Here is a 69,980-nt window from a genome sequence, read left to right as displayed (position 1 = left end):
GTGGCCTTGTAGCCCTGTCTTGTATCCTGCCTGCTATATTCCCCTTTGGACTTTTTTTTCCTTCTTTTTTTGGCCTATTTGCCTTGCTTCTTGCTTCCTGCTTCCTGCGCTCACCCAGCTTTAACACTGACTCACTAAACTTTGCTTTAACTTGCCTTTGCTCAGAGTGTTCTCTCCCTATGAGTTGAGCTTCTAAGTCCACACCTTTCCTTGCCAAGATTGTTACGGTTGTGCGCTAACAAAGGCTCCTGACACCCATGTTTTTTTTTTCTTGCCGTAAATTGAGGCCAGCACACAGCTCCCTTTTTCCCACAGGAAAGACTCTAATAAGACTAAGAATAAAGTTCTGTATAGACCACTGACCTGATTGAAGTTTCTTCTCAAATAGCAGCTCAAATTAGCGTGATCCGCACATGTTCACTTTGAGAGTGAAGCAAGGCGGCAGAGAGTCTGATAACAAAATCAGCCAGAGGTGACTGGAGGGCCAATTCCTAATTCCACAGTGTGTGTGTGTGTGTGTGTGTGTGTGTGTGTGTGTGTGTGTGTGTGTGTGTGTCTGTGTGTGTTAGTTAGCTTGCATTTCTTTAGAAACTCAACATTAGCCAATAGATTTGGAAAAATGAAAAAAAAAAAAAAAAAAAGAGGAACATGGAAAAAGTTGCAAAACTGCTAATGTCAGAAAATTACATCATATCATCCTTTTGGCATGAATAAGCAAGAAGAAGGAAGTTTCCCAGAGTGCTTACATCCCTAAAAAAAATCAATTACAGCTTTCAATTTTCTGTTTTGTCGAAAGTGCAGTCGTGCTGATTTTGTATGTGCTGTCAGTCCATCTTGCTTTAGAGAGAGAGAGGAAGGAGAATTAGGGTGTGGACCACAGCCCCCCCTCCCCTCCTCTATACTGACACTGTTGTGTCTGAAATATACAGCAGGTTTTAAATTTAATTCACAGGACGAATCTACATATCATTACAGAGTTTGCCTGCTCCACAGTCAAAGTCATTCTGGTGAGGCATCTTAGCAAACTCCTCTAACTGAATGACGTCCCTGCAGTTGTCTGTTTTATGTTGGACTTCCTGACAGGAGGAAAACTGTTATCGCGGCTTCCCGGGTTGTAGCGGCCCTTTAAATCGGATGAAAGCATCTGCTGCTTCATTAAGAAATCCAGCCAGAGGATGTGCATTCTGTGAAAATGAAGAAGAAACAGACTTTAAAGTACCCTGTAGAGTTTTCTTTTGTAAACAAAGATGTTTTGTTTACACTCTGTGCTTCTCAACAAAAACTCAGTATCCTCAGGCCTAACGAACATATTTACTCCATTTCCAACCTCATAAAATATTTGCAAAGTCTGCTTTTTACGATATCTTTCCGATGGTTATATCCACTTGTGCTTTTCTTATTTCCAGCACACCTCACATTAAGTGATTTTATTTCTTGTCATCCTCAAGCTTGTAATGTGCATAATGCATCTTTGTAAATGTACTGGTAAAACATGTTCCACAGCGCCTCTGGTGGTCAGAAATTGGAACATGCAGTGATAGTTGAGTTTCACAGTCTCGGGTCACCTTCCCAGTTTTCTCCATGCACCTCTGGCATGTTACCTGCTCTCTTGTGTTGCCGTCAGCTGACTCCACAAAAGAACTGCCTGGCGCGAGGGCAGAGGTGAGGACAGGAAGGATCGCCACACGCCCTGTTCAGATTGACCATCTGTTCCAAAATCTTTACAGTGCTGATTCATCAAAATTAAGAAAAATCCAATGGCAGTACCCGATCCCAAAGTCCCATCAGGTTTATTTTCTCTCTGTAGCTACATGTGAGATGTTTGAATTTATTTCTTCTGATAGTAAAAAGATGAAAAACAAAGCCACTGCATTAGTCAAAACCAGACTCTATGAGCCCAGGATTAATTTGCAGTTTGATTTTCTTGTTGAATCTTCTGCTCGTATGTCTCCTTAAAGCCATCATAATCTAGGTGATTAACTGCGGACTAGAACATGTTGACATGCCCACAGGATTGTCAAATATATTGTCTTAATATTTCCCCCAGTGTCTGTAGCAAAGACTGAAGGACGTTTGGAGAAAACAGCTTTATTACTCCAGAGGCAACCGACCCTGAGAACTGTAAAATTGGTCACAGAAATGGTATTGATCTGGTTTTTCAAAGCGCTGTTGTGACCTGACTTGTAATGCTCCTTTTGTAAACGCCCCTTTTTGTGCTCTGTCTACCAGCCACACATGATATTATCATTATCATTCAATGTGTGAGAAAGAAGCCGCTGCTGGATTTAGATTGAATGGTGGAGATTTCATCAAGGCGGTGTAATTTGCAATAGTGAAATCCATCGACAAACTTTGCATATGATGAAAAATGCATAAGTTTTTAACCAGTTTATTCATAGAAACCGTGAGAAAATCCCTCTGTTGAGGATCTTGTCAGTGAGAGGAGATCAAAGATTTAAAGTTTCCATAATTGATCCTGAGACGTGCGTTGGTAAATACACATGTGTGTGTTTAACAACAGGTGACCTTGTCAGAAGCAGGACCGGTCCTTACGCAGATCCCCACCTGGGCTGCAGTGTAATGGGATGGCAGATGAGGAGGAGGATGAGCTGGTACAACCATCTTGCACAGACAGTGACTGATTGTCTGGGGAATTCTACCTAACATAATGCATTACCGCAACATAATTGACTTTAGTGCAAGACAAGATCCCCGAGGACCAACAGTTTAGAGTCAAGGTCACAGTTTTTGGGCAGAAAAGCGGCACAAGATGCAAGATGAGGTTTGTGTCAAGAACAGGTGAACAAAAGGAGAAAAACACACAAAGAGATCCATTATGGTTGACCTTGGTGACGGCCACATGAATAAAAAGCATGAATGAAATCTCACGGAAAACTAAGGCCTGACCTTCTACAACAACAACAACAGAGTTTCTCCTAGAAGGCAGCGTTTCATTCCTGGGAATATCAGTCTGAGGGAAACACGCTTTGACATGTAGAAACACATACGTACACTTCTACTTCCCTGCTCTACGATTGTTCTATTGCAACATGTGGTGGAGGAAGCTGCTTCTGTCATTTAACAAGGCCTGCTGAGTCTGGCTCCAGTCTCTGGCTCAAATGACAGCATATTTAGTGTCATCGCCCATCAAGCACCTGTCAGTCTGCTGTGCCTCTCTCCCTGATTGATGGCCGCCCCCTGGAGCATAGGGAACAGCGAGCCATCCGACCACCGTGTCACAATGTGTGGTTAATGACCCGCCCGGAGGCTTCCATGACTAAATGCAACCCCAAAAGTTTCCTTTTGCACGTCTGCACGCCACGGACAATCACATCACAGCACAAACACACGTGCATGACTACATGCAAACAAATGTGTAAACAACTTAATATGATTTTCCAAGGCCACAGCATGTAACTTCAAAGGAAATGGTTATTTATACCTTGTGATGTAAGTAAGGACTATTATCCTGGGATTAGACTCTAGCACATTAAATCTGGGCTCATGTATTTATGTATGTTAAGTGAACAAAGCTCCTGTATGCGTGACAAGTGTGCACTTAATGCTCATTGTTGGGTGACAATTATTAACTGCTGTTAATGTTTCATTGCTTATGAAGATAGACTCCAAATGCAGCCACTCAAATCCAATCAGTCGTCCTGCCGGTGAAAATGTTTATCGACGGAATAATCTGTGCAATGATTTGCTGTTGTGTGTGGGAACAAAGACATTATGCTTCAGCAGCGGCTCGCAGTAAAAAGACGGGTGGGTTTTCACACAATAGTAATGTTTCAGTCTGATTGTTACGCTATAAAAGTGGAGAGGTTGTTTTACAAGAAAGTGGCCACAGAAATCTATCTGCTGTCATCGGTAAAATGAGATCAAATCTTTAATCCCCCATTGGGTAAATCCTGTGTCTGTCCTGAGGATACACGGGAGAAACTCTCACTGGGTATTGGAATTAGACGGATAAAGAAACAGGTGGTTATATTTCACTCACATTTCAAGCTGTCAGCACATACTGTTTGTTTGGTTCAATTAAAACAAGATAATCAGAGTGAGGGCTGATGAGGAGTTTATTAATTTGTATGTAACAGCACCAAGGCTAAAACAAGGTAAAAGAGACGTGTCTGGTGTCAGGGCTCTGCTATCGAACATGAAGGTCTCCTCAGATCTGTTTTCCACCTGTCAAAGTGTTTTTAGATCCACCGGGGAGGCAGCTGCCATGTTTTCCTGATTGTGGGATTAAACGGATGGGATAAGGACGCCGGGGTTGGAGATAGCATCGACACTCCACAACAGCATGATGGCAGCTGTGTCAAGTAGATGGTCTGTTTAACCACGTGCGGTGATTTATGTATTCCGACTTTCCGCTAAACTGATCCGATGTAACACGATGATTGGACAGAACAGACAGGATACACAGAGTACACGAGCCTGTGAGGATGCAATTCAGCGTGGATGACAGACATTCTGTCCAATGAACCATCCCCTCCTTGAAATGATCTCAAATAACATTGAATGTCTGTGCAAACTGCAACTAAGGGAACATTATTTGCTAATACAACTTTTTTTACTCTCAATTTTAGACAAACTATCACTGATAAACAAACATAAAGCGGCACTGTAATACTACGGTGGCCCTGAGAGCTCACACTCTGCAATTTAAGAAAAGTCATGCAAAAACACAAATGCTACAAATTTAGACTTGCTTCATCAATTTGAGAATTTATGCACTTCGTCACAGCCATCAGCTGACTTCTGAGGAAGACGCTGCAGTTGAAACATGTCACAAAATGTCCTTGTGTCTGTTAAAAGAAGTAGAAAATGCTGATGACTAAGGCTAAGCCAACAGTACAAATTTGCAGTATTATCTGAATTAATCATGTACTGTAATAATGTTATGAAAAAAAAGAAAGTCACGTTGTTTTCAGACACCATTAACAGATAATTGATATGTTCATAATTTCTCAGGTCATGAAGCTCTGAAGAAGAGTGCTTCCCAGAGTCCATCATTCTTTTGTGTCCCTCGAAACCCCACTGTGAGGTTTTGCAGTGCATGGGTTGTCAAATTAATGATGCTGTTTTCTGAATTTGTAGTTTTCCTAAGCTCTCAGGGACACTCTTATTCTTCATATAACTAATGAATGAATGAAAAGGCCATGTCTAATGTGAAAAAGAACCGTCATTGATGAAACCACAGATAATAATAACCAAACTCTGTGTTTGTGTTCTCAGATTTTCAGACAAGTATCTTCATTGATTAAGAAAAAGAAACCCCTTTAAAAACTGATTGTACACTATCTGAACAGCAGCAAGACAAAGTCAGCAGCCAGCTGGTGAAAAATAGTTTTGCAAAAAAGCCAGGTATTTCTCCCAGGAGTTGGAAGACACCGAAGCCAAAGTTAAAGGAGATTTATATTCAGCCAGAAACAAAACTTTATATAAATGCTAATGTTGCTCTGTAGATGTGTAAATGAGCCCTGACTTTATAACAAGTTTTCCTCATTAACTTTAAAAAGAAAAAAGTAAATGTAAGTTTAAATTTGGCAACAAGGGAATCAGCATACTGAAATCAGTCAATTAACTGAGAGAGTGTTTTATATATAGATACAAATTTCAGGGAAAGTTTCTGTACCTCTGTTATAAACAGTATGTCCTTAAAGATCTGAGTAGACAAGAAAGGACAAGTTTTCATATCTGCAACTGTTTATATCTTAGTAAAGCCATGTAAATAATCTCTCGCCACCATTTGACTGAGGATGTCCGAAGACTTTTAATGTTTATCAGGGAATTACTGGTTTAGTTGTTTCCTTGCAGAGCTGTTGGGAGGCGTCAGCGTGACCATGGACCAATCAGAGCACTCGGTTTTAGGGGCTGCACCCGGAGCAGCCAATCAGATCTCAAAGCCATGCCCCAGGCAGTCAGATATATTCATTTGTGATGTCCTCATTACATTTTAATACATCATTTGAATACATGATGATGTAAAAATTCAATAAGCTCTTTTGGGTGCTCTTCTGGCCCTCATTTTGCCCCTCGGAGGACGCAAGAAGAAATGAATTACATCACTATTGGTCATGAACATCCATGATGAATATTTCATCAGGATGCCTGGAAATTCACACGATTTTGCTGTTAATGACACAGTGTGCCATCTGCCAGAGCAACAGGTAATTTAAGGAATTCATCATCATCTGCTGTCACAGACGTGAAACGGAGAGTGATACAGTAACACTGCAAACAGGCTGCAGACGATACCCCAAATGTCTGGGTGTCTGTTCTCCGACAACAAGCGATACGTTTATTTTCTGCACTCAGAAGTGCTGGAAGACATCAGAGCAGACTGCAACAACATCCTGAGGAGGAAAAAAAAAAAACACGACTAACACATTTTCAGCAACTGCATTTTTCATCACATTTTAATTGAACATGTTTTTACAGCAGGATGACATCATAATCCTCATGTACATAAACCGGTGCGTGATGATGCAGTCTGACCCCCACCAAGGACAAATTAGTGTCAGGGAAGTTGACCGAGCCGGAGCAGGTACTCATGGTGCATGTGAATTGCGATAAAGCATTTTATTATTAAATATTCATGAATCAGCGTGCATTAAAGTCCACGATGGACCCCATTGTCTAAATGCCAATTATACCTGCAGCACACAGCACGACGGTGAAAACGACAGAGAACAACTGAAACTGCTCAAATTTCTAATTTAATGAATCTGTTACGGTGAAATAGTAAACACCTTGATGAAGATGTTTTTGAAGGACATCTGTGTTGGCAGATGAAACGGCAAGAAGGTGACCCGAAGAGGAATTTAATAGAAAGCAGCATGTCCATCCTGCAGTGGAGATTAAGAGATGTAACGTCTATACTGACATCTTAACAGGATGCTTTATAGTGGTGAAACGAGAAATCACACATCCTTAGCTGTCAGTAGCTTCCTGTCAGTGGGTTTTTATGTGTTTATCTGGGTCTCCTCTGAACCCTGTACTCCATGAACGCTCTGCAGGAGGTTACTAACACTCTCGTCATTTTTGTGGAAATCTATCGTGTACCACTTCTCACTTTAGATTTGACCTCCAGTGACATGTTCCCTGCATTAATAGGACAATATGTAGTTCATATACTGGATTGTGCTGTGAAAACTATGCATGAACAGCTGTCAGATATTCATGAGGTGAGGAAAAACCTTCATGTTTTCCAGCTTTCTATCGAGGAAAAAAGAAATCAACATCATGAAAATTATATGGATTATATTTGGATACGTGGTCGTCTTTCAATGGGCAGCGGTAATGAAATATACAATCTGTGGGACTCAAGAACAAAGATGTTTTTTTCCTTCTGTAGATCATTATACTGTCTGTATGACATGTGCATGCAGAAGAGAGATGCTCCTTCTGTCTCTCCTCTTGAGGTTTCTCCTTGTTACGGGGTTTGTGTGGAGCTTTTATCTTCTTCAACTTTGTGATTTTTGGGCTGCACAAATAAAATTCACTTGACTAAATTCTCCACTGACTGGTAGCTCAGTCACAAATGTGTCACAGGGATTAGCCGAAAACCACTTTTTGTGCCAAGCTTCTCACAAACCCAGATAAAGTAAAAAGTAAAAAAAAGTGGAGAAAAAACAACAGATATCTGACACTTTCTTCTCCTTTCTACACACTGGGGAGCTGCTTCAATTCTGATCACATAAAAAATGTCTGTGGTGCGACCTAATAGTTTCTGAAACCAAAGGTTCTTCAGTCAATTACAAAAGCAATCAATAATCCCAAATGAATCTCTGACGGGAAGCTGTTTGGATGTAGGTGCCATTGATGAGATTTTTGGGAGTTCTTTCTGCACTGTTAGTTTTATAGATTGCATTTGCCATGCAGGGAAAATGCTTTTCCACTTTGTTTAGTTTAAAATCTCATCTCAAGGTGCTAGTTAAACATCACCCCAACATTTATAAAATAACATACAACAGTATATGAATACCAAGTAATTGTGTCTCAACAGGAATGTCCTATGTTTTACAACTGTGTAAAGATCTCATAAGGTAAGAAATCAAGATATAAATGTCAGTGTAGATCCTTAGAGCAGGGGCCAGTCTTACAATCGAAGACTTGCGGGGAAAAAAGAGAGAGAGAGACATTTAAATTCATTAATTGCACCAACTTTTAGTAAGATACAACCTGGGCTCAGTGCAGACCTGGAGCAGAGCTGAGCTGCTGTGGCGTTTTAATGTGGCAGGACTCAATATGTCTGCTCATCAGTCAGGCTCAGGATATTTTCTTCAGGCTGTTAAAAGTGACTGACGACGTCCTGGCTGCTGTATATAACCACCAGTTTAGTGTGGTCTCTGCAAGAAAACTCTCAAAACTCATTACTTGCCCCCACAACAATGTTGGAAAATCATAAATTATTAGCCATGTTTTGCTCTTATTTTTTGTCATTTTTGTCAAAGCGTGTCTCAATGTTACCATGGAAACGTGGCTCTTGGTTAGCCCGGGGTTAGGGTGGATAACTTTGCAAGCTGAAAAAGAAGTCACTCTCTCTTTTTGTGAAACCTGCATTATTTTTGATTCAAGAGCGAAAATAAGACTGGCCGAGATCTATAACATCTTTATGACCACGGGCATGGATAGGAGTGACATGTTTGGATTTCTTCAAACCCCTTCTGCTTCTTGACATTGTTAGAAATAGCTCAATAGATATTTCACAATGCATACTCTTGAGCTGCAGTGAGATGTGCCTCTGCTCTGCAGCCGTTCTTGATCATGTGGTGGTAAACGATCTTCACCCTGCCTGCTGGGTTTGTCTGGGATTTCGATCAGGCCTGAATACAGGAGTTCATCCTTGGAATTTACAAGAGTCTTTTTTTCTCCTTTCTCCATCCAGTGTGGGAATATTTCCATCTTGGCCGCCTGGATGTCAGCAGCTGTGGTTTTGATGTCTCTTACCTGCCTATACTCTGAGCTGAGTTGCCTCTGAAGACAACCTTGTAGCCCACCCTAGAGGCTTAATTTGATGATGATAGGATGGATGCAGAGGAATGGGGTGATTTCCACTAGTGAAAACCCTCAGGCTGAGATGATATCCCACTATGAATGACCACTATAGCACTCTTATGAACTCTATGGGTGGCATATATTAGATAACTACTACTGCCCAGACATACAGTGCAACACAAAGGTGACTCTCACTCTCCTCCCGTCTCATGAAATATTGGCCGGTCTGGGTTTGACGGGCTTGAGAGCGAGACTGAGCTGCGGCTTTTTCAGATAGAGAATAAGAAATGTTTTGGCTCGACGTGGTGTATAGATAAAAGGGCTGTCTGGTTTGTTTTTGCACTTAATGCGGTTTTTACATCTTGTTATGAAGGTTATTGTGCAGTGAATTGTGCTTTTCACTGAGGAGACAGTGGGTTTAATGATCTTTTGAGTGATTAAATTGAAGATCGGTGTGTGCTCATTTATTCATTTCGTGAAAGCAGTGTCTGTGATGGATATTTAAGAATATGATTGTGTTTGAAACATGCCGCAAATAGGCACCAAGCTGCATTAGAGTATATTCAAAAATCTTTTTCCATCAACCTGTCTTTTTTATGAACAGCATATATTACTGCCCTGGGTATACAATTACTGGATATCTGTGCTTCCCTCTCTGCCAGAGTTGAAAAGACTGCATGAAAATGATTAAACTCTCAGAATCTGAGCCATCATATATCCATCATGTTGCGTGGGAGAAAGAACAAAGCCTGTTTTTCACGTTTTAAGAAGTGTGCTCGTGTGGATGCGGAGCCAGCGGGAGGCTCAGGTGCAGCAGAAGGAGACAATCCCTTCACATTCAGAGGGGAATAGACCTTGCCCCTGTAAAAAACCCCCTTGAAGAACCAGTCAGTGGAACCACATGCAGCCCTCGGAGCACACGTCACACTTATCTGGTGACAACCAGGTTGGAAAGATGTTAACGCAGGGCACCATCGAGCAGCACGCTGGAAGTCTCAACGGCAGATTCCTCTCTGTGTTTTCTGAGGGCTACTTCAGGTGCAGCTCGGTAAACATTCATCACATTTCAGCCTCAGAGTCGTAGGCTACAGCTGGTTCTGAACAAAATATGAGGGTGTGCACTGCTTTGTTTGGGGTAGAAATAAATAAATAAGTGTGCTGCCTGTAGCCCTGTGTGTGGGCTTGCTCATTTCCAGGAAAGGGATGTTTTCAGATTCACCCCGTAAACGACTGTCACAGTTAGTTTTTACTTCTTTTTTTTTCAGACATCAGGGTGTGGTGGCTCGAATGAAATAAATCCTTGGCCTCGACTTTTTCTAATGCTGGAAAATTGCATTTTTCACCCAGGAAATATGTTCCGCCTGCACTGATGAGTAAGCATGAAGCTAGTTTGAGTTGTTTATGCAGTAGTCGATTTACTTATTGAGTAACTTATTGGCTTTTTCTTGTTGAGAGCTAGATGAAAAGATAACCACTCTCATGTCTGTGTGGTAAACATGAAGCAGCTTGTGGAAGAAGGCTGGCTGCACAGAGCCAGGCTAGCTCTTTCCACTTTCATCCAGTCTATGCTAAGATAAACAAATTAAGCTAAACTAAGTTAAACTAAACTAAGATAGCTGCTGACTGCAACTTCACAATCATAGAGAATAGATATGTCAGCATCATCAGCTCTAGTCTCAGTTCATCCCCAGTGGTTCTTGCCAATATGGCACCCAGCCCCAAATTGCTACTGTACATGAGCACTTAATTTCCCTTGAAATAGATTTGGTTATTTTATTTTATTTTTCCTCTGTCCTTTGGTCCTTTTCACTTTGATGAATAAGCATTCTGAAAACCAGCTTCAATTTTTGTATTCTGGGTTTCACTGAATTCTTGTTTGATCATGAACCACATATTGGATAAGGACCAAATGGCCCAAGGCTTGATCTAATTTTTCAGCAGGACACTAATCCAATAGGAGGCAATTAATGGTAATGCTATGACTGAGCTAAAAACTGATATGGAAAATACTCAGCCAGTCTAACTCACAGGGCTGCAGAGCATCACTTGTTGCTGCTTATACCCACTTTCTTTTTGTTTCTTTTTTTTTTATCCTTCAAACGCACCTCATCTCTATATTTGGTCCAGCAATCTTTAACCTGTGTTTTTCAGTTAACATACAAATGGGGGGGGGGGTCTCATTGCAGGCAGACAATTTGGAGACGGTCAACAGATTCTGTGGCAGAGGCGACAGTAGCCTGTGGTGTGTGTGGGTAGCCTATGTGTGTGTGTGCGCCATGTGAGAGTCCAAATGAGACTGGAGCAGACAGCTGGAGAGAGAGAGAGGATCACTGCCTCTTGCAGCGTGTCTGTAGATGAGAAGGGGGTCACCCCGGATTCCCTTGAAGCTGCTCTCCAGGAAAAAAAAATGTTCCAAGATTTTGTTTGTACCTCGTTTTCTGGATAGAATCAGCTCGTCAGTGCCTCTGCTGCTCTTTCCCCCCCATTTTTTTCGCTTAAGAAGATGCCGAAACGGGAAAGAAAAGTGAGGCTGAATATACTGGGAATAGACTCTTTGATAGAACAAGACGCGCTGTAGGAGCCAAATAGAGAAAAGATCGATTTAGTGCAAATATCTTTTGTACTTAATTTACATTTTTCTCTTTTATTATTATTATTATTTTTCCAGCGCAGAGGATACAGGCTGCGGGAATAGAAGAGTGTTTATTTTGGGGTGCAGGTCTTTGATATGAGCTAAATGATAATTTAAGGCTTTTTCATTATTATTTTTTATTAAACACTGCAGACAGACTCCAGCTTTGTTAACCAGGCTATGAAGTAAAAGTTTTAGATGTTATTTTTGGGAGACGGTATTGGCTGTCTGCCTCTTGTCTTGCTTACAGTAGTCTGCCACAGGCGACTTCCACGCTGCGTTATTGGTTAAACGCGCAGCGCAGTGGAAGGTGCTTTCATTCATATTTTAGGGTTTCTAGAAACATTGCGAAGACACGACGAGCGGTTGAACTTTGCGGAGTGGTGGCGGTGGTGCGTTTTTCCTGGGTGATTTGGCTTGAGGTTTTATTCTAAGATATCGAGGAGAGTAGTAAAGGGTCTCTAAAAACTCCGGAGAGCCAGGCTATATGAAGATCGCGACACAGTTGTTGGTTTTCCCTCGCAGAAATGCCAGTGCGTGCTGTGACCACCAGGTTCATGTACAAGGGACTTTGCACTATTCCAGATGTCCTCTCCTACCGGACCCCTGTTAACCTGCCTGAGGATGAAGTGGAAGGTGAGTCTTGGTTGGTTGGGTTGTGGTTTGAATTTGGGATTATAAAGAGTTGCTGCATGTGGACGCAGCGTCCGGCTGGTTCAGGACCAGTTCAGGACCCGGAGCAGGGATCCTGCCACTGTGCGGTTCTCTTTCCCCCCCGTGTGCACTGGACTGTGTCTGATCTGCTTGCGGAAAGGTTCAGCAGCTCAGATCTTGTGCATCATGATGAAGAGTTCAAGTGTTGCACTAAATCTGGGACAGGCTGTGTGCGCTTTTGCTCCTGTTTCTCTGATTTATGACACAAAGGCACAAAATAAACGGTTAGTTTTCTGTTTTAGTGTATGAATTTAGAAAAGAAGTACACAATCATTCAATAAGTTGTTAATAATCCTCTTCATATTTATTTATATTGCCTCCAAGTTCCCCATACATGGCACATTGTCATAAAGTTGTGGTCTTTAGATGCATTGATATACCTCCTGGTTATAGCACCTGCGAGACTTACACCTAGTATCACTTTCTGTGGGTAATTTGCATTTGAGCTCAGTGTTTTAGCCATTCAGCTGTGATGAATGACAGTTTTATATATATATATTTTTTAAATGTAGCAGAATAACTATTGTGGGAAATATGTGGCAGATAAAAAGCCATCATTAAGATGGGAGAAATTGATTCATCCCAGGTCTTGAATTACTTCATTTCACCTCTGTTGAGCTCGTTTGATGTATTACATTTGGCTGTTAATTAATAAAAATCCCCCTTGTACAACATAGCATTGTACTAAGATCACATAAAAGAGTCAGTGGAGCATTAAAATCGCTCCCGCTGTTGTAAATGTGGTACATAGTTGTTAAGAATGAAGGTTCTGTTTTGGCAAATGGTCCTCTCAATGAGAGAGCACAGCTGGCGGTGATTTGGAGCCGAGCCAGGCAGACTACAATAAAGAGATAACTCACATCAGATTTGATATCACAAAATCTTTTATGAGACGGGAATTCCATTCCCCCTCTTGCTCTGTGTCCAGGTTGCCCGGGCCCACAAGTGGCTGCTCTGCCCTTGCTTTGAGCCACTTGATTTGACATTGAAAATCCACTATCTGCAATGACGGCATAAATTTAATCAAAAGGTTGGCTGTGGAAAAAACAAGAATTAGAACAACAGTGAAATGACAAGGATGTTGCAGGGGGGGGAGGGAGGAAAGTTGCGCATTCAGGGATGATACAGCTTGCCAGGTAATGGAGAAGTCGCTTTCAAACTGTAGTTCACTAATTGAGTGGCATTAAATATTCAGAACATAGTGTGACTGAGCATTCAAGCATGAAAGTATTTACCAAGGGAAGAGTCGCCAGCCACATAATGCAACTGCTACATTTACATGGCCTCACACCGCAGCAGTAAACAGTGCTCTTCGTTTTGTCACAGAGCAGCTCCACCACCAGCACCGATAACATGTGTTCAGAAAGAGGTGTACAAGTTTCAAATTCCTCTTCTGGTTACAGATCCTGCAGGTTTTCAAACTGCAGCCTCCCACATTGCCACAGGCCACCGACCCTTTATGCTACTGCTGTTCCACCTTAACTCACAGTGTGGGAGCTGCAGCACTGTCTAAATGAACGTCGCTGGCCTGTGAACGGTGCTGCAGTACCAATGTGCCCGGATAGAAATCGCTCCCTTTTCCGCAGAGGTCCGAAAAATCAACCTGCGAATGTGGTTTCATCCAACAAACTCTTTAATTACTTCAGGGCAGAAGTTCCCTGATTGCTCAACTCATGTAATTACTCTTCATAATCATATTTATTATAATAGTTCTTTTCCTCTGCAAGGTGTGCGTATATACTCCTTGTGTAACCTGACAAGTTTAAAATCACCTGAGAAATAGATTACGGATGCATCACTGAGCAGCAATATTGTATGCAAGTTTGGGAAAGTTGCACAGTAATGGTGGGTATTGTTTTTGAACATTAAGATTTAAAGACTCGGTGTAGATATAACCAATGAACCCAATCCAAATACAGCACAAGAGTATAGCGGGATATCAATAAATAATCAAAACCTTGCTCAATTTTCAATCCAAACTGACTGAGTGAACCTCACATCTATATTTTTAAGAAACCCATTAATATTACACAAATGCATCAATAGTAAATGAATGTCATTTTGAAAAACTGTATCAGTAAAGAAAAAAAGAAACATGAGTTTTGTGTTTAAATCCACTTTCTCTTGGTGACATTGTTGCAGCAGAGACATAATGACTACACACAAACACATCACCCAAGGACAAAAGGACCTTGTAGTAGACGGTGCTTTAACAGGGGCACTGTATGAAAAATCCCACCATGGATAAAGAAATTCAAAAGATCAGTTTCAGCTTCAGGAGGAATTGGAGATGACCCGTACAGTGTTTGTTGCACCAGTGAAGCACAAGAGGCTCCACACAGGAAGATGAGAAAAGATGACAAAATGTGCTTTCATATTGACAAAACCCACTGCAAATCAACACACAGTAAATCCTAAAGTGTTTTCATAGAAGGGCATTGGGCACAATACAGTAATAGTCATCAGGGCACAAGCCTTCAAGCAAAACTTTAATACAAAACGACTGTCAGTCCTCTTTAACATCAGGTCCTGCGATGTTTAAGCAGCAAACACTTTGGTTCCAGTGAAGCTCAACAGGAGCTGCAGTTTCTTAAATGGCATGTAGAGACTGTTTCACTACCACTTGATAGCATTCAACCAACAAGTCCTTCAACCTAAACAACATAGGTCATTTTTTCCCCCACTCTCTTGTACAACCCAGACAGATTTCATTCATATTCCCCATTTAACTGAACAGAGTATGATTAACAAATGAATCGTCTTTGTCACAGCCTTTGTACAGTAATCCTGCCATCTTCAGACTTTTGCTATCTTTAATCTGACAGTTTTATTTGGATTACAATTAGTTCTGCGGTAATAATTGTATTGGCAATATGATCTGAATTGGAGATCAGCTGCTGTGTTTGGAAGCAGAACAGCTCCGTAAATCCCATTAGATCTCGGTGTGGGGAAACGTCGCGTGTGATTCATTTGAAATCTAAGAAATCCTGTTGACGGTGCAGAAAAAAAGGAAAAGGATTACAGACGCTGACAGTGAATATAGAGAACGAGACATTGTTTGTACTGGGTGAGCTTTAGGGAGCCTGATTAAGTACTCACAGCTCTTAATGGATCTGCTTCTAGGGAAGATATCTGAGCAGATGGTTGCCTAGGTGGGCAGGGTCAGTGGCGAGGCCTCCTGCCCTCTTCGTTGCCCTTGTGTCGTGCAGATGTCATGATGAACGCTGATATGTATTCAAACCATTTCCGACTGTTAAAATCACGATTCCTCTCCTACTTCATCCACATAATATGAATATATTCGAGCCTGATACATCGCTCATCTCAAATCAGATTTATTTACATCGTAATTATGCAATCTTTCAAATTATTAACCTTGGGCATCGAGCTGTTAAGTTAGTCTCTCTGAGGAAGGAAAAAACCATTAATGCATCACAAATTACACCTGCACTTATGCTACTTCAGCCTGATGTCAGTGGCATAACAGCAATCATCATATTATTCATGTTCCTCAACACATCCATTAATTATTTATGTGTGTATCCAGCCTGCGTGAGAGTGTTACACTCGCTGGTAAATGTGTATGTGGATCAAACGTTGTGCCAAGTGTCTTCCTGTTTAATGAGCGCAATATCAAAACCACCATCCTGAGCCAAGTTCAGCCCATTATGCAGCATCTAGGGTAACTGAAAACATCCATGGTACCAACAAAAATGATTTCTTTAAGTTTGGGGGAAAAAAAGATCCTACCTCACTAGCACCATTGTTACAAATTGGAAAGCTGAGCCCCATAACTTAAGTAAACTGGCAGACACTTAAACTGCACACATGTTGACATAGATAAGGGTCTCGTTTTATGGCTGAGCAGTCATGACTTCCTGGCAGTTACACTCTTGGAGGTCTCTGCGAGCTTGTATCACTCCCCCGGTGAATCCCTGACTGAGGATGTGAACAGTATTTATAGATGGCAGCCAGCAGGAGAATCCCCCAGATATCTGGCATTGTGGTGAAGTGTAGACCCGTCTTCCACTTTGTATGCAAAGCTGCCTTCTTTTGTGCTTACAAATGCAATGTTTTTTTTGGTTTTTTTTGCAGCAATATTGTAAACAGATAAGTGTGAGCGTGCTGCATGGGTGTGTGCGTGACTGTATTACAGCTGTCAGGGATCTATAACTGTAAATCTGCCGTGCACAAACAGAGTAATATTTGTCAGGGCAGATTTATGATGGTTGGAGACGCTTTCTGTTCTCTGAGAAGATATTGAATGTGCCACTCTTTTTTCCAGCTGACTTCGGTAAATACGCATATAGTGAACATCCGTGTGTTCATCTTTCCAAGCCACCAGCAGCAGCAGCAGCAGCAGCAGCAGCAGGGTTGAAAAACAACAGACAAGACACTAGAGGCTCTATTATCCTCCGCTGTTTGTTTAGTGGGACTTCCTCCGCGGTCAGAGACAAATGTCTGGTCGTTACTGTTGTCGTCGTCCAGAGAGATTCACAGTTACCAACAACATCGTTTAACGTTATTACAAGATGTTAATCATGAGATTGTGTCCTTACTCTCCCCTTGTCTGTCTGTTGACAGCAGCCAGATTTCATTTACATCACTGTATCAAGTTGGGAAACACCCAAAGCCAATGTGGACTGATGAAAATATAACATCTGTGCAAGTAGGCTATGAGCCCTGAACGATGAAAGGACCTCCATTATCTTTGCTGATATCCACAAACATTCAGCTTTAGACTATGATAAATAAAATAAAGTGAAAGGTTCAAATGTCGAAATCTGAAAGGATGTGGTGGATTGCAGCAGAAGACATCAGTTACTACTAAATAAACAGCAGTGATCAGTTTGTTTTTAACTTCACCAACATTTTATCATGAAAATCCCCAGAGATCTGGAGAGAAAAAGCAGCTTTATTAAGTCAATTAAATGTAACAATTGGGTATAATAAAACAAAATGACACCTAGAGACTCAGGAAAGAATTAATCAAACAAGATCAGCTTAAGTCAAATCTGTGTGTGTGTGTGTGTGTGTGTGTGTGTGTGTGTGTGTGTGTGTGTGTGTGTGTGTGTGTGTGTGTGTGGTGTGTGTGTGTGTGTGTGTGTGTGTGTGTGTGTGTGTGTGTGTGTGTGTGTGTGAGTAACTCAGTCCTGCAAAACAGCAACAACTGCTCACAAAGTCAAGATTGAATCCCAGAAAGATCAGGTCACGTAATTTCAATTCAGCGGGTGAAGAGCTGCAGGTAGTGGGAGGATTTCACCTTCTTTTTGACAGGAGGAGTTTTCGCTGCAGGGCCTGTGTGCAGCACGTCTTCACCGTCTCTAGCGGCCGTGTGTGTTTGTGTGAATGTAATAACTGTAAGTCTGCTGCGGCAAAGAAGAAGGCAGAGATGAAGTGTAAATGTGTGAGACTTCTGATAATGGCTTGACTTGTGATTTTTTAGCCTCTTTGTGTTTGTATGAGAGAGCGTGTGTTATTATAAGAGTCTCAACTCTCACTCTCAATCATTTATCACATCCTATTACATCAGGAGCATATCTAGTTTGACCATTGACACGTTTGTGGTTTTGTGGATATTTTGCAAAAGCAATCTGTTTCTCTGTGTGTGTCTGTGTGGATTCAATCAAGGTGTGTATGGATAAACTATTGAACACAACATTAGAACAGCTTTTTGTCGGTGTGTTGGAAAGTAGAGCAGCTTCTGGAGCTTTGAAACAAGTCAGAATTGAAGCTGTAATTTCACCTAATTATAAAACCAGCAGGCTACAAACCTACAAACCCCAACAGACTGTCGCCGACAACTGATTTTTGCTTACACACATGTATGTGTATTTTGGGTTTTCCTGCAGAGTCCAGAATCCCCAGTTGTTATTTCCTTTGCCTCAGTCAGTTGCTGCACAATTTAGTGCTATTTCCACACCCTCCTCCGTATAATTATTTATTTGCAAATTTGCATTATTTTGACAGTTTTTGTATGACCTATTTCTTTTTTGTGAAGAGAGCCTTAATGGAGCGTCTCTCAGCTGAGCAGTGTTTTTATTTGTGTTGCCTCTGGTTCACATTTTCTCTACGCCTTTTATTATCAGAGAGTGGAGGCATGTCATGGGTGTCATCACTGATGGAACCACCTGGGAGGGGCTCTCGCTTAATGAAAAGAGTCTGATTTATCTCCTCGTGAATATTTCTATCCTCTAACCAATCTTCTGTAACTACCTCAATAAGTGGCCTTTTGACAAGGAAAATATGTTCTTGTATTCAAAGTACAGAATCTCCCCCCTTTCTCTTTCTTGCTTCAGGAGGCTCATGTCAATCACTGACTCTCTTTGTAATATTTCTTGGGGTTGCTGTAGCTAATTTAAGATTGTTCATTGTTCCTGTATTCAATGTCTTTACGTTCCTTTCATCGCAGTAACAGGCACAAAAGATTGTATTTGATGCTGAGCTGTTGTGTGCATCTCTGCATCTCCCCTTATTCATTCATTCATTAATTAATTCGTCTTCTATACCGCTTATCCTGCACTAGGGTTCCCCTTATTCAATATAAGTTAAAATAGTAAGATTCTGAAATTTCCCTGTGGGACACAAGAAAGTTAAAGAACAGATGTCACCAGATGAGCAGGGCCGTTGCTAGGGATTCTGGGCCCCCCTAAAGAATACTAAAGTGGGCCCCTACCCCCTAACTTTTCCAGTTTTTTTTCTTAGACTATGTATGTATTATAATTTTTTATTTATAGCCTACTTTGTTTTGATGCTAATGCAGCATTACTATGAGTATTAGTCAGGGTCTTAAGCAGAATAAATCAGTCATACAAAGATTAGACTGTGTTTTGTGGGCCCCACTGGGCGCTGGGCCCCTAGAATTATCATCACCTTTCTCCTCTATACAACGGCCCTGCAGATGAGCTTAACAATGTGATGACAATTTAGAAATAAAGCCTATTGTGTGTAACTTCAAGAGTCCACACTTGCCAGTTGTTGGACTATTACTTCTGTTCTCTTCTACTCACTTCCCCCTGGAGTGAGGAGACCTCTTCATCTGCCTCCTGCTGTATGAGCTCTATTACTGTTTCCTGTACAATGTCATGATTGTTACTGAAGGTGAAAAGTGGTTTTGCAGTAAACTGGACGAGCACAGCGGGGAGCTCTCAGTGCTGCTTCCTTTCCTCAAGGATATATACAGTGATTATACAGTAAATATGATTTTGGAGGGGTGAAAAAAAAAGAGTGGCAGATCAACCAGGCGCTCTCTCTGCAGTATTGAAACAAGCCCTCGCAGCTTGAGAGCTAATGGAAAGGACACCAAAGGTGACATCAAACAGAGCTTATCACACTAATGTTGCATGAGATGTGTTTGAAAAAGTCATTTTAAGACGTGATAAATGAGACGCTACAGCCTTTGTACAGATTTAGGTCTCACGCTTATAGAGTTTACTGTTAATTTGTGATCAGAATCTTCACTGTGTAATCATTATGTCGTAGCTTTGTTAATTTAGTTTTGCCAGTTAATTAAAAAAAAGCAATAACAGAACAAAACACTTCACAAATTCTGTCTCTGTTGTTGTTGTGGTCTGTGCGCGGCGGTATCATCTTCATCCGAAGGCCATGTTGGTGTCGTGCACTGTTCTTCTGGCTCAGAGCCATTATTTGAGATTTCCCCAGTTATTTAGAAGCGAGCGCTTCAGTGGCCTCGCTGCCTCTGCCAGTGGCACTGAAACTTTGCAGCAGTGGGCTTCTTGGCACCGGTCCTTGTCATGGACCATTTTCACTGTCGTTTTATAGCTGCACTATGCAACAACAACCAGCATGAATCACTCTGTGGGTCGGTCAGAAAGGTCAGCAGGATCTGTTGGTCCTCATGTTCTGTTCTGGCTCTTTTGGAAGGTCAGCAGACTTTTAAGTCCTGGGTTCAGATCTCAGAGTTGGCAAAAAAAAAAAAAGCCCCTTTGATGTCTGGGACAAATCAGTTCCAGCATATTACAAATTGTATACAGGTTCCTAGATGTATATCTCCTCACAGGGGAAGGCTGAGGATGAGGTAACACCTCATTTACTTAGACGATAAACAAAGGACAAAGGTGAAAATCAAACAGTAGGTCAAATAACAAACAGATCCACATACTGTAGAAGTACAGATAAACATCAACAATCCTGTTTGCTCTCCAGGAAACAATCAGCATTATGATTCTGTCGGCAGCTGTTGGTCTAACCTGCCATGAATTTATCAGTCAATATTTCATTTTGTTCTTGCACGGCAACATTCGATGAATTGGTCGTATCACTTTTGTCACAGTAAACTCCAGGGGCTGTTCGGCTCTGTGTGACTTGCTTTTCCTCCCCCTGACATTTGTAATAGAGGCTACACCACCACCATGAATGGGAAGAGTGGTCAAAAAAAAGAGAGAGAGAGAGAAGAGAGGTAGAAGAAGGAGTCCAAGCAAACCAAAGATATTCTGGTGCAACAAAGTGAAAAGCAGCAAAAACCGAGATATTTCTTCTGCAGTCCCCCAGAGCCCCTCTCAAGATGATGCAGCACCTGTTGCCAGGATGTTCTGTCTGTGCATTATCAGAAATACAACAGATTATTCACCACTTTGGACAAAGGCATGACTCAAACCTCAATCCACAGTCGTCTGGACCATCCATAAACCAGTATTCAATAAACACAGCTGTCAGCCTCAGATTTGTATCTGATACTCTGATACTCTTGTCAGCGACCTTTCCAACACTCACACCAAAGACTTGTGTGTGTCTGGTGAAGCTTATTGCTTTCTGTGGACACACCCATGTATGACTGTGTCTTTACCCTTGACTTGACTCTGAACACTGATGACGTGCTTTGTGTTACGGTCAGTGCCATTACTCCGTCTTTTATTATAATTGTGTTGCAATGTTTCAGCCACTTATAGTATTTCACAGCACACTGTTGTCACCGACTTGACTAATCATTTATTCTGCAATATTAATGATTTGCTTAAAAGTATCAAACAAGTTAGAACTTCAGTCAGTGCTGTGAAATTGTTCTCCTCTTATCGACCGGTGCAGAATTAACACTAAGAAGTCTAGTCCTACAGACCATGATTACTTGCTGCTGCGAGGGAAAGTTTATGTTCAAGGTGGCTTAGATTCTTTGATCAAGGACTCGCTGTGGAACAAAAGCTGAGTTTCATGAGCGTTCCTAGCAGCATTTAAAACTTCACTTTTAACAGTTTGGCTTTAACAGTGGTGGCTGTTCGCTATGTGTTCTCTTTTTATCTCTTTTGCTGGCATGTGCAATATGCTTTGTTGTAATTCACTTACTTACTATGTGTTTAAAGAGGAATTGTGCAAGATTTGCACTTTAATCAAACAGCTTTGGAGTAATTGGGATGGTTGAATGACTTGTTAGGGGGAGAAAGGAGGCTCTCTGCCTTCCACGTAGCAATAAAAAAAAAACAACCTTGCAAGATCAACGCCCCCGACCCGGTGTCCCAGATCTCGCCTCACGAGAAACATGGACTGTTTTACGGCACTACGACACAAACATAACCGATAATCTCTTGTTAACAACATTACGTAACCTTCTTGTCGGCTTCATTGAAAACAAATGCACGTGGCTGGAGGGGAGGGAGGAGGGTTAGCTGTGAGTTTGTGACAGTGAAAATATGCACTCCCAAGCTCCATAGAGAAAAAAAACTGCGGAAAATCGACCAAACTTGCATAGGTCCCCTTTAAAAAGACTCACTAATAGTCATTGTGATGTACAGACACATTGTCATAATAATACAAAAACAATAATAATACTTACAGTATTGGCGACTTTAGGCTTATAATTAGTATTGGTTAATTCTGTGTCGACGTCTAAACCCTGTTGTACTCGTGCTGTGTTGCACCGTACGGTTTTCAGATTGTGCTTTTACCTTCTGCCTTGCAGTGAACTTCACAATACCGGCCCAGAGGAAATTAACTTTTTAGAATATGAAGTGTGAAATTCAGAGAAGAGGATTGAAGGAGAGAAGCAGTAGTTGTGTGTTGCAGTTGCATCGGCGCCCTGTGTCCTTTAAATATTCACTCTTCATGGAGAAACAATCAGTAGTCCGACCACTTCTCAGCTGGGTCTGAATTCATTATTTGTCACTGGCACCAAAGGTCGTGACATTGAATCCAGGGTGGTGCCGAAGGAAGATAACAAAACTCAAGCATTGCTGCTGGCTGTAATTTAGACAAATATGCTGGGTCTGATATGTCGAGGTGTGGTTCAGACACTGTTGCTTGTTCAGTCAGACCTCAATTTATGCGCCCCAACAGTTCCTTATTTTCTCTCTGTGTAGTAGACCGCCACTGTGGGCTATCACTTTTAAACTGTGGTGCCTCAGTCATCCATGTTTACAAGATGGATGGTCAGTGTAGTGCAAGTCCACTTGCAAGCTTGCATGCAAATTACAGGGAGTGCCTGTCCAATCCCATACATGCATGCAAATTGCTTTTTCATCCATAGCAGACGAACTTAAAATAATCACATGTTTTTGATGAGCTCAAATTAAATTAATTTATTGAGCCACAGTATCCATCCATCCACCCACCCATCCATCCATCCATCCTGTCTATACTGTCTACTCGTGTAAGGTTGCAGAGGGGCTGGAGCCAATCCCAGCTGACATAGGATGAGGTCGGGAAATATTCTGGGCAGGGATGTGACACATAGAGATGAACAACCTCACATGTTCTCATTCACACAGGCAATTTAGAGTTGCCAATCAATCTAATGTGCTTGTTTTGAACTGTGGGAGGAAGCTGAAGGACCTGGAGAGAACAAACACAGGCACAAGGAGAACATGCAAACTCTGCACAGAAAGGCCAGGAATCAAACAGAATGTTCTCACTGAGAGGCAAACGTGCTAACCACTGAAACCACCTTGCCACCCAGCTGCAGTATCCCAATAAACATTAATGAAGACACAGACGAGTCAGTGTTATTGCTCATGGTGAAGTTAAAGAATGAATCTGAACCACCAGACCACTTTCCCTTCCCATTGATCCATTGACAGTGTTGTATAAATGAAACCTGATCGGCCGCCTACCTCCCTTTACCTGACATACATTTCATCTTACATTTCACATAACACACGACCACTGAGCAAGCATTGAAGAGTCTTGTATATTTGAGGATCTACATCAAACAGAAGCACCGAAGACCTGCCTTTGATGTGCAACTGCTCTTTTTACCACTTCAAACAGAATGCTGTGATGCAGGGTGAGGACAGGAGCCAAATGGCAATGTTTATGGATTATTCACCAAAAGTTGTTTCTAATTATGAACACATGAAACTGCTCGCTGCTGCCTGTCGCAACCAATTGTGTTATAGCCACGGCAACATGTACTGAATCTGAAGGTACCTATTAGTATACATCTGTAGCAAACAAGGAATTTACACTACACACTCTCAACAGAGAAAATAATAGGTGAAGTGAAATCATACAGTACGTGTACACAGACGTTAGATAATTCATAAACTGTTCCTTTTCTGTGTTGAATATAACCCTGAAACACAATAGAATAAATCTAAATTCATAAAGGGAGCTGCACTTCATCTCTTCATTATTTTTCATCTGTTGAATATAAGGTATCCTTTCAAATCTTCACAAAAGTAGATATTGATATAATATTGTATTTAAAGTAAAAAAAAAAAAAAAATAATAATAATAATAATAAAAACTATGTGGAAGATATGCTTTGGTTCTTCCGTGGTGATGCTACAGCCATCCTCAGCTGCTGCTGGTCTTTAGCCTTCACTGGACTGAGATCATGTGACTGACTCTGCCAGCCAGTCGAGAATATTTAACCTCCTTTCCCTGTAAAAGCTTTTTGGACGCTCCGTCTGTTTGTGTAGGATCACTGTCCTGCTGAGTGCTTTTTGATCCATTTGAATGAATCTGAGCACCGGATGCTTCTGTTTACCTCTGCATGCAGCCTGTTGCTTCCGTCAAGCAGTGAAATAAATGCACTGCCATCCACACCTGAGTCATAACCAACACAGCGTTTGACAGATGAGGTGATGGCTCTGGGTCATGAGCTGCTCCTTTACCCCCCCTCCACACGTTCCTCTTTCCATCATTTTGATACGGATTGATTTTTGCTTCACCATTCCATCGAACTTTTCCCCTGAACTCTACAGGTTTCTCTTTGATCCACGAGACTTGTACTCTTCAGCCCAGCAGGACATTTGCTATTTTCTAGTTTTCCTTCAAGTGCATTCTTATTAGTGTATCCAACTTTTGATTTTAGATCCTTTTTGGCCTCATTATTGTCTCCCTTGCTTGTGTGGTCACCTCTTTATTCTTCATACTGACAGACCTAAATCTGAATAGCAACTCTTAACTCTGTATGCCACAAATAAGCATTTAGTAGCCAAGTGTCCAATCACCTTTGAAACCTTGTAGTTTGTAAATAGGGCTCCCACACAGGGCCTATTGATATACGTATTCAAATTAAAGCTGAAGCTTGGCACTGTAATGCTGTATCAGTCAATTTATTTCAAACTAAATGTGCTGGAACACAGAATCTAAAGAACAAAAACTGTGTAACTGTCCAAACACTGACACAATATCTAGACTGTATAAAACAGACTCTCTCTCCATGTTACTGAAGCAGTCGAGTCTGACTCTCTCTCCGTGGTGCTGAAAAATTAAACTTTATTCTCTCTCCATGGTGCTGAAACATTCAACTACAGTCCCTCATAACTAAAAAATACAACCACGGGGTCCGACGTCGCTCCCTATTTACTATGCAGTGCACTATATTTACTGTGCACCATTTTATTTGTGTGTCAAAATACTGAGGGTATGAATTGTACTTTGTCCTCAACTCTCCCTCGGCTCACTGAGGAGGTAGTATTCGTGGTAATCTAGGCGAGTCTATGCATCACATCTGAGCAGAATCAGAAATTACATGCGAGCCACTAATGAGGATTCAAAGTGAGGAGGATTTGAGGTCTCACTTTGGTGCATATTATATCATTAACGCCAGACTGATCATTATATATGGAGCAGTGACACAGACTCAGCCTCTGTCATTCAACTACAGTCTCTCTGTCAGGCTCTATCCATGGTGCTGAAACAATCAACTACAGCGTCTCTCTGTTTCTCTCCATGGTGCTGAAACATTCAACTACAGTGTCTTTGTACCTCTGTAGGCACCAAAGAGTAGAGTGAATGATAATATAATCAAAAGTTGTAATTCTATGGAATAAGTTAAACTATAATTGTCAAAATTATGTGTTACAAAATGCCTAGAGCCTATACTGCTTATGATGGAGGGCTTAAGGCAAAGTGTTACCGTTTCAGACTTCCTTTCCTTTTGATGTAGTTCATCAAGATTTGCCCAGGCAGATAATACTGGAATCGAATCATTGGTTCATTGGTTTGAAAATTATTGACACTTGTAAAATATGCAATATCACCAGATTTATACATCAGTTACTTTTTCAAACTTTTTAATGGGACTCATCTCGTGCACATCTTAAAAAAAATATTTGCAGCAAGAAAAACAGTTTTAAGATGTTCTTAATCCATCAACCTTTAAACATAGTAGTGCTTCTCTTTTTCTCAAAAAACAGAAATGATTCATTTAAAGCTATGAGCTTGAGAAAAACTTCACACATTTATAGGCTTAAACTACTTTTAACATGCCCCATAAACACTGCATGCACATATTTCAAATCAACATGTTGAGCAGAGGCAGCTGTTCTCAGCGTGAAAGCACGAGTGATTAATCAGAATCTAACATGCTTGTTGCTCTATACGTCTATCCTCCGTCTCCACTCTTAACTCAGTAATTACTCTCCTCCTTCCCACAGAGATTCGTGAGGCTTTCAAAGTATTCGACCGGGATGGGAATGGCTTTATCTCAAAGCAGGAGCTGGGGATGGCCATGCGATCGCTGGGCTACATGCCCAACGAGGTGGAGCTGGAGGTCATCATCCAAAGACTTGACATGGACGGTACGTTTTCTATCTCACTTTCTCTCTCCTTCCCCGGATCAGAGAGTTCACAAGTGCTGCGGTGTATAATGCAGCACATGAGCTATGCAGTGACATGTTGGTGTGTTTGTCTGTTTTATCAGGGGACGGTCAGGTCGGCTTTGAAGAATTTGTCACATTGCTTGGTCCCAAACTCTCTGCTTCTGGAATGCCTGATAAGTTCAACGGAGCCGATTTTGATTCAGTGTTTTGGAAGGTACTGTATATGTTATCATCATCTGTATCATCAATCTGATCTAATTATGTGTACACCTTCTCCTTCATCAGTGTTTAATCCATTCCCTTTTGTCTTTGGAGTAAGTGTCCCCGAGGGCTTTTTTGTTGTTTTTGATATAGAACCATCTGTTTCAATTAAAACTCCAAAGCAAAAAAAAATACTTAAAGGAGAGCTTTATTATCACCTCGTGCATTTTATTTCCAAGTTGTTTCTCTGACTTTTGATAGACCAGATGATGCTAATGATTACGTCACATGCGGCGACTGCATGCCTTGCATTTAGTTGCGTTATCAAATAATTTATTTCACTGTCTGATTTTAATGAAAATGCATGCTGAATGCTCTCACTCTCTAACTAGCATAAATTGCCAGGAGGAACCCGGTTTAACCAATATTTACTGCTGACCTGCAGCCTGTGTGCGTCACTAAGGGGAATAGAGACTCACGTTTTTCCTCTGCTAATTAGACCTTGTTGTTTTCTGACTTCCCAGTGCGACATGCAGAAACTGACTGTGGATGAGCTTAAGAGACTGCTTTACGATACCTTCCGTGACCACCTCACTATGAAAGACATTGAGAACATCATTATGACCGAGGAGAGCCACATGAACAGTCCAGAGTCCCACGTGGACATTGACAGTACGTCTGTTTAAAAAGATTTAAAGTCACACATTTTTAAAACTTTTTTTTACCACGCTCAGATGTGCTAATATTGTTCTCCACATCTTTCCACAGCAAGCCCAACACAACAGGAAAAACACACATGTGTGCGGAAAAGCCTGATTTGTGCCTTCGCCATTGCATTCATCATCAGTGTTATGCTCATTGCAGCAAATCAAATGCTCCGCAGAGGCATGAAGTAGATACCGTTACCGTCTGATTACCAGCAAGATCGAAGGATGGACGCTGAAAAAAGCAAAATGTTAACCCAAATACTTTACTGCATTCTGATTTTGCGCATTGTTTTTTCAACAACCACAATGATGCGATCACAGCTTCTCTCTGTAATGGATTAATTGATGTCATGCAGTGGTTCTTTGTGACCACTAACCACAGCATACCATGGTAAGACAGAAAGAATGAAAGAAAGACATGTCAAGGGCTGATTAGTATCCTGAAACAGTAGCATCTCTGACTCCAAATCTCTGATGTTTTCTAATAAATTAGATAGGAAACCAGACTGTAGAAGACTTATCAGTATCTCAGTGTGCAGTGTGTGCCGTAGTGGTGGCTGTGCTGTGTCTAATATATCAAAACAATCAGTGTTGTCGATGAGGACCATTTGCAATGCACCCAATAATGATAGGAGCGATGTTAGTAATAAAGCAATACAAAAGTGATGATGGACTTTATATTATATAGTTGCTAAAAAACATATAAGGACAAGTGACATGTGCACTGCATAGTGTGTCTCTTTTAAGTGTCTGTTTATTTGAGTGTGCCAAGATTTCCTGTCCAGAAGTACAACTCACATCCAATTTATCTGATTTTGCCAAAGCAGCACCATCTGCGATCTAATACTTTCCAAAGGAGTAATTCAAAACTCAAGATTGGTCTACTCATAAATGCTTAATGAACTCTTCAGTTACAAAAACTCCCCGAGGTTGTACAAATCTGTTAATGGAATATGACAGTATATTGACAACTTTTCAGCCATGCTAGTTGAATAGCATCATCATCAAGAATTGGTGGGATATCACAACAACTACTGGATGTCAGGTAGTGACAGCTGGTGCATGCACACATTCATACTTCCCTCAGGATGAACTGTAATATCTTTATTGATCCGCCTGCATTACTATGTCAGATTTACTTACCTATTGCACAAGTCTAAGGTGATGGGCATAGTAAACATTGTACCTGCTAAATATGAGCCACTAGCAACGCAAAGATACTCAAGAAACTGTGGAGTTATATAGAGCTTTAGGAGTGACACAGATGGGGTGTCAGGAAATCATGCACATCTGTCGGGTGCTGATTTGTTAGTTTAGGAAGATGCTACAAAGATGTACACCATTTTATATTCTGCAAAACATAAGGCTATTATCTAGCAATTCACATCTCAACCTGACATTTAAAAGCAAAGACATAAAAAAAAAAGAACAATGTCCACATTTTTCACTTCAACAATGAGAAGTACAAAAAAAAAACCCAACAGTTGGAACAAACTGGGGAAAGCACAGGAACCACTCTGGACAGGAGTGCTGAAAACCAGAAGGGTTGGAGACACGAAGACAGGCTGTGCCCCTCAGCCACATGCTGTGTGCTCCAGTCAGCTGTTCTGCAGGAAAAACCCCACGGTCCATTTCCAAAGATGTCATAAATTAATTGGTTTGTTTTTGAGATCAGCCAGTGAGCCGTCCCGGCTGAGCAGCTGGGCATTTCTCTAACTCAAACAGCTATTTTCCCAACTGTATAGGTTTAAGACATTTAAACTTAGGTTAGCCATGAACTCCAAATTGAAGACATGACCCCAAAAGAAATGAAAGAAATGTCGGACACATGTGCCACCAGCTGTGAATAAATCAAACCATACCATGTTCAGAGTTTCAACAAAACTTGGTATTAACTGTAATATTTATTGCAAATGAGTATGATGGAGGATATTCAATTCACATGGCACACTTGCATGTACATTAAATTAGAAATAAATGTATGTTCTATGTATGTGAGATCAAATTTTAAATTCTGATGTAAGTATTAAAATGATTATGCAATTTGTACAGTGACCATTGCAAAAAAAAAGAAGAAGAAGTCTCAGCATTTGACATTTTCTGTAAATGTCAAATTTTGTGGGTGTGCAAACAATATCAAAAATACTAAATACTTTGCAGTACGCTGTGAACAATAATTTAACATATCATAAGAATGTTGTTTTCTGGCTTTTACATGGACCACCAAAACAACATATTGTTTAAGGTATAACATGGTTATATTTTCTTACTTGGAAAGTGAAACATTAAATCTATGTGATTTTATTATGAATGTAAGCATAATGTTTTGTAAAAATAAACAAATAAATAAAATAATTTAAAAAAAAGCAAAAGTGTACAAAAAAAGAGAGAAAATATCAGGTTTCTGATGTATAATTTCCAGTTTGACTGGACATTCAGATATAATAAGTTATTGCGTGTGTGAGCGTCATGCTTTTACATAACATTATGTTTCTTCTTATTTGTTAAGATTCATTTTTTTGAATGTTTTCTCAAATATTTGTCAAATATGACAAGTTTTACAGAATGCTATATATTTTTTCTCGCTCTTTTTATCTTAAGGTTTATTGAAACTCGATGGAAAGAGGAAACGTATGAGACAGTTCTGGCAATAAAACTGAGATTTTAATTCATATGGTAGCTGTTTATGTAATGGACCACTTGTAATGACATCACATTACCTCTCCATATCATGTAGGGTATGGGTTTTTGTGCGAATGTAAAATATAGCTATTGTGTCCAATCTTGTCTTAAGACATATAAGCTTCTTCTGGTGTTTAAATGAGCAGATTTATGTACACTTTGTTGATGGGTCGTCTTAATTGTTGGTATGAATTTGATTTGGGTTCTTGATGTCTTCTTTTCTGTGCCTATTGTCATTCTGAGTATTACAACCTGCACTCTCATGTCCTGTCTTACAGTAACTTTAGAAAGACTTTTGGGAAGATGAGAAATCTATTTGATAAAACCATCACTTTTGACAGAAATGAATCTGATACTAAATGTATTTTTGCATTGAAATGATTTATCAATCGAAAAAACAGTAAGTATTTCTGGATTATGTTTCTCTCTCCTCTGTTCTTGATCAAAGTTACTCCAACTTCCTGTTAATACTTGTTGTACCATACTACTGTGACATTACAGGTAGTTTTGATGTCTAGAGAATATCCTTTACTGTTTTATTTCTATAACTCTTACTGCACATGTAAAGGTTACTGCATCAGTTATTCACTAATGTGAGTGGTGTCTAGATGCATGTAGTCCAATAAAAACTAAAGAACTAAAATGAGTTGTATCATTGTATTGTTGCTCACAAATGTAGCATTGCTTATAAAGGAAGGTATAAAATATATACTAATATCAAGTACAAGAAAAGAAAAAGATAACAAGAAAATAGAATGAAATTCTGAATTGCTCATTGAAGCACTTGAAAACAAGTGGTGTGATGGTCCTGTTGCTGCACTATCAGGCATGGTAATGATCCATTAGCAACAGGGCACAGCACACAACCTGCAGCCGGAGAGACCATTTCCTTAGAGTCCATGGACTTGTGTAACGTGTCCGTACATCTCTAGGTGATGGAATATAAATGCTAGATGGTTTAAGGATACACACCTATACCAGGCTGTGATTATGTGATATTAAAGAAGTTTCAATTTGAAAGGCCAAATCGCTCACCAGTGGTATACATAATAAGCTTTAAATAAGCTTTGAGGTTTATGACCTGATCCCAAGTTGCTTTAATAAACATGTGGGGTATCGATTGTCTGCAAGTGGACTGAGATGTATTTGATACAAATTACTGCTGCAGAGGGGGATGAACATTTATGTCACACAGCAAAGGGTAATTACTGGGCCACACAAAGAGGCTGACTACTTGAGAACAGCTGAGAATGAATTTTGAGTGAAGAAGAACAGGAACTTGTCATTACCTTTTTACAGCCTGACCTTAACCTTGAGGTGCCTCATGTAGTTTATATTCAGTGCTTCTCCTCAAAATATATTGCGTGGATCCCTGAGGGCTAATAAATGTGCTGACAGGAGTGCATTTAATTCTACAGTCAACATTTGCAAAGCTGGTTTTTGCGATCTACGTCTTCTTGTCTTGTTGCTGCTCCTGTCGATGAGCAGAATAGCCTGAGACGATACAAAGAAAACGGGGACCCATATGGCAAGTGAAGTTCAATAAAAGTCAGAGTCGTCTTTTACACAGGAGATCTGGCCAATAAAAGCACATTTAAGACAAAGTATTACAATTACTCCAGACAGAAACATAAAGAGTATTTTAATGAGGAATCAGCAAACAGCTGTGGAAACAGGTCAAAGTATATACAGTACATCTCAGTGTAACTCCACTTAACAGGAATAATCTGGCTGGTGACAATATTAATATATTAGTCATACATGCAAGGGATCTGCGTTGAGAAAATACAAAAATGTACTATTTAGGAAGTGAAATGGTATTTTCCAATGGCTGGGTTAGAAATAAAATGAAGTCATGAGATCAGTGAGTGATTCCCCCAGTGACACGGCACAGGATCAAAATAAAACAAAACAAATCATTTCCATCTGCTCGGCAATCCTGCATTCCTTTAGGGACTACGTGGCATTAAAGTAACTCCTGCAAGGGCTCTCATTGTAAAGAACTGCTGCTGCTGCTACTGATGGGTGCAGCAAACAACAACACTGTCACAGTGACACTGTCAAAATGTCAATAATGAGGATTAGTGCCTGTATGGAATCTCCTTAAAAAAATGTTTTATGCAAATAAAAACTTGAACTCATTCTGAAGTGGAAAATTTAACTTGACATCTTAAATAAAATCACTCCAAAATGAAAAACACATCATGTGCATAACTGCATAGCAGCATGCTAAATACTTCTGTTAGGATCCATTATTTCTCCAAATGAGAAATGGTAAAAGATGGTAAAAATTCATTTCTCTCCTTCAAAAATGAACCTGACACCATCTCATTATCGCTGTATCTGCACCATTTCTCCTTCTGGTAATGTCACATATCCATTTAACACATCTGAACCCCAAAGTAATTATCTCTCAACCCCATTCAGTGTTCACTGTGACTTTCCACCCGCCTGGAGGAGGAGGTAGAAGTGAGGGTGGAAGGTCGGTGATGCAAAGGAGCTGTGGAGGTACGTCACTCTCTGTTTGGCCCTCTTCACTCTCCTCCCTATTTTTTAGATCTCTGCAAAAGATAAATAATTGAAGAGTTGAATTGTAAATCAGCAGGAGTAACCATTAGCCTTACAAACCATGTATGACTAAGTGTTGAGACAAAAATGAACGTGCGTACCCTTCACTGCTGAGGGCACTTCTCCTCCTCTCCCTTCTAGCGAGCCATTCTTCTACACTTCGCCCAGGCATCAGTCGGTCCTGAGAGTCCTCTCTGCGCTGCCTTTCATCTGACAAACCAGAAAAATGTCACTCCTCTCAACATGGAATTGTTTACACAATCACTAAGATTAAATGTTCCTGACAACCTGTGCTACTTGTATTTGTCTACTCACAATTTCTTGCAAGAATGATTTAGATAAGAAATATAATTATAGTAGATATGCATATTAGATGTGTGGCAAATTCACAGTGATATGAATTCATTTACTTAATCTCATCGTAGACAGTACAGCCCTTTGGTTACAGCTTACCTTCCACCTGTCTTTTGAGGTTTATCAGCTCCTGCTCAGACATGTGAGAAAACCTGCAGTTGGGGCCAAAATCACAAATTCCTAAAAAAAAAGAAAAGAAACAAATGGCACAATAGATAAGTTAGATTACAAACACACACAGGTCCTATTTGTTTGTAGTTAATGGAGAAATGTTTAGTTCAGTTATTCTGTTACCTTTTTGGAGAAACTTCCTACAGGGTTTCTTTGTTTGCTCATCATACAGAATGGCTGCAGAGTCTGCATAAAGAAAAATGACAAGTCTCTATGGTTGATTATATAATCCTACACTGTAAACAGGTGGGCAGCCAACACAGAATAATGAAATGTAAGCATACTTAACTCTCCAGTGATAATCACATACATTAACATAAATTAACATCTTAAATAGTAGTCTTATAGACAAAAATGCATTTTGATGTATTGTATCATTGTCTATTTTGATAGGCACACATTTAGACTAGAACATCATAGTGTTGTCTCATATTATCTCAGCAGTCACGTAAACAAATGCAGTTTTCACCTCTAAAATAGTCAAACCAGGCCTTTTTAGCTCTGTGGTGCTGGACGCCATTCAGGTGTTTTTTCCTGTTATGCATGTTGTCCTGAAAGGAGCGGTCACAGTAGTCACAGTAGTATCTCTTCCCCATGGTGCAGGTTGTGTGTTCAAACCAACATAAGGTCACCTTTTACACCACTGAAAGACAACAGACAGAAATAAAACAATTTTAGATAACTGCTCTGTCAAAACACAGTCAGTGAATAGCCTTCCTAATGCAAATAGCTCTTGTTCAATAGCAGTATGACTAAGTAAATGTTGCTCTCTGATAAATTAATAAATGATTACTAAAACAATATGACACACTCTTTCCGAATGAAATGTGACTTCCTGGACTCTGTGTGTACAAAAACAGGGTTGCAACAAACTATTTTTCATTAACCTTTAATCAAATGTCACTCGTGTGAATGCAACGAGACACTGTCATTATGTACACTTAACATTACACAAGTCAGAAATCTTAAATTTAGTTTGCATTCATGTCTTTTGTGCCTTCATTTTGAATTAATATCAACTAATTTTGCATTATGAAATATAACATTTTTTTTTTTGCCCTAAATCACAGATTATTGTATGGGAACTACCCCACTACTACTACCTACTATCAAGTAAAACTGTTTTTATTATATTTGCTGCCATCTGTTGGTTTAAAGATGGAAGTGCAATGATTAAAACAACTTGATATACTGTAGGTCCCTGTTCACCTCTGATAATATTATCAGTCTGAAAGTCTGGAGGTGAGGAACTCTTTGGAAATATACGGTACTGAACTTGTAAGCAGATCATTCAAAAAAAGAAAGACAGGAGGAAGTGCTGCTTGGGTCATTGTCTTAGACATGTGCTCTTTAGTGGGACAGGTGTATCTTAGCAAAAAAAAAAACAACCTCCAGGGACTTATTGCTGTAAAAAAGAAAAAAGAAAGAAAGAAAAAGGATGCATGCGTCCCATAGACTGTAAAAAACATAGACAAAAATGGGACTGAGGCACTCTGTCGTCTGGTGAGAAATATATATAATTTATTGAGAGCAATTATATATTTTTCTCGCCAGACGACAGAGTGCACCAGTCCCCCTTTTCTCTTGGACGACTGCTTCGTTGTTTTTACTATGGTTTTTACAGCAAGAAGTCCCGGGAGTCTTTTGTTTTGTCATGTAAACAGATAGTTTGTAGCTACACTAACGTAGCTAACGTTAACGTTGTCGTGACGCTGGTAAATCGGCAGCGAGTCGGTTAAATTAGTCTTAAACTTAAACAGCAAAGAGCACAAACCATTGGTGGAGTAGCGACGTCCTCTTCTATGGTTATTTGTGTTTAGAAAGTCGCTCAAAGTAATGGAAAGTGCAACGAAAAAGACATAAACCCCCTGCACGTTTGTTCACCAACAGTGTTTTCATCTCGCAGGCTTCACCGCCGCCGCTTCCTGGTAGCGGAAGTTACCTTGACGCCGCTTCCGGTCACGCGCACACTCTCCCACCAACATGGCGCTGGCGAAGTCTGTCTACAACCTCCTCTTCAGGAGAACGTCTACTTTTGCTATAACCATCATGGTTGGAGCCGTCTTCTTCGAGAGGATGTTCGACCACGGCGGTGATGCTATCTTTGAGCAAATGAATCACGGGGTGAGTTGGTCCGCTGGTGTTTTTCTTCCCTCTGGTTTCATCCTGACCTTGTAGGCAGAGGGCGAAGCGGCGGTAGCTAAGCTAGCTCACCCGCCTAGCCGAGCCAACCGTGTTCCTTATTATCGTCTGTGAACTGGACTCATCTAAATTGTACAACGTGGTTATTTTAAAACTGAATGACCTCTGTTTCATTGTAGAAACTATGGAAACACATCAAACACAATTACGAGAACAAAGACGAGGAATAGGACGCGGCGCCGGGGTCATCTAAGGCTGATGCGTAACTGTTGTCACACTTCCATCATCCATTCTTCCTGGACTTCATAACACCTGTATCAAGCAGCAGCAGCAGCAGCCAACATGGACATTGTACTCAAGGCCATGCCCCGGTTGGCAGCGGCTACCAGAGGAGCTGCGGTAGCTGACTGAAGGTCCAGACCACCGTGAAGATGGAGCAATGGTTCCTGCCTCCTCGTCCTCCCTCTCTGTCGTTGTTTGTAATGCCTTCGTTCTCCTCACAGATTGTAAATGGTTAAATTAAACATGTATTAGATGTCTTACAGACCTTGCCATGTGTTTATTCACCGTGTCATAGGCGTACCGGGCCTCTGTGCAGTTTCTGTGGAAAGATACCTAGATTGGTTATGGCAGATTTTTTTTTTGATTTTGCATTTTTAATTTAACATAATCAGTATTTTCATACACAAAGTCACTTCATGAACTCGTGTCAAGAGCTTAATATACTAATTAAACAAGAATCTTGGAAAAGAGACATGAAAGTTTTGCGTAATACAGTTATTTCCAGTAAAACTGGCCATCTCCATTTGTTCACTGCATCCTTGCAAGCTTTTTCACAGATGGATACTTAATGTGTTTGTGATGGAGCCACAGCTGTATCTTTTATCTTACAACACATTTCTGCCCACTCACTTCATTATTATGAATTCACAAGGAGGTAAGACTCGACAAAGACAGCATTTAGCAATACTGTAGATTTTTTTTTGCTGTTGTTGTTCAGTGCTCCTCCAAAATCAATTCTTGATGAGGAAAATTTAGTGTCTGTCTTAATTTGGTGTCATTACTTAAGAAACTACGACGTTTTCTAAGCAGCAAAGTATTGATTTTTGAGACCACAATGCCACATAACAGAAGGAACATAATCTCTTGTTACTGTATTTATTTGAAAATCCATATATGAAAAAATATATAACTTACGTATACAGTAATAACAATTACAAATTGTGTATAAAGAGGATATTACAAAACTGGCTCACAAGTTGCATCACATTTACAAAATAGAAAGTTCCAAGAGGCTGGCAGATTTCAAATGTATTACTTTTGCAAAGTCATTCAATCACTGATAACAATAAATTACAATTTGATTCTCATCCAAACAACACTGTGCATGAAGTCTCATGCAGTTGGCAGGCACCTATATTATAAATTATTTTTGATAACAGGGCGAACGGCCATAAACTTTAAGTTTAAATATACACAATATACTTTTTTTTTGTCATTTGACTGCTATATGAAATTATCACAATGAATGATAAAGACATCTTATGTAAACCACAGCATCAAAGGCATTGCAAACAACTGCTCTTAATTCCTAGGCCTTTAGATGGCACACTAGCACTTCCTGGTCCCTTGAATGATAGGGACTGCACTTTCAACAATATAACCATAACCGGTTAGGCTCAGTCGCACACATATATTTCAGTCAGAAACACTTCCATCAAGGCTTTTCACTATATTTCTGAAACACTGAATATGTAAATATTTGCCTCAAATGTAGAATTTTACTGATTTAGGTACCACAGAGGAATATTGCTTTAAAAAAGTGTAAACAAATAAATTTTGGCCTTCTTTTGTAGAGTGCATAATTTTGACAGAAAGAGTGAGGAGCAATGGGTGATGAGTGTCAGTATCTGAGTTAACTGATCCCTCAGTTGGCCCATTGGGAGTGTGAAAGTAACACCATCCAGATGCATCCAGGAACTCAATTTGAAGGTGATATATGTGGGGAAGAAGTATTAATGCATGATACAAAAGTACATTTCTACTAAAATAAGAGGCTTATGTTTGTTATAACATACAGTAGGCTATGTGTTGTAGGGTTGTCTTTAGTATATTTTGGCTGTGAATGATTTCATCCAAATCAAATTGTAAAAATGGCATCTTTTATCCAACCCCACAGTCGAGTAACCCACAGACTAACGCCCAAGTCCGACAAGTACTGTATTTCAGGTGTGAGCATTTTTTCACAAATCGTCCTGTATTTAGGATCAATATCTTTCTTCATGTTGTAACCCAGGATGGAGGACTCCCCAACCGGCTGCCAGGGCAGAAAATGTCTGTCCTGAATGTTCTGGGCTTCGACCGCATCCCCCCCCTCGATACAGACGGCTTTCATCTCAGCATTCCTTCTCCTCAGCTCATTCACCTCCTGTTTCATTCTTTCTCTACCATACACCTCCACTCTGGTCCAGAATGTAGCATTAAAGTGCTGATAGAGTTTCCAGTCAGCCCCGTTCCACTGTAAAGCCTTGGCCCTGAACTCAGGGGTCAGTCGAGATACAGATGAGCTCTTGCGAGCATTTAGCTTGAAATACAGAATGTCCTCCATGGTCCAACAGAGCGTGTCCTTAAGCAGGATAAGGGATTCCTCAAAATATTCTGCTATGAGAACTAAATTAAATTGTTTTGACAAGTTATGAATGTTCCTCATTACACGAGGGTCGTCAGCTTCAATGTTGTTTTCAAAACCAAAGTCAAAAGAGAGCAGATTTCTCAGATAGAAAGAGTTATAAGCCTGTGGGCTGTAAAAGGTCTGAGGAGTGTTCAGAAACTCCTCCAGTTTATTGGCTCCACTGATCCTCCATGTTAGAGGAACTGTTCTGTGATAGTAATGGAAGGACGACTCAAAGAGATCCACAGGGTCACGTAAGATGGTGATGTACTTGGCCTCCAGAGGCAGGAGCTTTGCTACCTCTCGGTGATCAAAGCGCATGTGGTTACAGACAATATTGAAGCACTCTCCAGGCCTGTAGTCCTTCACCTGGGAGCACAGGAAAGGCGACGGGTAGAAGAAGTCGTTGCGTCCATCAGGAAAAGCGAACTTAAGCTTGTGCTTCTCTCCAAATCTGAACAGGATGTTGAGTATGGTGCTGCTAGCGGTTTTATGGGTCTTCATGAACATGATGTTAACTGCAGGGGAGCATTCCTCTGATGGGGATTTGGCGCTTTGAGAAGATGCGGTCTCATTTCTCTTCATCAATTCTGCCATGCTGAGAGGGCATGTATCTTCCTGAGAGCTCCTGTTAACAAAGTGTAATGATATATAAACTGATTTATGTCAGATAAGAAAACAATGCTTTTCAGTAACCCTTTAATTTACAGGCTGCTAATTGCGTAATAAAGAGCCAAGAAATAACAAGTAATTGTGTAGCAATGTCAAGAAATAGCCTAGTAATAACGGCCAATTTCATAGTAATGTCATGTTTTTCATAAAGGCTAAAGATTACACATGCTTTTCATGCTTTGAATTTTTTTGGGAAGGGCCAGAATTTTTCTCCACCAAGTCCTTGCAATTGTTAATTACAATCAATTATTTCTGGGCTATTTCTAGGCAACCAATAGTTATTTCTTGGCAATATTTCTCAACATAACTATGAAATTGACCGTTATTTCTAGGCTATTTCTTGACATTATGATGCAATTACTTGTTATATCTTGGCTATTTCTTGACATTATCATGTAATTAGCAGCCTGTAAATTAAAGGGTTACCTGCTTTTCTTTTAGATACCTACCTGGACCTGTCTTGTGCTGGGTTCGTCAAGCTGTAGAGCAGCAGCATGATGTTGGTCAATAAAACCCACAGAATCAGCTTTCGTATTACAGGAGTGCATTTAAGTCCTTTGGTGCCACACATCATTAAAACTGAAGCCGGTCCTGAAAGTGAAATTAGAAAAACAAACATGCAGACAATACAATATTAACAATGAGGCTGGGAGGGTATGATTCACATTTAACTGGAGTTAACTTGTGTTTTTGTGGGAACAGCTGCAGTGCCCTGTGGCAATCTCTACACTCAGGGACACTAATTACCCCCTTACCTTAGCTCATCCCTCCCAGCAGCAGGATAATTGTTATGTCTGTACAAATAGGTCAGGCTTGACATTAAATGAAATGTATTCTATTGTATTTATTTATCACTGCTAAAGGGAGAGGTAAAACTGTATGAGACAGGAAGATACAGAACACAGATAGACAGGGAAACTGCTGAATCATTCTTTCTGTCAAATATGGCCCTCATGTGTACACTTTAAACATGTTTACGGAACATTAAATCCCCCGTTTTGACTCAAATGTCTTCTGAAAGACAGTGGTGAGGGTTAAAATGGCTAAAGATCAAAGCAGATTACGGCCGTTAACATTAGACAGTAACATAAACTCGAATAAAGAAGTACTCCAGGGAAATTCAAATAGGTACCGTGATATGAATAGGTGTGTCTCTATGTACACCTGCTCTGGCTTCTTATCTCTAACACTGATAGTTGTTATGTGCAGTCTTTTGTTATACGTGATGAGAGTTACTGTCATGTGTAAGTCTCATAGAGCTGTTGTCGTCGATAAAGGGATTTCAGTTTTGTCAAAGCATACACATTTGAAAGACCTGAAATAATAATTCTCTACAATATTATCCTGAATGATACATTTTGAGTTAAGCTGCAAATCAAAGAACAATCTTCACATGGATGTAGCATTCATAGCCTAAGCCCAAATATGTGTGGAAGAAAACAATGTCTTTACCTGCAGATGACAGCTACAGCAGTGATGTAGTTCAAGACTTCAGACAGGGTGAAAGAAACCCTACCTACTATTGTTCAGCGTGCGGTACACACTCTGAGGTAATATCTTATTGGCTGTGAGGAGGTTCAGAAGTCAGGTGTGGATGCTCCACCCACATCATGGGAGACACTTTGTAAAATAGGCCCAAACAACTCTACATAACTGTTTGTACAGATTTGACAAACCAGGTTTAAAAACATAAAGCACATCAAAGTGTGCTGATGTATGTTAAATACGTTGTCGGTAATGATTTTTTTTCATCATGTTACATTGAATTTGTAAAGTGAATATGGCTGTAATCACATCCAGCATCCCTGTGTAATCAAGTCCTAGTATTTCCTATTAGTTACTACTTTTGCAGCATAATGTGAGTACCAACTTTCATCTATTATGATGATGATTCCATGAACCATAAACAATTTGTTTTACTTCACTACATTATCATAACCCATGCATCAGCCCAGGCAGTGCAAATATGCAAGATGCACAGATACAAAACTTTTTTGTTTATAGGAACCTGCTGTTCCAGTTGTTGTTTTGGTCAGGTGGCTAATATCAGTGTTTAGTTATATCATGTCTATGATCTAATGTAGGATGTACACTGGTAGCAGTTTAATAGTACAGAGTGCAGTTTATGTATTAGGTCCCATGTCAGAATCAAAATATGTTGCATATGAAGTCCAGCTGGATAAACTGGTTTCATTTGGAGGGTCTTGTGTTCTTGTGCTTCACTCAGAAATGTATAACAGAGAGCATCCCTAGCTCCACCCATGTGCTGTGTTGTGGGGCGGACTGAATGATTTTTTTTCAATCTCCAGATACCTTGACGTAGGTGCTGCATCAGCTGCTGCTGGTTTTGGCTGCAGCTGCATAATCCCATCGATTTGGTACACTTCTCTCTAACCTGTGTCGCAAAGGCCAAAGTTGTTTGTGTCACTGACATCAAATTGCGTCAATGGAATGAATCACATCTATGTCACTACGAGATAAGAGCAGGTTTGTGTCTATCCATGCCAGGTTTGCTATTGCCAAGGCTGCCTTCAGTGCAGAACCACACATTTAGTCAACTAAAAGGCTTTTAAATTGAGTTTTTAACTCAAACTAAACCTTCCAAACCAGCTAAGACCCTTTGCATCTGAAGGTTACTCAGGACTTCCACTTCCAATACTCAGTCTCAACAAGAATGAACACAACCAAGTGTTGCTTTATTAACTGTATTTTATTACATTGATCATTAATTACATATATTTTACAATTGTACAAAATGTGACATGTGCTGATAAAGCAATCACAAGAAATAATGAGGACAAACAAACAGCAACAATAATGCTTCAAGAAAAACAACATTTCTAATCAAAAACTTTTACCTACTACAGGCAAGACATTAAAATTTGATTTTTTTAAAATCTAAAATCAATACCATGCTAGAACAAGATCTCCAACCACTCAGAGTGGTTATATGCACATCAATCCTCCAGAACTATAAAATAAGCTTGTTTATGTACCGTTGCCAGTAAATTAAATTGATTTTCAATATTGCTGGAATTGCGTAAGAGTTGTGACATTGACAGTTGTTATTAATTTGAATGTAATGCTGTCATTCATTCAAGATTTAGAGCTATGGTTTTGCTTTTTATGAATATACAGCAACATTATTATGTATAGGCTACATTACTATAGTGTAAAGTGTTATCATCAGAAATGCTGCGACAGTGACACTGTATTCTTCCCACTGTATTTATATCATCCAGTAATTCAGCCAATGGCATATAAAACCATATACATTTTTGTCATGTCTCATGTCCAACTTTCACTGAGGCGCTGTGGGTGACAGTGAAACCAGAGTTACTGACACAGCCAGTCCAGAGATCTTCTTTACAATCTCAGACTGAAGCAGCGGGCAGTCTCTCTTCTCCCATACAGCTTATGCAACAGTGCAGGTGTTCTGAAAATGCTTGGGTACACACTTCCATGAAAAACACAGCAATTATACCGTGGCACGTTTTTCTGGGAACATTTCAGAGCACGTGTCCCAAGTGTCTGATGAGCAGAACATGCTCTCATCTTAAAAGAAAAACTGAAGTCCCAAACATCCCACGATATCAGTATGTTGCACAACAATCAACAAAATGACTCGTTAAAGTTGAGAAATACAGTGACTCATAATAATCATGCTAAAATAATTTAGCATCCCATTGGAGGAGTGTGCAGTTAACAACAAAAACAGGTTGAGCTGTTGCAGTGTATCTTTGAAAACAATCATTAGGCACTTTGAGTGACAGCTACATGCTTGCACTGAACAAAACATACAAAGAACATACAAAGAGTGTGCGTCATAAAAGGCACACTATAGCTATATACAAGTAGGCCACCTTTGGTAACTGTAAAACACAATGTACTTTTTAAAAAAGTTTCTGCTGAAGAGTTCCACGTGTATCAGAAAAGGTCGAGTGTTACATTTACAAACTTTCTCTTAAAATGAGCATGTTTTGATGTTTTTGTAGAAGTGAAAGGATTACCATAACTTAAATAAAATGATTACAGTGTTTTAAACACCTACACATGCTGTTAAAAGAAAAAAAAATCCCTACTGCATACCACACTTTAAATACTTGTCAACATTCTTGATACTGAGCAGCCTAAAAAGCAAAGGAAGGACATTAGTCTTCCTCGACTGGGAGCAGGTAGTGGTACAGTGAAGTGATGTGATGGTGGAATGCTTAGAGAAATACTCTGGTTAGTATGTTGGGGTCCTGTGACTCAGTACACTGGCCTGTAGAAAACCTGACCACCCAGCACCCTGCGCTTCAGCTCCTTCCACAGCAGGCTGCGCTCTCTCTGGGATCCCTTCATGAAGCCGCGGTTCTCTTGAGCACGACGAGACAGATAGGGGATGACCTCGTTTACCGGGCCGTACGGAACGTACTTGTAGACCGGGAAACCAGCTTGACCTGTTTTTAAAACGCAGAGTAAGGAGATATGTTTTACAACATGAGCCACTGACTCCACCATGTGTGCGTTCTATGTCATCACTTGTCATCTAATGTCTACAGCTGGATGTAGAGGAGAAACACGACAGTTACAATGCACATTAAATACGTTTTCTGAATATAATCATTAATCTAACAGCAGTTCCTTAATGTTTTAATGTACTGTAGATAAGCTAGTAACTGAGCTGGTGGGAAAATTGTGCAATAGATTAAAACATTGACTTTTTTTATTCCAAAAGGAAATCCTGTTGAATAAATATTGGATTAAGATAAAACAGCTATGTCAAAATGAGATGTAGATATTAGACATCACCTGATATGACAAGGTTGAAACAACCTTTATGACGCAGTAGAGAAAGAAAGATAACGTCTGCTACAGCATTATGGGAACCATTCATCTACTCTTCTCATTAAAATGAAGTTGTAGTTGTGTCTCAGTTGTCAGTGTCTAACATTATATCCAAGAAAAATCTAACCAGTTTGACTCCAAAGAAGAACCAGGCATCTGACTATTGCTTGATGCTCTTATCACATGAACTACACCATGTACAGCGTTACGTCCACTAACTCAACAAGCGGTGATATGAACATGTTTAGACTGATAGCGTGTGGCCCTGAAGGACATAAAGAAACTGGAGTTGTTTGCTCTCAGGGATATCTACAGATTGGATGGATCCTGTCTAAGGTCAGTGGCCATCTGAGTATTGAAGAGCTGACGTCTGCAGGGGCTATGTTTCAGTGCAACCTCAGTGACCACATGACGATGTGATGTAAGCTTTCGTGATTCCATAACATACTGTTTACTTTTAGTATGCAAGCTGAGCACAACATACCTAGCGGGAAGCTGATCTGGTCACACATGCCGAGCAGCTGTCCAAAGTAAACTTTGTTCTCAGTGGGTGAAAGGCCCATCTCGTTCATCCTGGAAAAAAGAAGAGAGGAAGGGTTGTTGCATAATGAGAGTTGGAGCGTGGTGTTTCACCAATGCTGAGGCCACGTTTTTCTGTAAATCCTATAATTGCTTTTGAGTGTTAACAAGGAATATATGATTCACTTGGAGGAATATCTTGGGTATGGGATTACAGTAAAACCATAGGTTTAATCTTTAACGAATCAGAGGTTTATGGGTGTGTTAAAACTAAATCTGCACGAAGTACATGTTGCATGGTTTTTCATGCAGGCCACAGTCACAAACTTACATTTGTAGAGTGAATTTCACGGTGTCCTCATTGTGACTTGCAACCATGACATTAGCTTTCCTGTTGTGCTCAATCTCCTCCAACACATACTCCAAACACCTGAAACCAACAACAAGGCAGACGGTTAGGATTAAGAGATTTCCTGAATGATCCACAAATAATGACAAGTATTCAAGACTTACTTGTGATACATCCTGTTTGTGGCTTCATAGTCTGGGTTTATTGGGTCTTCGTAGCCAATCTCCTGGGCTCTGGCTCTCTCTTGGTACATGTAGGCTCCACGGACCAGTTTGGCACCAAAGTACCAGCCCTCCCGACGTGACAGCTCAATATCACATGTTACATTGTCATAGGCATCCTAAAGACGCAGACAACACGCAGAGATTTGACAGTTTTTTACACAAGTCTGGGCACATTTTGGTTTGACAGTGGACATAAACATGATGGGATTGTCGATTTACATAATCAGTTGGGGGGGAATTGTCACAAAAAACTCTCATGATGGAAGTGTAGTCTCACCTTCAGGTAACACTGGTATGTGTTGAATATGATTGGCTTTTCTCTGTTGAATCTCCTCTGCATTTCCAGGGTCAGTCGACTAATAGCCGGCTGGAAGTACGTCTGCTCAGCGTCCACCATTAGCCTCACCCCGTTCTCCAAAGCGTGCTGGAGCACACAGAGAGTATTTAGAGTTTAAATAGTTATATGTGCACATGAGAAATCAGAAAAAACTTCTAACCCAGACCTCTGATTACAATACATCTGTATGGTATTTATAATATATTTAATAAAAAGACATATTTGTGTCATATTCCTCACCTTGGCCAGAACGTCCACTCTCTGCAGCATTCTCTTCATCTGCCTCTCCTCCTCAGCTGTAAACATTTTCAACAAAGGCTCCAGGTGGCCCGTCTGCACAACAAACACACAAAACATTGGCTCATTTGGCGTTTGCTTTCTTCAAGATCAGAGTAACAAACCTTTATCTGTGTGCGACAGACACAGCAGAAGCTGGGTGGGCAGGGTGGCAGTGAGAGCAGATTTCAAACTGAAACCAAAAACAGGATTTTCTAAACTGCCCTTGGTTGCCTGTGGCTACACTACCAAGTGCACGGAAACATAACTAATACCAACACTGCAAAAACAAGTCTCAAAGGCTGTTGGGTTTTACCTCATTTGTGCAAGTTGTTTACTTGTGGGAAGAAGATATGATATTGCACCAGCAAATTGTTATCTCTCGGGAGAAAAGATCAATTTCTCTTTCCCACTAAAGTCCAGGTTGTTGTCTTGCCTTACGTATGTTGTGCTAATTTATTGTTTACATGGTCAACAACTCACCTCAAGGTTTGGCACCATGAGCAGATTGGACATTTGTGTTGTATCATCTATTAAACTGTTCCAGTCCAGCAGGTCAATTGTTCTGGAAGAAAAACAAGAAAATTGTAACATGTAAAATTAAAAAACCCTCAGAATATTTTTGTTGCAGATGAATTGGTTTTAGTTAAACTGAGAGGAATAAACTCTTGGGTCCATTGCTACCTTTATGTAATTAGCATGCAAGACTTAACATCCACTTTTCTGCTTATTTCCCATCATGTCTGCTGTTGTTAAGTGATAGTGAGTGACTATCTTACCCTGACAAACCCAGTTTCTCTCCGCTGAACCAGTTTGCAATGTCATCCTTGGCTCCAACGCCCATCTTAGTCAAACTTTCCTATAAAGAAATATTTCAGTGATTGACAACATATAAAAACAAAAACATCTAAGGTGGCATTAAAAGCCACCAAGGCTTAAGTGGTGATAGTGTATCGTGTTGACAACAGCAACTATTACATTACTACAGCAGTTATGCATGGGCATGCAACAACCTGCCATAGACTTTGCCGAAGGTTTCACACACCTTGAGTTGTTCCAGCTCCAGCTTTTGTTCCAAAACCATCATCTCAGATTTTCCCTGCTGAGCTGCAAGGAAGTTGAAGAACTGTCTCCATTTAACCAGAACCTCAGAAAACTGGAGCTGTTCACACACAGAAAAATTCATTAAGGATCAAGTCATTACATTGCATCTGAACACTGTGATGAGACACTGAGGTGTGAGTAAGCAAGTAGCCTAAGTAGGGTGAATTTATGATTGTACTAATCTACTGGCACTGACTCAAACCCATAAAGAGAAAAATGGCTGATTGTTTTATCAAAACATTACACTGTAATGGTCATCTCGTGCCAATACACAGATTGCTCATGTTAGGCCTGGCAGCTATGCTGTTGTCAAATCGATGCAGTTCATAACTTTATCTAAGATTCACTTTTTTAAAATGTCAACTTGTCTCAAACATACCAGGAACTGTGGGCGTCCCAGGGCGGTCATTTTGATGGCAGAAAATCCATCAGCAGAGGCTCCACCTGAAATGATTGACACATTTTCACTTGATTCTGCACTGTTATCCACTTTATTTTTTCGTACAACTGTCATCTGTACAGCAATACTACTTACCGGAGGCTTTAATGCAGTTTATGAACGTCTCCATTTGTTTGTCACATTTGGCCTCATCTGCATAGAAATAGGTACGAGCACTGATGACCCCCCCACGCCTGTCTCCAAACTGACGATGAGCCTTATATTTCTTCTCACGATGAACAGCATCTGGAGTGAGGGGAAAATTGGGTTTTGATGACAAATTTGAACTTGGAGTTCACTGAAAATTTAAGTTCTGGTGCTGTCTTTAAGAAATTATACAAACAATTTCAGATATTAAGTTTTGTTTGCATAAATAAATAAATAAATAAATAAATAAATAAATAAATGTAGTGCATCCAGAGAATTAATTAATTAAAGTTGTAAAATAAAGAAAAACTACTATGTGACCACAAGCAAATCCTCAAAATAATCTGAGATTTCTTTTCTTACTTCTTCATGAAAGACCTAGAGAGACAGTAATACGAGCAATGTGCATTAAGGAATTGGTGTTGTTGAATTACACTTACACATATAATATTTTGGAATAAGGTCAGCGAGGGTAATGGTGCGTGACTGATGCACTTGGGTCTGAAATGTCAGCCCTCTGACACAGGCTCACTGTGCCCACTGGACAGGACATTTCAGAGCCCCACCCCCCTTTCCCCCCAATCCAGCTACAACCAGCGCTGTCCAGGCTAGAGCGCACGGCTGCATAACTACACATACCGATCCTGACATTTGACATGGTCTCTCGTGTTGCGCTCATGGCCAAGATGAAGCAGCTGAATATCAAAGCAAACTGGTAGTTCAGTCTTGCCACTACCAATTTTGCTTGTTAGTTACATTACATTACATTTAAATACATAATAAAGTTATTTTTTCAGATGATAGTACATACCTGGACTTTCTTTCTCTGCTTCAGAAACACATGAACTGTAAAGGGAGAGATGAGAGCATTAGAGCAGCAACAATTACTGCCATTGCACCTAAAGCATTGTGCATGTGTAAATGCAACAAATGTCAAATAGATTATACTGCCAATTATAATCTAATAATTTTTTCAGCATGGTTAATCACAAAAACATTATAACATCCCCTACTATGACCGTGATGATTTTGAAATATATAAACAAAAAATGATTGTTTTGAATCTTAAAAAAAAACAAAATTATTTTTTCTTTTTATAACATTTTAACCCATTAACCTGAAACCTTTCAGTGCAGTTAATAATCTCTTTTCCGAGACTTGTCTTTACATTAGATGTATCAAGGTGCAAAGAGACACAATGTTCACTATTTTCTATGGGAGATACCAGTTGTTCCCTTTTTTGCACTGATACAGATACTAAGAGTCTACATCAAAAAATAAAAAAATACTTTGGCATGTGTATGTTCGTGCTCTGTAAACTAATCCTTGGTTAAAACATAAGCTTATTTCCTCCTTGGGGCGTTGCATAACACTTCCGTGTCCGTGTTCATGCCCTCTGAAGGGAACCAGCACATTACTCAAAAGGGCTGCAAGCTTTTCCACGAGGCACATCCCCCTGCTGAATAAGCCGCTCGACCTATCAGGGGAGAGGGGTCTGCTCCAGCCGACCAATGTAAGACAGGAACTGTTTTGCTACTAGAGATCAAATAAAAACACACGAGGTTTCGATTACAACCTGTTTATACAGCTGAAACACTGAATCTCGTGACTCGTAAATTTGATAAGAACCACTAACAGAAGCCAGTAGTAAAGCGGGAAGTTAAGAATAAACTGGCATCGATGCGCAGTGTGGCTCACTGGGTAATTTTACAGTCACTATGTTCTGGGTGTGTGTAAAAGGATCATCTGAGGCTGATTGCCAGTATATTCTATCCACCTGTATCATGGTGCTCTAAACTGCTGGGAGGCCCTTTAAAATCTGCCCATAAGCCCATTATCCCATAATGATTTGGTATAGGGCAATGACTAAAATTACGACTGGTAGTTTCACTTACTTCACTATAAAATCAGTTTCAATTTGACTTGCAATGACACTGCAGTAAAGTTTTTTATGAATGAATTCATTTCAACAATTTTCTTTTATTTCAGCAACTGCCCATCCCAATGTGCAGTTCCTATTGGGTGGTGGAGAGTCCTCTCTTAAAAGGGCAAATTCAAGTTTTTCAAGTTTCTCCCACTTTCCTGAGGGACAGAACAAGGGCTGTGGTGAACTACTTTTGGTGCGCTGCAGCTACACCCCATGGTCAGATACACCCCTCATGCTATTCATGATTTATTATGTAACACAACTTAAACAACTCCCTTATATAATGCACATATGGTATATGTTAAAGTTGGACTACCGATGGGCTGTGGTTTAAAAGCTTTACCACAATATTTCGCAACATAGGAGCCACAGACCAATAATAGGAACACAGCCCGCATTGTTGCCGCTACACCCCTGCTCCGTCAGACGTAAACATTACTCACTCCATTTCCTTATTCTCTGCCTCCTCTTGTGTCAGGTCCTCTTCAACGCTGTAGTCCAAAACAGCCCCAACGCCAAAGGCCTGATTCTTCTGAATCAAAGGCTTGATAGAGTTGTGGTCTTCTCCTGCCACAAACTGGCCGTAGAAGGTCATCTTCATCATCTTCTCAAACATCCACTGACCAAACAGCTTCTTACTCAGGTCCATCAACTGAAAACAAAGCAAGAACAAGTTGTTCTACCTTGGATAACGGGAGTGGATGTCTTTTTACTTTCATGCAAAGAGCAGATTTAAATAAGGACACAATGATCTCATTTGTTGCCATTCATATACAAGATAGGCTATCTAGTGATAATGCATGCATTGATGATTTAAATGTGAATTCCTAAACTTTCAGAGTAAGAAATTGGAACAATATCTGAGGATTATAACAAGAACACAAACAAATAATAAATCTTATTAGTAAAGCATCTTTCTTTATACATATATTTTTTTAAAAGGGTTATAGGGTTCTTGTGTAAGTTAAGAAACCAAACATAAAACACAATATAGTTTACACATTCAAAACAACAAAGCAGATACTAAACTTAAAGTTGAGTTACATTAATTCTAACCTTGTTAAAAGTTGGGTAACTTTCTTTTTTGTCATTATAGCTTAAAACGAAAGCAACCAGAGCAACTTGTGGAACAACTCACCTCCCTGTTCTTTTCAACGAGCAGGTCGATGGTGCAGAGCTTGAAGACCAGCAGGCTCCGGAGCAGCTCAATGTTTCCCTTACTTTTATAAGCTTCTTGAGTGTTGTCGAAGTCGATGTTGATTTTACTCAGCTGTGCGTCGGTGCCGGTTTTTAAATGCTGACAAAACTCAATCGGCACCGTTTCTACCACGGTGCACTCACTCATCTGTTGTTGTTCCTTCTCCTCCTGAGTTTTGGTGGATGCAAGTGTCGAGCGACATCTCCCAGGTGAAATACGTACTTTACCGACATGGCCCGAGTTTGCTCTGATTAGAGCGGCTACGAACTTCGTGTACGGCATGGTTTCCTTTTCTTTTTCCCTTCTAAAAAAGCGACTGTTCAACTACCACGACGAGCTGCTTCTCTGCCCCGGGACAGCCGCGTCTTCGATGCTGCGTATGGGCGCGCGCTGGGGAGTAAAATCACCTCGCGCTGGGGGGCGGCGCCTCACGTGTCACGTCATGCTGCCTGCTGGCATCCCATGTGTGAAGTCAGTGCTGGCGTTGTTGTTACATTACCTGGAAGCCACTCTGTTAAAAATACATGTTTAGACAGACAGACAGAGAGACAGACAGACAGACAGACAGTTAGTTAGTTAGTTAGTTAGTTAGTTAGATACATACATACATACATAGGCTACATACATACATACATACATACATACATTATACATTAATATACAAAAGACATTGCACTCAACATTGGATGCAAAGTAAAGTAAAGCTTATATATCAACTATTACAGGTTTAAAAAAAATCTCATAGTGCCTCACAAAAATAAAATAAAATAATAAAACAGGCCAGTAAACACGCTTTAAAAATGGAATAGCTCAATAAAAATGTAATCAGATGCATAAAGATATCACAGAAGTGCAGGGATTGCAATGATCAGAGGTGACAGCATGGTCACCTTGGGCTCAGTAGGTTTGAGAGACAGTCGGTTGTGTTCAGCAGACCCAACACCCTGATTGGTTGGATAAGGGAGGAGGGGGGCAGCAATGAACTGGTTTGACCATGCAAGACTCTAAAGTTTAGCACCTATAGTGGTTGTCTGACTTTAAGCATCACTTTAATGTTAACAACCAATAAAAGCATGAATGGAAACAAAACAAAACAAAACTTGAATGCATGAGTCATCAAAAGACAGCTGACCAAAGATGACACCCAGCCCTACATTTCTAAGATTATGTTGAAAAAAACAAACAAACATGTAATGATTATTAGTGTTTGGAAAAAGATTTACAGGATCAATTAGAGGGACTTTTGTCCTATTTCATTGGAGACAGCTGTCAATTATCGAAATCCTGATGGCATCAAAACATCAAACTGAACAACTGGTTATGCTCAATACGCTTAAAAAAGCAATACAATACGATTGCCATAAAAAAGATATGAGTTGCAATAATAACATGTCCAAAAGTCTACATGTAAACAGATCAACATAGGACCTATATGTACAGGCCACTATTTCAAGTTTAATCGATTTATTTGAAGCATCCGTTTTTGAACTTCTAGTATTACGTTAGGCTACCCTGTCTTCTGACTATAATTTAATTTATGTTATTATAATGTAATTCACACTTCCCTGCTACAGTGCACAAAAGCTATGCTGGTGTTTCTTAACTAGGGAACTCAAATTAAAGGAGTTAAACAGTGTAGAAACTCTTATATAATTGGTTACGCAACAAACCATCCTGAGACCTCATCCCTGAAACAAGCAGAGAGAAACAGCCAGGACACGATGTAGCTGGCACAGAGGACAAAAGAGGATAATAACACAGACTAGAGGGTTTTGGGAGATATTTTGTACAAGAGGAAATGAAAGAAATACCAGTTGAGATAAATCAGCATGCTGCAAAGCTACTTTGAATGACAGAGAGGCATTGCTCCAGTTACACCACAGGGGCAAATGGGACATTCAGTTTATCTTTAAAACTACAGCTACAGCTAAGCTAAAGTGTCAACCTCCCTTTTGTTTAGTTAATTACAGCAGTGTGTGACATTGCTGCTGTTGGGATACAACACCAGGAGCAACAACAATGCGACCAGCAGGAGGCAGCAAGGACCAGCAGGAGGCAGTAAGGAGATAACCGGACCGGTATGTGAAGTAGAAGAAGCCGCCGCCGAGCTCCTAGCTAATGTTGCTAACTAACACGGAAGTAGCACGGCGTGCTAATCGATTTCATTAAATTTTACAAAGAGGCGCCCTTACTTGCTTTGAAAGGTAATTGTAAATATGTTTTAGTTACGTGTTATTTACTACATGCTTTTCTCAATCACTGGTATTTTCGATTGTGAGGGATATTATGTACATTTTTAGCCGTGGCAGACACTCGCTAGCTCGACTTGCTGACCTTACATATCAACAAAGAGGACTGGACTGCGATATTAATGGCTGGGGTGTACATTGCGTGGTTTTGAAGTTATCGTGTAGTTTCGAGCTGTAGATATGAAGCTGAATAAAACCAGTGTTTATTTCTGTTGCATGCTCGTTTACCAAAGAAGTACAATGGTTGGTAGATAAACCACCTGTAAAGGAAGCCAGCTATCGTAAAGCGACAGCGGCTAATGTTAGCGGGGCATCTGTGGGCCAGTGTAGTGGTAAAAAAATAAAAGACGAGTGCTGCTTGGCGCCCGCCTTTTATTTACTGCTTCAAATAACAAACATCGCGTGAACGTTTAAAAACCACGAGCTAATGTATCAATATTGAAACCAATGTATTACTTTCAACCAGCTTTCAACACATTTGAATGAAATGTCAACATCGGTATTCAGCCAGCAGGTGGAAACAGGTCTGGTCGGTTTACCATCTGGTTCAACCAGAAAACTGTATTTCAACGTTATGCTGCCATAGAAATATATTTTTGAATAGCTTTCATTGTGTATTAGTAAATGTCTCTTTATTCTTTGGTTGAAATAGTGCAAGTAAATATAGATTTTCTCCATATTATGCGTATAATTTCAAGTGGAATAATAATGTAACTGTTAAAAGTTGTTGGATATTCATTACCCTGTTTTAAAGTTTTCAGGCTTGGATCCGAGGTCCTGTGCCATTTTTCTTGAACTCAACATTTACTACTATGATGGCTGCATCCCTCCTTTAGAGTTGTATCTTGTCTAAATTGAGAAATTGGAGACGGATGGACTAATTTTGGATTGGAACTAGGATTAGGACCACTCCCACAGCTATTTGTGAAAACACGAAGTGATCTTAAAGTCTGAAGGTGCCCCCCCTCCCCCATTCTGTGTCAGCAGTGCCACTCAATCAACCATCATGTCAGATGGCCGGATCTATGTCGGGAATCTTCCAATGGATGTCCAGGAGAGAGACATTGAGGATCTCTTCTACAAATATGGAAAAATCCGTGAAATTGAACTGAAGAACAATAGAGGCACTATCCCTTTTGCCTTCGTCCGTTTTGAAGACCCACGGTGAGTTTTTGGGATGGTCTTTGCCCAAGTCGAATCACATTCCCCTTGTTGGATACCATAAATTCTGTGGTAAAATACCGTCTCACAGTGACTGCCGGCAGGGAACGGATGGAGACGGCATTTCAAGGTCAATGTCCGCTAGTGAAACAGGCGTACTTTGGTAAGGAGTTCTTTGCTCTCTTCTCTTAGGGATGCAGATGATGCTGTCTATGGAAGGAATGGATATGGATATGGAGACTCCAAGCTGCGTGTAGAGTATCCTCGATCTTCAGGTGCTAAATTTGGTCCAATGGGAGGTGGTGGAGGAGGAGGAGGAGGAGGAGGAGGAGGAGGAGGACCTAGGGGAAGATTTGGACCCCCCACTCGAAGATCTGAATTCCGCGTCCTAGTGACTGGTAGGTGGACGTCATGAGTCATAGCCAGTTCATAGTTGTCTTTCACTTCGACCTGGAAGTCAAAGGGACTGGTAGGGAAGTGGACATCAGAGTCGTAGGCAGATTTGTTTCACTCTCTCTCATGGCGGATTGGAGGACAAGGGCCCTGGTAGAAGACGTCAGGAGTCATAGGCAGATTCGTTTCTTTCTCACTTATGGCGGATTGGAGGACAAGGGGACTAGTAGAGGACCTCTTGAGTCATAGGCAGATATGTTTCTCTCTCTCGCATGGCGGATTGGAGGACAAGGGGACTAGTAGAGGACGTCATGAGTCGTAGGCAGATATGTTTCTCTCTCTCATGGCGGACTGGAGGTCCATGAGGACTAAGTGGATGAGGTCAAGTCAGCTCCTTAAGTCATGAAAAACAAATCGGTAAACTGAAATCGATCATGTTGGCTGCATAATCCCAAACACCAACTAGTGACTGGTAGGTGTCATTTTGTCATTGTCTATTATTATTATTATTTCATGTGTGCTGCATTAATCAAATGTTTATACAAGCATGTTTTACAAACGTAACTGCTGTACTGCTTGACTAATTATCTAAGACTAACCCTGTGAAAGCTCAGGTTTATGTAGTTGTTTGACTTGACCAGTCATACTAGATTAATATTAGATTTCAGGAAGTACAACACAATGAGGTTTTGGTCTGACATTTTTTGGGGCTCTCTGACCCAACAATTATATTTCAGTTCTCATGTTTACTTCTTTTAACTGAAACGGCTAGATGTCTGTACGATACACAATATTGATTGAAAGTAAAATTAATATGCATTTTTCCTATTGGAGATTATAAAGGTAGTTCCAACTCTGGGTTTTACAAAAAAAAACATATTAGAAGATAAATGTTAGCGATTCAAGAACTAAATACATTTCTCAAAGAGCACTGTGATGAGATACATAGCCAAGATATTTACATTTAGCCTGTGTAAACTTCAGTTACTGCTAAGCTCAGACTTCATGAAAATGAAGATGAAACCTGTTCCTAAAATGACATAAAAAACTTTTCAGGGTTGCCACCAACTGGGAGCTGGCAGGATCTGAAGGATCACATGCGCGAAGCAGGAGATGTTTGTTTCGCAGACGTGCAGCGAGACGGCGAGGGTGTGGTGGAGTTTCTCCGTAGAGAGGACATGGAGTACGCTCTACGCAGACTGGATCGGACCGAGTTCCGTTCACATCAAGTGAGTGCCAGCGATGATAATGAGGGTTTTTGCTTTATCTTTTAAATGGTTAAAGTAACTAATGTTATGTCATATCATATCCACCTTTTTGTAGGGAGAGACTGCATACATCCGTGTCTACGAGGAGAGGGGCACTCCCAACTGGGGGGGTCGGTCGCGTTCCCGCTCCAGGTCCCGAGGCCGCTATTCACCTCCCTATCATAACAGAGGATCTCCTCCTCCACGCTACCAGTCCCCCCCACGCCACGCTATGTCACGCCATAGTCCACGCCATAGTCCACCTCCCAGGAGGCACCCACCACAACACCATAGCCCACCGCCACGCCATTATCGATAGAGAGGCCCGTCATTTATAGAGGAATTGGGGGAAAATGTTTTGTAATTCTACTTTTAATTTTATTTTTTTTAACCCCAGGCCTCCTCGTAGGATACACCATTGTTACTTCTTGCTACATACATTCCATGGTCAGAATCTCCTGAACACCTTGCTCCCTCCCACAGCCTTAAAAAATGTGTTTTTCTTTATTTTTTTAAACACTTGTGTTATCTCGATACAGAATTAAGATTTTGTCCCTCAGTGAGATAACTGTATTTGATCATTGTGGAACGTTGGAGGTTTCTTTTATAAAAATAAAAAATCTCCCAGGTTGTATTGTCAGAATTGGACAAGAACCAGTACAAAGACAACATGTTATGTTGTCGAAAGCTATTCACACAGTTCTGCCACTATCAGAATAAAAGTCGAACTGCTTTTTAAACTCTTCAAAATTTTCCTTTTTGTGTGTCACTTTTATTTTTTTGTAGCTTTAAGTACAAAGTTTTATTTGCCAATTTAAGAACCTGTGAAGCTAATTGATACCACCCCCTTACTGAAGACGTGTCAGTTTAGTGAGCCTTTTAGACCAGTGACATGTTGACTGTGAGCCTCACTTGTCAGATTCTTTTTTTTAATGATGTGTGAACCTCTGACCGAGGTGGCCTGTAGGTGGACTATAATTTGTATGCATCTCTAATGTTGTGTTTGTTTTATTTTTTTCTTTACCAATAAAATGCAAACTTTTACTGTGATTGTTTCATTCTTTGTCCTAAAGCTTGTTTTTGGTAGATCATGACTATAATTACTATACAGTAGCTATCAGTAACTTTATTACCAACACCTGTGACGGCATTTCAAAATATACATTTTTGAATAAAGCCTGTTTATATTTTCCAATAAAGGTAGATATTTTATTAGGGATTTTGACAAAGGTCAGAAAAACATGTTTTTGGATGATAAGGTGTCAAATATCCCCCAAAAGTTTAAATGTTAGGTGAAATATACTTAATTTGTCCAACCCTCATGGCCAGTTTAGAGGAAATACAATTAGTAGCCACCAAAAATCTAAAATATGGGAATATGGGTTGATAGACCTGAATAATGCTGAATGTAGGCTATTTTATACAGTCGACTTCTGTATGGATGCGGCATCTGTATTCTTATATACATGCACTCTCACATTATAAGATAGCTGTGGAACTTATGTGGAACTGTATTTTTTGGTTATCTATACAGCTTTTACAGCATTTTCTTAAAGTATACACAAGACACATGAAATGCAAAATATAATATTTTAATACACAACAAATTAATTATACCAGGTGACAATTTGAGAAGACACAGAAAATAAAAATATATTTATTTCCAATGGCATACTTTTATCTTTCTCTTCATTATAATCAGATAAAGCCCATATACTGTACAGACATTGTATTGCATTTAATAAATATGTACTAGCTTTGTTTTTTGTTTTTTTGTACAATAAGTCCGTTTCTTTTGAACACTTTGTATACAGTAAATCTTCTGACAACACACACAGCAATACACAAACAGCAATACTCAGGCATGTTTTCGAAGATCAAATGGAGACACGTTAGCAGTGATATCAAAGCACTGGAATTTAAGCCACAGTGAACCAAACATGGATGTGCTTTGGCTATTTTGCAACTGTGAGTGGCATCAATAAAACACATTTTCTGACTCATCTCTGTTGGTGTTCAGACGGGTCCACACTTGTTTTCACCTGCTGAGATTTTGAGATATCTCTAAATATATAAAATTTCTGCCAGACAGATCAGATTCACGTTACTGGGATTTCACTGGGATTGCTCAATCTAAACTAGACTCGTTGCCATTAAAGTTTGTACAAAATTTTCAACATTTGAAATTCTCAATCTCAAAACGCACACACATACAACAAAGATTATATCCATAGCTACATACCACTAAGCTATCACTGCACTGACCCTTAAATGTAATACTTCCAGTGCTTACAAGGCTGTGAAACCCTGATGAGGGTTTTTTTTTTTTCCAATCAAGATCACATTTTCCAAGCAGCATGTTATGACAGTCTGAGCAGCACGATACACAGTGAAACAAATAGGAACTCTTGAATGTGTAGTTAATGGGTTTGCTCAAGCCAAGAGGTGGGCAGTAGTAAATCTGGTGACCATTACTGTCTGGCCAAGAAGTGAGCTCTCCAAGGAAATGGAGGGCACCAGATCCATTTGAGCAGGCTGAGCACAACCTGACTGTCCTTTCAAATGAGTAAACGGAAGTGGCAGCTTTGTGGTTAGAAAAATTAGCTTTACAGGGCACAAACTGTAACTGAGGAAGGTGTTGTGAGGAATGGCCAAAGTGAACCTGGGAATGAAATACTGGTATGAGCTAAATATGAAAGGTAACAGTAACAGGTAACAAGTGTGAACATGGAGATGGTTGAGGTAATTGTAGAGAAAAATGTGCAGTTACTTTAGGAAATTGTTGCCAGTCTTGGCATTTACAAGGAGCTGACTAGATGTGTCAAAGACAAGGCAACGTACTGTAGATCTGCAGGGCAGGATAGAGGCAGAAAACTATGCAACTCTTCAGGGGGGGGGAGTGAAGTGCGACCAAGTGTACCACCACCAGCTCAAAATAAACCAACAGAGCAGCTTTCACAATGCTGCAAGGAAGCTGAAAGTGTTAGCACTGTTGTGCTTTGATGTCGTGAGACCTGAGAGCTAAAATCTTCAGCTCGAGCAGCATTTGGTTAGGTAAGGGTAGCACTCGACATCTGTATTAACTACTTGAATAACTAAAGTCCAGAAATAAAAGCTCAGATAGGTAGCAATGGATGGACTTAATAAATGCATAGAGGAGGACCAAGACAGAAGGAGCACAAAGTATGAGAACTTGGGGGAAGGGGGAAACAGCTGACACTGTACATGCAAACTATGTGCAATCATGCTGGACTGCACAGAGTTAACAGGTTCAGTGAGGATATCCTGCTAGCGTGTGTGCATCAGAGGCAGACACAGAGAAGAGGGTCCCAAAGAAGCACACCTGTCCTGTGAGACCACACATGCTACTTGGACACAATCTAGCACTGACCAACCGCAGCCTGGTCTGCAGTTCCCATAATGTCTACAAAAACCAACTCATCTAATCGCACCAGCTATTATTACTGAACATATTCAAGTGTATCACAAGATGTTTAACCATGGCAGCTACAATTTCAGCAGAAATAATAATAATACTTAAAATATATTCAAGTGTATAGCAAGATTTACAAATATATGGGAGGTACAACTCAACAAAATGAACCTTGAAGAATAACAATGAAGTGAAGAGTTTGGTTCCTGTATCCCTGAAAAAATAGCTAAGTTTAAGGCAAAAATAAATAACATCCTGAAGCAGATTCAACAAGGGTACATTCACTAGGTGAACAATAACTCTTTAAAAAATAAATGTACTGGCAATACTTGCATCTCCTGACTATAGAAAGGGGCAAGTGGAGATAAGTTGTTAATAGGAATTTATGATAATGATGATTAATGGCCAATTATCTTTTCAGCACTTACCAGTGCATTTCATTTACATCAGCTCCTTTCCTCTTGATTACATGATTATGATGTGGTTGTATGAGTATCCTGAAATAACTCATGGTTATCAGAGTTTGACAGCAGCATCAAAGCATCACTTGTTTTCTATGAGAGTCTGCACTTTGTTGACCAGGTCTCGAGCCATCATCAGGACTTGGGGGACATTGTGTCGCTCTGCCATTTCTGAGAAGAGAATATGAAAGTCATTGTGAATTTGAAGTAATAATATCCATCATCTATATGAGCGAACAAGGCCATTTAACAGGCGTAAAAATTTTATTATCATAACATTAGCATAGGTGAAATACTTCGCCAACTGTTAAGTATTGTAATTGTGAACAAGAGTTTGTCATTGTTTTCAACTTGTACTGTAGCATGTGTATTTATCTTATCTCATCTTACCATTGAAGAACTTGATGATGTCTGTGAAGTCCATGTTATTTTCTAGGATGATGTCTCTGTACATCTCCACCAGTGCCAGAGCGATGAAGAGGACAAAGTGCTCGGAGGAGGTGTGCTTTGCGGCCCAGATGGTTTCCCACACGGAGAACACATCATCGTACACCATTTCTGTTCGGAAAAACAGCAATACATTACATCATATTATGTGAAATGCAAAGTTATGTTCAATAAGTGATATAAACAGACAAAACAAAACCATTTACCTCTTTTGAAGTCCAGTAGAAACCAGCGATAGCAGAAGTAGAAGTGGGTATAGTCTCCATTCTGCTGCATCAGTTCAAATAGCTCAGAGTCCAGGATCTATGAGTATGAGAAAACAAGATGGCATCATTACTCTGCAGCCTGTCTGATTCATTAATATGTGTCTATGCATATACATGCATATACCTGGATAAGAGAACGCATATTGGCAAAGTGAGAGTCCATGGCGCCTCCGTGAGGAAAATTCTGGTTCATCCTCTTCATCAGTTCAGTGAAGCAGCTAAATGCCATGACCTCTGGGAAGCACACACACAACAAGTTATTGATTTAACCATTTATGTACACCTCTGGAAAGCAGAAAAGGAGTTTGCACTTTATTTCCACTGACCATCGTCCAGAATAACCAAAAGAGGAGCGAGCAGATCACACATGCCCTGGACGTAGCCTGTATCCAGATGCTGCCACACGTAACTATGAAGACAACCAGATTTTTTTTTAAATTTTTGGATTCTCTCACATTTTGTGTTGAGACAAACTTCACATATCTCATATGGTAACAGGTTTACCTGCACATGATGTTACGCAGCTTCTCCAGGTTCTCAGAAGTGAAATACCAATATGTTCTGTCACAACGTCGGACATCTTTGTCAATGCGATGTAAGTTGATCAAGTACATGTCCAGTATTTCTTGCTAAAACATAACGGTAAAATTCAGTTAGCATATATTCAGGATAAAAAGAAGACACATGTCAGTTTATCGTGTGTATTGCTTACAGAATAGGTTTGTCCCTCTGAGGATTCATCATGTTTGGTGTCTCCTCCCACGTCCGCAGACTCTGGTTCAGTGAGCACATTTTCCATTTCAGGCTCATCTTCAGACAGGCCCAGGTCGGTGCCCTCAGGACTGGTGTTACAAGCTGTGTCCAGATGGTGATCTAGGACAAGGCCCTCAGATGCCATTTTCTCTCGTTGTGCCAGAGAGATGGGTGGTGCAGCGAGGCCTGCCAAAGGCCTGGCCTTAATATCCTCAGAGGTCACACATGTTATCCCTGTAGGAATGTCCTCCATTTCCAAGGCGGAGGGAGAGTCATCTGAATCTGCCGTGTCCGGAGACTGCCGGGATGACAGTGAAAGGCTGCCCCTCGACGCCGACTGAAGAGCGTTCAATACTTGTCTGACTGGTGAATTTGATCCTGGTTTATCAAATGGGATTTCTGCAGCTTTGTCCTTTTTGATTTCAGCCAAGTCACAAACTGTTGTTTCGGCTTCCTTTCTATCTGACTCAGTGGCACATGGCTTGATTGTTTGTGATGGGATTTTCTCAGAAGGTGTTTCGGGCTTTTCAGAAATCTCTGGCTTTCTCTCAGTTTGATGATCAATGTCTTTTTCCACCGCAGGTTGAATTAATGGCTCTGTTACCATGTCTTTGCTCTTGTGGGCTTGGAAAGTCAAGGTCTGCCCAAGTGGAGGTGCCTGGAAATATTCATTATGAATCTCTGTTTCTAGCTTCAGAACGTTAGTGTTCTCTGGAGCAGATCTTATATTCATATTCGTGTCCACTGCTTTCAAATCTTTACACTCTTCATCTGTTGTTATGTCTTTGTCTTCTACCTTAGGTTTTTCTTCAGCTTCAGATGTCTCTTTTGACTTGCTGACTCCAGTTTCCTCAGCCACGTCACTTTCTGTAACTGTCTCCATCTTTTCTGTCTCTGAAATCTTGTCCTTGGCAACTGGGTCCATACCATCTGCCCCTTCTGGCTGAGATCCAGTTGTAATTTTCTCATTTAAGACTTCTGATGCATCAGCTGAGGGCTGAGATGTTGTCGATCCAACAGTTGACTCTGTACCAAGAGGCCTATTTTCTGAGGCTGGAGGCTGATTTGACACATCTGAAGAGGAGGGGTTGAGGGTTGGAGGAAGTTGTGCAGAGTCCGCATTATCATTTGTGATGTCCTTCACTGGACTGCTGTGCTGTACTCCTCCTTCCTCGGGCCTGGGCTCAGACTCAATCTGATCCACTGCCTCCACTGATCCAAACACCTGCTAACCGGACAAAAGTGGTGAACATGGAGTACATTTACAGCACTGAGATGGACTAATGTTGAAGGATTACACCAGTTCACATACACTCACATACATTGCCTCCATTCATTTCAATTCCAGATGAAAGCCCTTTAAGATTTGGAACATTCATAGGATGTAATACTATGTAATCCATCACAATAATCATCTGAGATTTGAGAGTGAGGGAGGAAACTAGTAGACTGGCTCTTGAGACGGCAATATTGGTTGTTCAGTTTATGGGTCAGTCCACCACTTTGTCATCATAGCTTGAAATACCTCAGCATTACTATTGGATGGATTCCTATAAGATTTGATAGATATGTTCCAGTTTTCCTCTGGCACCACCTGCAGGTCAATGGCATTACTTATCCTAAGAAATACTGTATCTCATCATGGCCTGGATGAATTGTAATCACTTCTGCAAGCCTCTGACTTTTCATCTGGCAACTTCATCAGGTCAAATTTCAGTTAGTTGAACACCAATCCTTATCTATTTTTAGATATTTTCTGTGGTTTGGTTTTAAAATGTGGTTTAAAATTAATGGAGGCTAATGGAAGCTGTTCAGCAAAAATTAATTGAAATAATAACTAAGATAAAACATGCAAAAACACTGTATTGATCAAGTATTATTACCTGTGCGCTGCTGCTGGAATCACTCTGTGAGGTGGCATTCTGCTGATCTGAACTGCTACTTAGAGACGACTGCAGTGAAGAAGCATCATACAAGAGATAAATCGGACTGTCCGCCAAGTTATGTTAATAATTTCAATGATCATTATCATAACATGAAATTTTCCTTTCATGTTAGTACTAAATGTCAACGTAACACTGAAACATCAAACTTGCATCTGTGCTGATGGTGGAGTCCCGCTGCACCGGTCCTCTCTCCACGCTGGCTCCTGATGAACATCTGGCGATTGCCTCAGCGTGTTTCTCTCTCTCCCTCTGACGAACAATGGCCTCACAGCCCTGCCACTCCTTTAAGGTCTGCTCATACATGATCCGCATCTGCTCATCGATCTGAAAACAGAAACTTTGTGTAAACAAGGATTGTCACATATAATCAATCCTACACACTATGATACAGGATAAATACCTCCATCCTGGATTTCTCTGTCGTGGTGAACTGGTAGTGTCCCAACAGGAAGGGCCAGACCTCTTTGCGAAGTGAAGGGTCCACACCTCCAAAATACACAAGCCTGTGTATCTCCTTCTCCTCATAGGCCTGAAGAAGAGAAGTGTAACTCAAACTGAAATCGCACACTCAATAGGAACTCAGATTTTATGGCGTGTTGCTCGGGTGTGATTCTCACAGTGCCGTCCTTGAGGAACTTGCCCCAGACCTCCACGGAGAGGCCTCCTTGGGCATCACAGGGCACATCAGGGTCAACTATGGTGGTGTTCACCAGAGCAGAGAGGTGGGTGCGAACCGTTGACAGGTGACGGCAGTATGCTAGCCCTTGAGAGGAAAAATAAACATTTCCTTATTGATTAGGGATGTTGTTCGGCATGAGCGATCAATAAGAATGAAATTATTTCAAATTGAATGAAAGTAAACCTTCAATCATTTGGACTCACATCCATAAAAAGCACGGGAGATTATCTGGTACTTCATGGTGTCACAAAGGAGCTTTAAGGGAGCCCTGGCAGAATGAGAAAATTGAAAACTTAGTCAAGTAGAATAATCTGAATATAGATTTTGAGCCTGTCCCTGTGAAATAATTACCTCTCTTGATTACAGCCATTAGGCAGAGAGCCATCAGAAGAGCCATTTTGTGAGCAAGAGGAACACGAAGACTTCCTGGGGGTTGGTTGCCACATGTTCACACCCTGGTCCATCAGCTCTAGAGCCACTGAACAGCATAATATCCCCAATCATTACTGGTGCTACCATTAGCATCATGAGAAAGTAAAACAGATGGAATTTCAGTAAATAGACATAAGATGCAATTTTAAATTGCAAAAATAAAAATAAAAACATGGGAAAAACAAACCAAGTGACAGGGTGGAGATGGAGATGTGGCAGACAAATTACTTTATGTCCATGCAAAGTCTCCTATAATGTGAAATGGACACACAGGCACTAAATCGGCAGGGGGGAAAAAGATAAGAAATGAAACCCTTTAACATCAAAGAAAAATTAATCAGAAAGGTGAACAGTGAATATCTGCCTGGGGAAAACAGATTTATCTAAACTGAAGTTGTCTAATTCGTAAATCAGTATTAAGAGCTGATTGCAGATGTAATCTATGATGAGTCTTCATTAGATTATCTGGGGGAGGCAGAGCAGGCAGATTGAAGACACTCACTGAACTCCATCTGATTGCCAGGAAAGAGGATCCGAAACACATAATCGGTTGCTTCATCATCTTCTTTATCTGATACAGAATCACATGAGCCTTGTGGACTCCTCTTTCGCAATTTCGGGAAAACCTTTCCCTGCAAACGAAAAGTCCACTGTAGTTCAGGCCGAGCATAGCAAACACTAAATAGTGTTTGATGAAGAAGAATCGTTATAACAAATGAAGTTTTGGACAAATGCAGAAACTTTGACACACGATAATAGTATTTCATTATCGTGCTGACCTTTCCTCTCTGATTCCAGAGCGGTGGGTCCAGCTGTCCATGAGGAAGCAGGCCGGTCTCCAGGCAGGTCAGAAACTGGAGGAGGTGGCCTCCTTTGGGGAAATGTAGAGGAGGTCTCTGGATCCCATCCTGACTCACCAAAACCACAGTCCCACCACTGTTCACTGAGGGAGAGGGAAACAAGATAAGTAATAGCCTACCTCATACTCCTCCTCTGCATGCAGTAATATAAGAAGGCATTACTGTACCTTGCTGATGACAGTGGAGATACACGATCTCCTCCAAACGAATAGTCATAGCATAATCCCAATAGACACTGAAAGACAGACAAGTGAACAGAAGCCATTGAGTCAACTGTGTAAAAACAAGAGCATATTCTTATTTGATTGGCTCCTATGGGTCTTACTAACCTTTTCTCTGAATCCAGCTCCCCCACGTTGCCATTCATCAGCTGATTGGGAGTCCACTTCAGTGTCATGAGATCTGCAGTCTGATGTAGGGAGAGGTAGCCTGGTATGGCCTCCATGTCATCTCTCTGCGCACACAAATACAAGCTCTCAAATCAGAACATGACAGCTTGAGTAGAAATCAATTCACAGACACGCCACATCCCCCATGAATGTGAACAAGCCTCTATTAATATTCAGTCTCTTTTAGGAGATACTTAACTCGTATTATTATTTCATCTATTTGATAAAAAAGAAATACACACACCGGCTGCACCAGGACGTTGTTCTTTCCAAACAGAAGTGTGGCTCTGGAGTTTTGGTGGAGCGACTCAACGTAATCTCTCACCCACATGAGAGGACGATCGTCCATGCTCCCGCTGGACTGTCTCTTCTGGATCTGATGCAGGGGAAGATGACATCAGCAGTGTTACACATACACAGGAATGTATAGCTCATTGTGTCAGTGAAATCAATGAAGGCCTTGACTGTCTAACCAGTGCAGGTCGTCTGGAGGGAGAATCCTGCCGACAGTGGCCACTGTGGATACGATGTCGCTGCACAAGTTCGTCAGCAGACGGGTCTGTCCAGAAATGGTCGGCAGTCTTAACTTTGGTGTACTCCAAAGCACAAGGGCCAACTGCAAAACACGGTTAATTGGATTGAAGTTGTAGATATTTTAAAGATCTGAATCATTGATTGTATAACCTGAAACTGAATAGAGAAAGGCAAAGTACAGGGATTAGCTTTTATAGTGTAGTCAGATAGATATATAGATAGATATGGGATGGGTCCTCCAGGATTCTCTTCACCTGTTTCAGTACACACCTTTCAAACAGGGACTGCAGATTGTAGTGATCTTTGAGACCAATAATTTTTATAGCAGTTTGGACCAGGTGCAGTAGCTTAGATTTAGCTGAAACAGGGAGGTTCCCAAACCAAACAGTCATACTGTATCTGATGACACTCTCCAGGACAGCCTGGTAAAACAAGAAGTCATAACATGTGCAGATTAGTGAGGTTCATAAATACCCAATAGAGAAGCAAGAATTGGTCCATCCACAGGATCCATCAGCATAGCTTCTTTCTCATAGAAGGAGCTGCAAGAAAAATGATTGAGACAATTTCATAGCATTTTCCAAGATCTGTAAAATAACCACATAATACTGATATTGACATACTGCAGAGTGTAGGTAACAGAAGGTTAGGAAACATAACAAAGCAAAGGAAATATTTCTTACGGAGAATAACTGACAGTACAATGATGGCACGAAACAACTGTTCTTAAGTGAGAGACGTGGAAATCCAATAAATGGTGTTTAACAATACCTGCTGTTCTCCACTAAGTACAGGACAATCTTGTCTAAGAGCTTCTCCATCAGCGCAGTCCGGATCCACAGGTGCTTCAGTGCCTGAGGAGGGAGGTTGGCCAGCTTCGATTGCCGACTGCGGTCATTACTCAGTGAGGAGTTGTTCTGTTTGCTAAAAAAAAAAAAAAAAACAGAAAAGAAAAGAAACCTGACAGATGAGATGTCTGTATGCTGTTTCAAAGATACACATGTAGAATATAGGATAGAAGGACAATATATATGGGTCATTGAGGATACATTGAGGAGAAAAGAGGAATTGATTCTACATCACTGACCTCTAATGGGCAGAATTAAAAATCTCACCTGTTTTCAATAAGCTGCTCCAGCTCCTGGACCTTGTGGCAGAGTTCCTCAGCAGGCGAAAAGCTTTTTGCCACCTTCATAAAGAGTGCTGCAACCTTGTTACTGCACAGCAGGCCTGCAATACGCCGCTTCAGTCCATGAAGCACACAAGCCTCCACTACAGCTATGCACACACACACACACACACACACACAGACAGTATTACTCGATGTTTGATTTGGGTTTTTTTTTTTTCAGCTCAGTATTATGCGTGTTTGTTTATTTGAGATTAAATATTTTGTTTGGCTTTGAGTTTTGTTTTGATCTCATGAGCACGAAATAATTTCCTTCTCGTGAAATCCTTAAGGCTTAATAGCTTTTTGCAAAAAGAAAGAAAAAAAGACAAGAGGCACAACAAGCACAGGTGGCACAAGTAGAAATAGATGCAAACCTGTCCAACACTGTCTACTGTTGCTAGGATATGAGGGATGTGAATCACACACGCCTCACTCCTGGTTAGTATCAACACCTTTGAATGGTGTAAGTCTACTCTAATACAAATCCACCCAATCCATCTTATTAAGCATTAAATAGACTAAATGGCTAATAGCATTAGGAAAATAACTTCTGAGGGTTTACACAGCTTGGACTGACTGTAAAGAAACATTTTGCGCTGTGAGCATGAACTCGTAGGAGGTGACAGGGCATGACACAAAGTTATGTCAGCCATCATTCTGTACTGTACATGATAATGTGTAACCATTACTGTGACCCATACTGTTTGATGCAGCATGACATGTGCTATGCTGCTGGACTATTTAAAGCAAAAATATAAACACTGTTGCCCACAAGGGCAACAATAATTTAGTTTTCAGACACATTCCTCTTTCTATCCCTATTTAAGTAATCACCTCAGACCAGGTGCCATGATTACATACCTGGTTACCAGTTTTGAGAAGATAATATATACTTTATTAAGAATAAGTCACATTGTCACAATCATTTCATGAGAAGAGGTAAAATAAAATGATTCCAACTTTATGGGCAACAGTGTACTGTATGTTACAAATGCACAAAGCAATAATTCCCCCAAATCTCTCTTGTTTTCTATGCTTATAGCATCCCCTTTAATACTCATTCATAAGTTAATGTGGAAAAATTTGTGCTCACAGACAAGGCACTGAGCATGTCACCTTAACTTTGGAACAACATGACCAGGAGAGATGGCACAGTGTGCAATTCAATCACAGTAGGTTTAAAATGAGAAGAAGAAAAAAAATTACCACAGAAAGATATGATGTGGCTGCTGTCAGCATGCACAAATTTCCTCGTTACAGCCTCCTCCATAATTTGTTTCACCTAAGAGAGAAAGGTACACGGTGAGACAGGACTTAATCTGCCTGACGCAGTTACATAAGGCGACAGGGAGTCAAAACAAGGAGCACGCAGGTAAACAAAGGGGGGACATGTTAACAAGATGAAGTAGCAGGAGAAAATGTGTCTTCTCACCCTTGACTCTTTTCATACACAACAATCAGCATATAGGCCTAAAACCAATTTGCTTTCCTTTGAAAAGGATGGGGGTCTAGCAATTTCTTATTCAATGGAAATAAAGTGTAAGCACTTGAAAAGATAGATTTTAAATAATGGTCAGTTGGTCACAATCAAACCGGCAAAACAGCAGAGGAAGGAAGATATCCTGTTTTGCTACTTGGTGTCTCTGTGGAAGATCCCCCCTGCTAGGTAAATACACACATCGTAATAACATGCTGTAACGCAGCCTTTCTTTTTATAAATCCGTAGTCCCCAAGACAACCCTGCGATAACCCTGACGACACCTCTGGGGTTGTTTTTTCAGACCTGACAAAGCTTCTCCTGAGCTACAGGAAAAGCTGTCTACAGATTCAGAGGTTATAATGTGCATTGGGCTACTTGTTGGATGAGTGTTTTTATTCACTTGCACTTAAGAAAATATAATAAGTGTTATATGCTGGAAAATGTCACATTCTACCAAGTACTTTAGTGTCCCGAGACTCAATGCAACATTTATTTGTAAAACTGACTGAATTAATGAGTTCCATATGATATTCTGTGGTCTATGTCCACAAAATGAGGGAATAGTCCTATGGTAGAATAAAATGGGAGTTTTCTGCCTTACATAAACAGACAATGAATGCCACTAGATCCATGTTCACAATTAAGCTTTAGTTCATTAAAAAATAATACAATCTCATTCTTACAATGGGCTTCAAACCTACATTTCACAGCTTAAGCCCCTCCTTGCTGCAGGATCTGGTATCAGAGTCATGGATGTTTGAGAGGCAGTGAGTCACAGGTGAGGGGGAGCATGGGCACGATATAAGCCTGGAAGAACCCGGCTTTCTCGGCAATGAATAAAACATCCAGCTTTCTCTCCCTGGGGAATCACGTAGTCACTTGAGCAGTTTGGAAAGGTCTGCAGTGTGATCCCTTTAATGTCTATGTAGATGAATATCCAAACAGCTCATAGTTCAGTGATAAATCACCCAGTGTGAGTTGCATTTAATGTCTTCTACAGCACACAACATGCAACATATGCCAAGGTCACGCCTTTAAGTTTGTAAATAAGATGCTGTGTTATAGAAATGTCAGTGCAACCAGGGTTTCCTCAGGGAGAGAGAGAGAGAAAGAGAGAGAAAGAGAGAGAGAGAGAGAAGACTACCAAAGGATATGGATTTTCTTTTTTTAAAGACACATTTCGTATTGATAGCAAATCAATCTGTAAAATCACAGCTTCTTTAATTTGTAGTGTTTCCCCTCCCGATACTAAATCATCATCACTACCATCATCAGTATTATCGTCATCACCACCACCACCACCACCACCACCATCACCATCGTCATCATCATCATCTTACGCCAGCAGTCAAAAACAGACCCTGCATAGAATTTCACTGGATCTCAATTGCATCCACTCTCTAGCCTACATGATGCACAAATGAACGGCAATATTTGCTCATAAACAGGCCTGTGGCGTAGTCTGTGGCTCAGACCTGATGGACGATGTCCACATACACACACGCACGCACGCACGCACACACGCACACAAACACTGTCTCAGCTTCCAGCGCCCAGTAAACACAAACTGTGATGAGGCAAAGAGGGGAAATAAAAACACAACGAACCTCTTTCTTGACATTGCGCAGCAATTTCTGACGCGTCTCGGCCTCTGTCACGGGAAAAAACATGATGAATATGCTGATCAAGATTTGCAATGATCGTAAAATTAATAATGATAGGCTCACGACAAGGGGAAAAATAATAATAATTAAAAAAAAAGGGCGACCGTACCTCCCATCGCTGCAGGCAGGATGTGGCGGCTGGTGACACGCACGGCTATTTTTCTGGTTGAATGTCTTGAAAGCAACGTAGACAAACACTGGTTAGGAGGAGGTAGAGAGGCTCCGAGATGTACGATGTGTTCTTAGCGACTAAATTAAACCTATCTGCTACCTCTCAGCGAACCAACACCCCTTTAAAGTCACAGTAGCCTTTACATTAAGCCATACAACACCTACACCCCTGTGACATAGACACACATGCACACACTCAGAAATCTGTAGCAGGTGTCTCTTTGTTCTATGTAAATGTATTAAACATTTGAAACATCCTGGTGTTCTCATTAGAAAAAAAAAAAGTTTCCTCATTATAATTTTCATAAAACAGCCTGACACTCCTTAATTTCCCCACAGGTTGAACGCATTTAGTAATTAAACCTAAAGAGCCTCTG

General features: G+C 40.5%; 7 protein-coding genes across 12 annotated transcripts; 3 read left to right on the top strand and 4 right to left on the bottom strand.

The window, feature by feature from the left end:
* The first annotated feature begins 12,064 nt into the window (after positions 1-12,064).
* On the top strand, positions 12,065-29,592 carry cabp7b (calcium binding protein 7b). The gene is made up of 5 exons (XM_085793467.1): positions 12,065-12,271; positions 26,185-26,328; positions 26,451-26,563; positions 27,075-27,222; positions 27,319-29,592. The coding sequence occupies exons 1-5, from the start codon at positions 12,163-12,165 to the stop codon at positions 27,444-27,446; spliced, it is 642 nt and encodes a 213-aa protein (XP_085649593.1). The 5' UTR covers positions 12,065-12,162; the 3' UTR covers positions 27,447-29,592.
* A 2,006-nt stretch (positions 29,593-31,598) lies between these two features.
* On the bottom strand, positions 31,599-34,958 carry zmat5 (zinc finger, matrin-type 5). The gene is made up of 6 exons (XM_085793465.1): positions 34,807-34,958; positions 33,502-33,675; positions 33,156-33,218; positions 32,961-33,041; positions 32,609-32,717; positions 31,599-32,500 (listed from the first exon to the last, which is right to left on the bottom strand). The coding sequence occupies exons 2-6, from the start codon at positions 33,626-33,628 to the stop codon at positions 32,353-32,355; spliced, it is 528 nt and encodes a 175-aa protein (XP_085649591.1). The 5' UTR covers positions 33,629-33,675; positions 34,807-34,958; the 3' UTR covers positions 31,599-32,352.
* A 41-nt stretch (positions 34,959-34,999) lies between these two features.
* Positions 35,000-35,713, top strand: uqcr10 (ubiquinol-cytochrome c reductase, complex III subunit X). Its single transcript, XM_085793466.1, has 2 exons — positions 35,000-35,156; positions 35,354-35,713. Exons 1-2 carry the CDS (start codon positions 35,016-35,018, stop codon positions 35,402-35,404), a joined length of 192 nt encoding a protein of 63 aa, XP_085649592.1. The 5' UTR covers positions 35,000-35,015; the 3' UTR covers positions 35,405-35,713.
* A 954-nt stretch (positions 35,714-36,667) lies between these two features.
* Positions 36,668-39,276, bottom strand: gal3st1b (galactose-3-O-sulfotransferase 1b). The gene is made up of 2 exons (XM_085792414.1): positions 38,967-39,276; positions 36,668-38,473 (listed from the first exon to the last, which is right to left on the bottom strand). The coding sequence occupies exons 1-2, from the start codon at positions 39,134-39,136 to the stop codon at positions 37,315-37,317; spliced, it is 1,329 nt and encodes a 442-aa protein (XP_085648540.1). The 5' UTR covers positions 39,137-39,276; the 3' UTR covers positions 36,668-37,314.
* Positions 39,277-42,417: 3,141 nt separating this feature from the next.
* prodha (proline dehydrogenase (oxidase) 1a) lies at positions 42,418-50,260 on the bottom strand. Its single transcript, XM_085793460.1, has 14 exons — positions 49,808-50,260; positions 49,113-49,321; positions 47,554-47,588; positions 46,692-46,841; positions 46,536-46,600; positions 46,098-46,214; positions 45,832-45,911; positions 45,536-45,617; positions 45,017-45,109; positions 44,717-44,863; positions 44,380-44,555; positions 44,198-44,296; positions 43,832-43,920; positions 42,418-42,959 (listed from the first exon to the last, which is right to left on the bottom strand). Exons 1-14 carry the CDS (start codon positions 50,147-50,149, stop codon positions 42,769-42,771), a joined length of 1,875 nt encoding a protein of 624 aa, XP_085649586.1. The 5' UTR covers positions 50,150-50,260; the 3' UTR covers positions 42,418-42,768.
* A 1,720-nt stretch (positions 50,261-51,980) lies between these two features.
* Positions 51,981-55,961, top strand: srsf9 (serine and arginine rich splicing factor 9). 4 transcript variants are annotated; one of them, XM_085793463.1, is made up of 5 exons: positions 51,981-52,071; positions 53,104-53,280; positions 53,470-53,675; positions 54,727-54,899; positions 54,994-55,961. In XM_085793463.1, the coding sequence occupies exons 2-5, from the start codon at positions 53,123-53,125 to the stop codon at positions 55,234-55,236; spliced, it is 780 nt and encodes a 259-aa protein (XP_085649589.1). In that variant the 5' UTR covers positions 51,981-52,071; positions 53,104-53,122; the 3' UTR covers positions 55,237-55,961. The 4 variants fall into 4 exon arrangements, with proteins under 4 accessions (XP_085649589.1, XP_085649590.1, XP_085649588.1 ...); XM_085793464.1 differs by having other exon boundaries at positions 53,101-53,280; XM_085793462.1 differs by having other exon boundaries at positions 52,976-53,280.
* Positions 55,962-57,248: 1,287 nt separating this feature from the next.
* On the bottom strand, positions 57,249-69,771 carry sgsm1b (small G protein signaling modulator 1b). Of its 3 annotated transcripts, none has more exons than XM_085793458.1 (25): positions 69,542-69,771; positions 69,376-69,419; positions 67,495-67,570; positions 66,233-66,395; positions 65,889-66,041; positions 65,592-65,659; positions 65,057-65,199; positions 64,828-64,959; positions 64,524-64,648; positions 64,362-64,429; positions 64,114-64,277; positions 63,837-63,966; positions 63,254-63,380; positions 63,106-63,170; positions 62,841-62,986; positions 62,624-62,752; positions 62,374-62,547; positions 62,161-62,229; positions 60,237-61,505; positions 60,029-60,153; positions 59,851-59,933; positions 59,649-59,758; positions 59,465-59,561; positions 59,202-59,369; positions 57,249-58,982 (listed from the first exon to the last, which is right to left on the bottom strand). In XM_085793458.1, exons 1-25 carry the CDS (start codon positions 69,546-69,548, stop codon positions 58,894-58,896), a joined length of 3,924 nt encoding a protein of 1,307 aa, XP_085649584.1. In that variant the 5' UTR covers positions 69,549-69,771; the 3' UTR covers positions 57,249-58,893. The 3 variants fall into 3 exon arrangements, with proteins under 3 accessions (XP_085649584.1, XP_085649585.1, XP_085649582.1); XM_085793459.1 differs by having other exon boundaries at positions 60,237-61,502; XM_085793456.1 differs by lacking the exon at positions 69,542-69,771 and having other exon boundaries at positions 60,237-61,502; positions 69,376-69,438.
* Between the last annotated feature and the right edge of the window lie 209 nt (positions 69,772-69,980).

The sequence above is a fragment of the Trachurus japonicus genome, chromosome 12 (genome assembly GCF_045865225.1).
Source record: "Trachurus japonicus isolate A0001 chromosome 12, Traja_1.0".
Classification (NCBI taxonomy): domain Eukaryota; kingdom Metazoa; phylum Chordata; class Actinopteri; order Carangiformes; family Carangidae; genus Trachurus; species Trachurus japonicus.
This window is presented reverse-complemented; position numbering and strand designations above follow the sequence as displayed.

Coding starts and splice junctions, on each gene's coding strand:
- cabp7b (XM_085793467.1), top strand. CDS start 12,163: ATGCCAGTGCGTGCTGTGACCACCAGGTTCATGTACAAGGGACTTTGC. Junction 12,272..26,184: donor GCCTGAGGATGAAGTGGAAG/GTGAGTCTTGGT, acceptor TCCTTCCCACAG/AGATTCGTGAGGCTTTCAAA. Junction 26,564..27,074: donor TTGATTCAGTGTTTTGGAAG/GTACTGTATATG, acceptor CTGACTTCCCAG/TGCGACATGCAGAAACTGAC.
- zmat5 (XM_085793465.1), bottom strand. CDS start 33,628: ATGGGGAAGAGATACTACTGTGACTACTGTGACCGCTCCTTTCAGGAC. Junction 33,219..33,501: donor CTGGTTTGACTATTTTAGAG/GTGAAAACTGCA, acceptor TTCTTTATGCAG/ACTCTGCAGCCATTCTGTAT. Junction 32,718..32,960: donor CCTCAAAAGACAGGTGGAAG/GTAAGCTGTAAC, acceptor CTGGTTTGTCAG/ATGAAAGGCAGCGCAGAGAG.
- uqcr10 (XM_085793466.1), top strand. CDS start 35,016: ATGGCGCTGGCGAAGTCTGTCTACAACCTCCTCTTCAGGAGAACGTCT. Junction 35,157..35,353: donor TTGAGCAAATGAATCACGGG/GTGAGTTGGTCC, acceptor GTTTCATTGTAG/AAACTATGGAAACACATCAA.
- gal3st1b (XM_085792414.1), bottom strand. CDS start 39,136: ATGTTTGTTTTTCTAATTTCACTTTCAGGACCGGCTTCAGTTTTAATG. Junction 38,474..38,966: donor CCAGCACAAGACAGGTCCAG/GTAGGTATCTAA, acceptor CTTTGTTAACAG/GAGCTCTCAGGAAGATACAT.
- prodha (XM_085793460.1), bottom strand. CDS start 50,149: ATGCCGTACACGAAGTTCGTAGCCGCTCTAATCAGAGCAAACTCGGGC. Junction 46,215..46,535: donor TGGGACGCCCACAGTTCCTG/GTATGTTTGAGA, acceptor GTGTGTGAACAG/CTCCAGTTTTCTGAGGTTCT. Junction 44,556..44,716: donor CATACCAGTGTTACCTGAAG/GTGAGACTACAC, acceptor CTGCGTCTTTAG/GATGCCTATGACAATGTAAC.
- srsf9 (XM_085793463.1), top strand. CDS start 53,123: ATGTCAGATGGCCGGATCTATGTCGGGAATCTTCCAATGGATGTCCAG. Junction 53,281..53,469: donor GTCCGTTTTGAAGACCCACG/GTGAGTTTTTGG, acceptor CTCTTCTCTTAG/GGATGCAGATGATGCTGTCT. Junction 53,676..54,726: donor ATTCCGCGTCCTAGTGACTG/GTAGGTGGACGT, acceptor AAAACTTTTCAG/GGTTGCCACCAACTGGGAGC.
- sgsm1b (XM_085793456.1), bottom strand. CDS start 69,438: ATGTTTTTTCCCGTGACAGAGGCCGAGACGCGTCAGAAATTGCTGCGC. Junction 66,042..66,232: donor GAGCAGCTTATTGAAAACAG/GTGAGATTTTTA, acceptor TTTTTTTTTTAG/CAAACAGAACAACTCCTCAC. Junction 64,649..64,827: donor ACAACGTCCTGGTGCAGCCG/GTGTGTGTATTT, acceptor TTGTGTGCGCAG/AGAGATGACATGGAGGCCAT.